General features: G+C 55.0%; 1 protein-coding gene across 2 annotated transcripts; it reads left to right on the top strand.

Moving 5' to 3' along the window:
* The first annotated feature begins 1,183 nt into the window (after positions 1 to 1,183).
* SLC6A2 (solute carrier family 6 member 2) lies at positions 1,184 to 35,203 on the top strand. Of its 2 annotated transcripts, XM_036274856.1 has the most exons (15): positions 1,184 to 1,288; positions 1,797 to 2,121; positions 12,960 to 13,091; positions 14,818 to 15,055; positions 17,920 to 18,058; positions 25,941 to 26,075; positions 27,628 to 27,731; positions 28,834 to 28,958; positions 29,639 to 29,751; positions 30,833 to 30,961; positions 31,395 to 31,494; positions 32,292 to 32,392; positions 32,778 to 32,945; positions 34,570 to 34,641; positions 35,148 to 35,203. In XM_036274856.1, exons 2-15 carry the CDS (start codon positions 1,848 to 1,850, stop codon positions 35,169 to 35,171), a joined length of 1,854 nt encoding a protein of 617 aa, XP_036130749.1. In that variant the 5' UTR covers positions 1,184 to 1,288; positions 1,797 to 1,847; the 3' UTR covers positions 35,172 to 35,203. The 2 variants fall into 2 exon arrangements, with proteins under 2 accessions (XP_036130749.1, XP_036130750.1); XM_036274857.1 differs by lacking the exon at positions 1,184 to 1,288 and having other exon boundaries at positions 1,587 to 2,121.
* The last annotated feature ends 25,745 nt before the right edge of the window (positions 35,204 to 60,948 follow it).

Here is a 60,948-nt window from a genome sequence, read left to right as displayed (position 1 = left end):
TTGCTCTTTGAGGGCGGGGTCTACCTTCTCCACAGCCCGCTAGCCAGCACTGTTCAGGCGCATAGCAGGTAATCAGCATCCGTTCGACAAACGAATGAATTAACCAATAGAGAAATGAGTGAGTGACTAAGTAAATGAATGAATGAATACCAGGTCTAAATGGCTCACTCTTTTACTTGTTTAAACGTGGCCTTCTCAAATTCCCTGACCAAACCGCAACCCACCTTCCCCACATACAGTCCTCCCTACTCCCTTACTATGCTCTGCTTCCCCCACCCCAGATCACCTTCTCACATACCAGATAATGTATTTATTTATTACATTTCTTGTTTGCCCTGTCTCCCCTGACTGTAAATTCCATCACATCAGGGATTTTGAGTAAGTTGTTCACTCAGTATCCCCAAAGTTGTTCACTCAATATCCCCAGAGACTAGAACAGTGCCTGGAACATAGCACATGTAGGAAACAATGAGGGAAGGGTTGAATGAATTAGTGAATAAACGAGTGAATAGTTCTCAGTCTCATACAACAGGGGTCATAACCTCCAATGCCTTGCGAGCCTGCCCATAACAAACAGATGTAGGGTGTGTGCTGGGCTGTGCCCTTTCAATCCAAGCCAGCCAAACAGAACCCATCCAGGGCCTGCCAGCATCACTTTACTGTCCTAGGCACGGAGCAGACGTTCCGTTTTGTTTACGGAGAAATTCTAGCAGGTAGTTTTAAGAGGCCTGCGGCGGATGACAGAGCTGGTATTGAATCAGGTCATTTGCTCTCTCCAGTCTTTTCTCTCGGCCCCCTCTCAGAAACGACTCAGCCCCTAGTTCTGGGAGTTCCATTCTCTTGAGGTGGTAGGAGGTCAGAGCCTGGTGCCCCAAGAGCTGGGTCTGGTACCTCCGACCGTGCTGTAAAGGGAATGCGCGCCCGGGTCCCACCGGGGAGCGGGGATCCCGCCACCTCCGGAGCCCGCGCCGCGCCCCCGCCCCTGCCCATCTCGGTCGCGCTGTCACTCTCCATTAGTGCTAACAGGCTCCAGACAGAGCGGGCCCGGCGCTGGGTTAATGCAATCGGCGCGTTACCTGGGGCGCAGGCTACATTACCAGCCCGGCCCCCACCCGGCGTGGCCAGACCAGCCAGCCCGCGCCCCGCCGGCCGTCCCAGCGCTCCCCCGCTGCGCCCGAGCGCCACGCGGCGGAACTTGGCCCTAGCCGGCGCCCCACAGCCTAACAAGGCGAGGCGGGTCCCGGGCGGGCAGGGCGCACGGCATCCGGGATCCCGTTGCTACTGACACGTGAGTGCGCCCGGCTCGCGGGACCCGGCTAAATAGGCCGGGAGACCCAGGCTGGGGCGCACAAGGCTAGAGTGCCGGCGACTTTGACGTGCAGAGGTGTACGTGTCCGGGAGGCTCCTGGGGCTGGGGTGGCGCAGACCCAAGTTAGGGGGAGAGGGTAGCCAGCTGCACCGGGCCGGTCACCGCCCCAGGAGATCTCTGCCTCGGGTTATCCAAACCGGTCGTCTGGGACCCAGAGGGAGCGGCCGAATGAGGGAGGGGCTGCCAGGTCCCAAGCCGGACATACAGGGCGGGCAGGAGAGGTCTCCGCCTCTAAGTTCCGTCACAGTCCCGCGCGCAACCCTCTCTGTTTCCAAATTGTTCCAACAGACGCGCGCCCTTTTTGGGGGAAGCCTGTGTCTGCTCAGCGCGCGCTGACCGAGGTATCCCCGGCGTTCTCTGAGGTGTCGGGAGGTGCAACCTGGGCGGAATGGCCCGGTGACTACATCTTTTCCTTTTATGCAAGCAGAGCCTCGGCGTGTTCCCAGTACCGCTGACGTCCCTCCCACCAGCCGGACCCATGCTTCTGGCCCGGATGAACCCGCAGGTGCAGCCGGAGAGCAGCGGGACAGATCCGGAGGCGGAGCAGCCCCTGCAGGCGCGCAAAGCTGCGGAGCTCTTGGTGGTGAAAGAGCGCAATGGTGTCCAGTGCCTCCTGGCGTCCCGCGGCAGAGAGGAGCCGCCCCGGGAGACCTGGGGCAAGAAGATGGACTTCCTGCTGTCTGTGGTCGGCTTCGCAGTGGATCTGGCCAACGTGTGGCGCTTCCCTTACCTCTGCTACAAGAACGGCGGCGGTGAGCCCCCTGATGGGCTGGGGGTTTGGACTTGGGAGGCTACCTGTCTGCAGCAGTCAATGGGAGAGGAGCTGGGATACACTCGGAGGAGAAGCAGCACACGGGCAAGTTTGAGGTGCAGGAAGGGACCGGGCAGGGCTCACAAAAACAAACAAACAAAACAAAACACTGGAGTCCCAGGTGCAAGAGGGAAATTTAGGCATGAACTTGAACAGTGACAGGCACATGGGTGTAAGGAGGGAACCAGGCACCTGGTTGGGTGAGGACCCCTGACCTTTAATGGTCCACAGAAAGGAAGGTGGAGATTTGGAGAGCTCTGGAAGAGGTGCCAAAAGTGCACAGGAGGTGACAACTAGGCACACTCCGTGTCCCTAAATCCAGCACTCCAAGCTTGACAGAGGACTTGGGTTTTCTGAAGACACTTGGGAAGCACTACACTCTTGGGACAGAGACACGCAAAGAGGAGCCAGGGTCAGAGAGAACTCCGCTCGCAGTTGGTGTTTTGCTGGACGGAGCAGAGTGGACGGTCTAGGAGAGATTGGTCAGTAGATCCCAAGAACTGGCCTGACCCGCAAGGCAGGAGGTGGGACTGAGCCGCCACTTATTGGAACCCTGGCCACATAGCAGGGAGGGGGAAGGGATCAGGGGCCTGGAAATAGCAGCCAAGCTCTGTCTTCCCTCTCCTGCTGGGTGAGATTACCCACTTGCCCTCATGAGAGCCTAGAGACCAACTACAACCCAACCAGGTGGCAGAGCCCTGGGGGAAGCAGCCCAGGGGCAGGGCTGGGTCCTTAGGGGCTTCGCTCCTGTGTGCCCAAACCACTCAGTCCTGCCTTTTTTGCCAGGATGAGCTGAGGGGTGCCCTACAGAGAGCCTGCGGAAAATGGTTTAGAGGCAGAAGTTGGTGAAGGGGGCCCAGCTCTCTATCCATGAGACCATCCTGCCTGGCAGGGGCCTGGCTCAGGACTCCAGGGATCAGAGAGAGGCAGGGAGAGGGTTGGAACTGGGCTCTGAGGCCTGGGACCCAGCGGTTTGCTCCATGTGTACTCCAGACACTTGCTTCTTGCTTTGGGTGAGAAGTGAGGAGCATTAGACAGGAGTGCACCTCTTCCACTGTTGGCTGCTGCAGCTTCTCAGGGGCTTCTGGTCAAGTGCATGCACCTCACTCTTTGGACCCAGGAAGGGAGGAAATGCAGATCCTATATTACTGTAGCCTAGAGGTGATGAGTGACAGACAGACTGAGAGACCCTAGGCCATGCCTTCCACATGTCCTCAGTGACCATCCGAGACTGCTTGTCCCTAGACAGTGGAAGGAGTCATCATTAATCAGCAATATTTATCAGGTTCTTCTCAGTGACGCCTCATGCTAGTCTCTGCCAGGGTCATCTAGCTGTATAACCACCCCGTCTGCCTGCCAGGAGCTTGTCACCTAAGGGCATCTCTGCCACACCGCTGAAGTCATGTCCGGTGTTCCGAGTGTGGAAACCGAAAGCACCCCCGATGGCCAGGTGCACACATCAGCTGGGTGGTGGGTATTCTGGGACTTTCACTGGCTCCGCGTTTGCACTTGGCCATTGCCACCAGCACAGATAGAAAGTGCCTGCTGGAGGCAAGGTGACATACCAGGTGCCTAGGGCACAAGACAAAGCAAATTTGTCCCAGTCCCGATTCTTAGTGAAGTTGTAGGAACGCTCCTTTTCCTAGTCCTGCTAGCCCTGCCCACAGCCCATCTCGAGTTGTTCGCTCATTGTCTCTTGGTGGGTCTGTCCCCCCAGTGGGCAGGGACACCTTGAGAGCAGAGCCTGGGTGTGGCTTTTCATCCCTGTATTTTTGATGCCCAAGATAAGGCCTAGATCCTAGGAATGTGGTGGAAGGTGCCCAACAACCTTCTGTGGACTGAGTGCATTCCTGAGATGGCCTCATGCCTCTCCCGATACAGCCAACCCTGCTGGCAACCAAGTGAGGCGCGCTGTGGGTTCGGGGTGCGCTGGCAGCCTGCAGGGCAGCAGCCTGGATTCCAGCTCCTGGCGGTGTGGCTTTGGGGGACTCTGCAAGCCCCTGTCTCCTCGTCAGTCCACTGGAAATGATGGTGTTCGACTCAGAGGCTAGTAGTGAGGACTAAATGTGCCCGTGGGAGCCTGGCGTGGAGGATGGCCTTAGTCCAGGGACCTGCGGCTCCTTCTCAGGGTCATGAGGATGACCTGTGAAATCGATGGGGGAGGTGACAAGCACTGCTGGGGAAAGACTGGAGGCGGTGGGCTGTGGTTGGAGCTCAGCTCCCGGGAATGAGAGGAACACGGTCAAGCCTTGGGGAGGGAAAGGAGAAATTCTAGTTGTTCGGGAATGCACGCGGGCTCCCTCCGAGACTGGAGTGCAGGCCTAAGGGCACCCTGCGAGAGATAAGGTGGAGAGGCAAGCTGGGGCCTGGCCCAGACCTTGAACGCCAGGCGAAGGGGTGAGGAAGTGCTACCAGTGAGCTTCAGCTTCTGGCTGGGATGTCATGGCTGGCACCGCGCAGAAGGGCAGCCCCTTTCCTGACTTTCTCTGCACCCTCCAGGGGCTGCTCCGTGGACCCCTTCTGGGCTTTATCTGCTGAGACCTCCCGGCTGCTCCTTGTCATCAATCCGCAGTAGTTCTGAAGTCAGTGCAGAGATGGGCGGATGGGCTGGCAGGTGGGAACTGGAACTGAGGAAGCAGCCTAGAGACCTGAGTTTAAATCTAACTCTGTTACCCTGGACATGGCACAGCCCCTCTCTGAGCCCAACTCCCCCCTGTAGCTGGCGGTGAGCTTGGATGGCCCCCAGGATCCGGGCCCTCCTGGCCCAGCGCTGCGCTCAAGCCAGGACTCGCCGCCTTTAATTAGCCCGTGTGCCCTTCTGGGGCCTGAATTAACGGGTAACCTCCTCGTGCCGCTGTTCCTGCCGTCCCGGCCTGGAGGCCGTTTTGAAATGAGAAAGGTGCTGAAAGCTCAGGCCCTGGCTAATGTTTCTTGAATGAATTGCTGGGAAGTACCAGCCTGATTATATTCCTGAGGGCCAGCTGCTGGGGCGCACGGGTGCGGGTGGCTTCCGGTGGGGAAAACCACTCTGGAAAATTTCAGGGCTTCATTCAGAACCTTCTCCCACAGGCAGCCACCCCAGGCAGCGGGGCTGTTCCCAGGGTTCTAAGCCTCCCTCTGCTCCTGTGGTGTGGGGCGCGCCTGGCCTGTGCTGGTCCCAGGGAGGAGTGGCCAGTCGACCGGGTCTCCGCGTCTGCCTCCCTTCCAGGGAAGAGGCCACTGCGATTGTCTTTTGCAAATGGCTGCTTCCGTTTGTGACGTGTCATGCTGATAGCTCTTTTGGTTCAGAGAGACCTGGGTTTGAGTCCGGTCTGACATTTCTGGGAAATGTGGCTTTGGACAAGTCACTCATCCTCTCTGGACCTCAGTTTCCTTGTGCAGAAAAGGAGAGTAACTGGACTTTCCTGCAGGGCGATGTGACATTACAGAGAATATAGATGAAGGACTCAGAACAGTGCCCGGCCCGAGGTAGGTATTCAGTGAATGGAGCTGTTACTATTATTGTTATTGTTCAGTGATTTCTAACCACAGGCTAGACCCAGGAGTGCGGCAGGGTCCTGATTTTGGAGGGAGCAGAACTGACTGGGAGGGGAAATTGAAGGGAACTTGATGGAAGTGGTCATGCTGGGGCCTGGGATGGAGAAGGAAGCTGGGCGCTGCTCGTATTCCAACGGCGTACCCTTGTCTCGCTGCAGTTTCCTCGCTGGAGAACAGGGGTGCACATTCCCCACATTCATGGCACCCCGTGTGGTTCTGCGTTCCAAATGAGGCTCCCTCCTTCCCCATGTGAGCTCTGGTCTTGGGTACTTTGGCCAAAATGGCTGGAGTGGTTGAGGCAGGCAAGAGGCAGTGGCTGGCGAGAGCGCCATCGTTTACAAACAGGCCCTCACGTCGGGCCTGGCTGTAAGGTTGCTGTCTGCACCCCTAGCTTGGCAAGCCAAGTGCAGCTCCGGTGCCCATGGCCAGCCAGCTGGCGTGGTCCTTGGGCTGACAAGTTCGCAGAAATGAGGTGCTCGTTGGGGGGTGGAGCTGAGACCTGGGGCTGAGGTCACCAGCATGATTTGGCCCATTAGTGAGCTGGCCCAAAGGATCTTGAGGGGTCTATTCCAGCAAGATGGGATTTCGTGGGGATAAATGTTCCATCCTGCCCTGTGGTCCCAAACCCAATTGCCGAAGTAAGGATTAGATCACAGCATGAGTGGAGAAAGGCCCTGGGGCTTTCATTAGCTGCGTGTAAGTCGCTTCTGGCATCCATTTATTCAACCAAAAATATTTACACAGTGCCCATCATATGCATTTCCCATGAATGTGGGGAAAATACCAAGATGAGCAAAAGACAATTCCTTCCTTTAGGGAGCTCATAGTCTATTATAGATAACCTAAAAGTTAATGTCAGTGTAGATCCTATTACTAGAGATATTAGATCCCAAATGAGGGAGGTGAGGTCCTGCTCTGTTTTTTGTGGATTATACTTCTCTTGATAATGTAGTTCTGAACATTCCAAACCCCCTCTAGTTTGCTTCTTTAAAGTGACCAGGATGGAGAAGGTGGGAAACCAGACCCTCCAAGCAGCTGTGTGGAAAGTCCCCGCTTCATTAACAAAAATCTAGTTCAGACCCTGCAAAGCTGGCCGCAGAGGAAGACCTGAAGAAGGGCAGCCCCATCTCATTTCCCTGAGCTCTACCCCCATTGCCCTCAGAGGAGGAGGTGGGTTCAAGCCGTTAGAGGAGTGAGTGTGTTCCCTCACCAGGGCTGTTCCCAGGTCTCAGAGCTAAGGTTCAGAGGTCAGCTGGAAGAACCCAAAGTGAAGGTGAGGAAGTGACCCCTCGTGGGGCCAAAAAAATAAAAAGCTAGCTGTCATCATGGCACGTGGCACCCCTCTTGGAGCAGCAGGAAAGTGTGCAGAGGCTCCTGGCCAGTCCCCACCAGGTGCAGGGGAGGAGTGCAAGGGTGTGAGACCCCCCTAGGGACCCTGAGGCCAGTGGCCAGGGCCCACAGTGGCTGTCAAGGGCCCCAGTGAGAAGCCCAGTCTTGGAGAGGAGACATGAGTTAGCGCCATGTGGCTCCGGGGTGACAAACTTGAATGGCCTGGGCTTGGTTTATTAGAAGAACTGGCATGTTTTCCTACAGAAATGGCCACGGGGAGCCAGCTGTTTGACTGGCAAAGACTCAGAGGGGGACCCTATGCCTGACACCTAGAGCACAAAGAATTGCTTTGGAAGACACTGGTCTGTTTTGTTGTCCATGGCTCCGAGGGACAGAATCGGGCGTCGGTGAGCCTGTGGGGGGAAGTGGGGGAGGAGAAAGCAGCGCTGGCCAGACAGAGAGGGCAGGCTGCAGGTCAGCAAGGCCTCAGCAGACCCTGGGACCTTGGCGGCTGGGAGCGCTCTCCAAACTTGTCCTAAGTCGCGGTGAGGGGCCAGGACATTTGTCCAGTGTTGGTCAGTCACTGGACGCCAGCTGCCCTGGGAAAGGGATGTGCCCTTAATCTGGGTGGCTCTCTTGCACCGAGGCCTGAGAGTCCCGGCTGAGGGGACAGGTCCTCCTTCCTGAAGAGGACTGGGCAGCACTGCGGGGCCCTTCGTGGTCACAGGGCTGGAGGTGCCTGGGGGCGTCCTTGGCTCTGCACTTGCTCGCGGTCAGCAGTATGTTTGGATACACGCCTCACTGGGGACAGTGACGTGAGGGGCTGCCTCAGCGCCCTCTGCGCTTGTGCGCCCCGGGCAGGCGTTGACGGCCGCGCAGTTAGCCGCGGGCACCCGCAGCTGTGGCTTCCAGCCCACGGAGCTGGGTCTCGTCTGCTCTCGCGGTGATGGCAGGACACCCTGCCCAGTTACAGAGCAGCCACTAAGTGCACGTCCTTGACCTCCATTATCTGTCCTTATCACAGCAAACCAGTGATGCGGGCATCATTATCCCTGCTTACAGAGCACCCGAGGCTCAGAGAAGTCTCCTTCTTACTCAAGGTCACATAGCCATGAAAACAGGACTGTCTAGATCCAGGCAAGGGGCTAAGAGGAAAACTGTTTCAGTCTACTGACCGGCTGTAAACCAGGGCTTCCCACCATCCCGTCTTCCGATTTGCTCATTTGCTCAAATAGCTCCTAGAACCCAGTAAAAAACACTTATTTACATTGACCAGTTATAAAGAATGCAGATGAGCCACCAGATGAAGAGGTACATAGAGTAAAGTCTGGAAGGATCCAAAGTCCAGGAGCTTCTGTGTCCATAGCTGGGGTGTGCCACCTCCCGGCACGTGGGTGTGTCTGCCCACCTGAGGTTCTCCAGCTCTGTCGCTCAGGGGCCTTGGTGGCAGCTCCATCACCGAGGCACGGTCCATACTAGCTCCATCGCCAGCTCCAAACTTCTAGCCATGGCTCGGTCTGCCTGGTGACCACCCAGGAGCCCGCCGAGAACAGAAGACACTCCAGCAGCCAGAAAATCCCAAGGCAGCTAGGAGCCCTGTGTAGACCCTCCTATTACCCTCATCACTCAGGGATTACAAGAGTTTGAGGAGTTCTGCGTCAGAAACACAGAGCAGACACCAAATATACACACTTCGTCTGCCCGCCTCGCCTTCTCACTGGGGTCAGGGCCAAGCGAGCCTGCCCACCCTAAGCCTAACCCTCCCACCCCCACCACACTCCAGTAACTGCACTTTGGAATTCCCCACCCAGGCGCCCCAACCCCCCTGGGTCTGCGTGGGCCTTTTACCTGCGTGGGTTCCTACCGTAACATGGACTGTGCTAGACCCAAGGGGAGGCCGGCGCCCACTGTCAGCAGAAGCGGTGCTCAGAGCGTAGACATATGGGCACAAGAGCCCACACGCAGGTGCGGAAGGCTGGCACCTCTCCGGGTGCAGCTGAGGTGGGGAAGAAGAGGGAGCAGCACCACCAGGGCTCCCCCGTGTCACCACTTTCCGGTGCAGAGCACCAAGAGCTGCAGGCTGCAAGCTGGGACTCGACACTGGCACCATTGCCAAGGTCTGGCCATCGAGGTAGAAGATAGAGCGTGGTGTTTTTTGGCAGCTGTGGCCTGGCTTGTCCCGAATCTGTGCACATGGGCAGTGTGGAGCGGATGCGAGTCTTTTCCGGCCAGCCCCCGGGCGGCCTGCTGGAGCAGCTCTGCCTTCTCCGTCTTCCTCTCCGTGCACCTGACCTTCACAGCGCCCAGTGATGTTTGCGCAGCAGGAACACATCCAGCTACCCCAGGCACTGACCCAGATCTCGCTGGGACTCGGGAAAACCGCAGGCAGCGACAACCCTAAGCTGAGCTGCGGGCACCCAGGGAACAGTTCTGTGGGGTTAGAGTGTGGCTGGAATTCATTTTGTGGAATCGTGCCCCACAGTCTGGGAAGCTGGTCCAGCCACCTCTCCAGGGTCCTCTCCTTCCTGCAGCCCCTCCGGTTCCTCACCGGCCTGGGCCACACTGCCTCCTGCTGCACCCCTGCTGCAGGCTTTTCCTCCCCTCTCCTGGGGTCCTCCTGACCCGCGCGGGCTCCGCTCCCGCACGCCCCACCCGGAACTTGGCAACCACTGGGCTTCTTTTCCTAGAGATGGCATTTACACAGAACCCCTCCATGACCAGTAGGGTTCCTTTCTAATAGTGGGGTGCAGGCAGTGTGTGCTGGACAGATGCTTTCTTACTAAATTCATCCAAAGGCCTCTGGTGCCTTTCAGTCGGCAGGGGTTTTCCCTGTGTTTGCGTGGGTGGTGGGTGTGCAGACGTGGCCCTGTCCCTTAGTGTGAGTGGGCACAGGTGTGCGCTCGTGGCGTGTCTATGTGGTAGAGACCCTCGGGAGCTGTGCCGGCCTGGCCAGCCAGCACCCGCACGGCCGGGCATTGAGGAGCCAGGCTGGCATCTTCGGCTCTCAGGCCCACGCAGTGGGCTGCCGCAGGTGCCACACCCGGGGTGCAGCAGGGCTGTGAGAACGTGGCCGTATTCGCCTTGCAAGGCGGCCGCCCTAGAAGTCCTGCCTCAGTTTCCCAGAGCTGCCTCAGGGCTGTTTCCAGAGAGGCGTCCTCAGCAGGCTTAGCCCTGGAGCCTGACTCTGGCTCTGCCTTGGCTGCCTCCAGATCCTTCTGCCAGGGGACATGGGCCAGCTCGCTGGTCACCCGCCTTTGTCAGGCAAAGGCACTGGCCGTCGCCGGCAGCTTTCTGGTTTTCGTGCCCACACGGCGGTTTCTTCCTTCTCCTGTGTTTCCACCGGGAGCTCCTGCTGGGCAGACACGGCTCCTTCCTCCCGGTGGACCGGCCGCCACTCCTGCCCAGCGCGAGAGATGAATTTCAAAGGGAGCCGACCTGCTGGCAGTGCTACCCAGGGTGAGAAAACTGACCCACAGGAGGTGCCTGGTTAATCGGCTGACATTGCTTGTTCTTCCCTTCCTTGTAGAAAAGAACATCCAGTTGCCAGTGGCAAACCTCAGTGCCAAGACCTGGGCTGTGACTCCTGGCTTCTCCTTCCCCACAGCCCCTTGGCCACTGCCTTCGCACTTCAGGCCTTTTAAACAGTTTGATACATCAATTTTCCCTACGGTCTAGCTCCAGGCCCTCAAAGGGAGTGGCCACCAGGCAGAGCAGGGCTGAGACAGACCCAGGGTGGAGCCAAGCTGCGTCCTTACTAGTTTGGACAAGCAACTTGACCTTTCTGAGCTCCCGCTCCCTCATCTGTTAGATGGGATTCGTGGTAATGATCTCTCAGGGATGGTTTCAAATGGATAATTATGGGAAAACTTAGTGTGTAGCTTAGCATATAACAGCTGCTCAATCAGTCCTTGCTGTTTCACCACCCACGCCGTCACCATCACCACCTCCCTCCATCGGCACCGGCAGTCTCGGCACCGTCACTGTCACACTGTCGGCAGGGACAGACATGGGTTCAGGCGGCTGGCCAGCCCTGTCTCTGTGGGAGAGGGACAGGGCAGAGGCTGAAAGCAAGAACTGAGGAGGGAAGAGAGGGTGGCACGTGGCCGTTTCAGAGGTTCAACCTGGAGCAGAGCTGGAGCGTTGGACCAGCCTGTGACCAACAAATAAGGTGGCTTAGCTGGGCCCAGATCCCCAGTTTCAGAACACCCCCCACCAAGACTCTGTACTTCAGCTAGGCTGGAATGTTCTGGAATCTGCAGCATGGCTCTGAAGCTCTGGCAGACCTGGGTCTGAATCCCAGATCCATCACTTATCAGCTGGGTGAGCTTGGTCACGTCACTTAATTTCTCCAAGCCTCAGTTTCCTCCTCTGAAAAATGGGTACGGCATTTGCAACCTCAGGGGCTTTCTGGGAAGGTAAATGGGATCGCAGAGGTCCAGAGCCCAGTGCCCTGCTTAATGCATAAGATATACTCACTTTCCAATAATTTCTCCCCTACTGCCCACCCTGCTAACCCATCTGCAGCTACAGAAGGGACTGGGTCTCAGGGACTGGGGCCCACACTTCAGACTTTGTTCCTAAGAGACCTGGGCTTCCTGGGAAGAAAGTGGAGAACTGACCGTCTGAGGAGCTGGGTGACTCTGACCCTGGGTGTCATGTGATGGCCATAGCTCTGTGCTAGCTTGGAGCCTCAGTTTTCACATCTGTAAAATGGAGGTAGTAATGACCTTTGCGTTCTAGGGTCTTTGTGAAGACTGAATGCGACATAGCATGCCAAGTGCCTGGGGGACATATTTCCAGTGTTGCCCTCATTAAATATTTCCCAGTTTCTGCACTTCCCTGGCATGGACAGGGCAGGGAATGTTTGGTTTCTAAGGCTACGGCATCTCAGCCAGAGCCCAATGGCGAGAGGAGTGTGCATGTGGCCTGGTCACCTCCAGCCACGCCAGGAAGAGGCGCTGGCACTGGCTTCGGCCAGCCTTGCAGCCCAGGCTCACGGGCAAGCATCCCAGAGAGCCACTCACAGAGTGGGAGCCCACTAAGCTCACCCCAGGCTGTGGGCACCCCAGGAATTGTCTCTGGAACTCACAGGTGTCCGCCTGGAATTCTCCCAGGGACCGGTTGCTGCCCGTTGCCAAGGGGCCCCTGCAGTTTCTGCGATGCTCTGAGTGGGCACCTTCCTGGCCAGAAACCTGAGCTTCTGGCCTCTTTGTTCCAGTCTGTTTATCTTCAAGTGCCCGGATTCGAGTCCCGCCTCTGTCATTATCAGCAGCGCAAACAGGCCCAATTCCAGTCCCTTCTCCACCCTCAGTGTCCCCGGGGGCGATCCTGGCCCTGTCAGACCGAGCGGATCCAGAGACTGTGTGTGGGGAAAACCCATGTGACCTTAGAACGACTCAGATATGAGCAAAACGAGAAACTCAGGCACGTGCTACCTTGGGCGCTGTCTCTCCCTCGCTGGCCTCAATTTTCTTACGTAAAAAAGGAAAGGTTTGGGCATTTGGCGTTCTCCAGAGTGAGGCTTCATGAAAGGAAAGGTCAGCATTTAGGTGAGTTTGCTTCGGACCTGCCTGTGAGCCTCCTCCCGGCACTTCGCGGGGTGTGTCTGTGGACAGACACCCGGGCACCTGCAAGAGACACGCCTCTGTAGCTTTGATTAACCCAGATTTTATAAATTTGATTACAGGGCCTCATTATTAGGCTATCACTACTACCACACTGTCATCATTGCTGTTATGATGATTTGTGCTAACGGTCCCGTGTTGCTCCGTGTGCCTACCGCACAGCGCCCCTCGGGCAGCGGTGGGCGAGCGGAGGAATGAGGACCCTCACAGCTGTGGTCAGCCTGCTCCGGGCACCCTGGGGCAGGCCGCTGGGCGGGCCCGGGTCACGCTCTGCCTCTGTGTCCCCCAGGTGCCTTCCTGATCCCGTACACGCTGTTCCTCATCATCGCCGGGATGCCCCTCTTCTACATGGAGCTGGCTCTGGGCCAGTTCAACCGGGAAGGGGCAGCCACCGTGTGGAAGATCTGCCCGTTCTTCAAAGGTAACGCACGGGGCTGGGGAGTCAAAGGTTGTCCACCAAGACTTCCGTGGTGCCCTGGACAGCCTGCCCCGAAGGTGGGGTCTGAGGTAGCCCAACTCTCGTGGGATTCAAGCGTGTCCACCATCCAAGGCTACATGGGGAGCATCGGTGTTTCACGCACAGCTTTAGCTAGAAAGTCTGGGACCCCGATTCCCCAGGGGCTGCACAGTGATGGCCGGATGGTGTGCTTCCTGGGGGGGGGGGTGCAGCGTGCCAGGGCACCCGCCCGCCACCCGCTCTCCGCTGCTCCCGCGGGGACGCGATGAATGGACCCCAGATCCGCGGAGGCTCAGCCAGCAAGCTGCCTCACAATCTTAGTACAACAGCCACAACTGACTGGTCGCAGCTGGGATCCAAGGGGAAGCCTGCTTGCGTCTAGGACTGAGGACACGTATGGAGGAAGAGGCCACAGCCACGGCCACTTCCTGGTCCCTGTGCCGCTGAGAGAAGGACCTGGAGTGAGAACTCGTGTCTCCCGAGCACTGTTTAGGGAGCTGGGCACGGAGAGCACAGAGCACCAGTGCGACTGCTCTGAGCCTGCTCCAGCTGGCACGGGTCTCCACGCACCTTAGGTCCTGTCCTGTAGTGGGTGAGGCTGGTACAAGAGGCTCTGAGGCATTAGTATATTAAGTTAGGGATTATTTTTTTATTTCCAGAAATCCCACTCAAAGTGTCTTAAATAAGAGAATTTATTGGCTTATGATGCAGTGAAGTCCAAGAGTTTCTCACTAGCTTTAGGTACAGCTGGATCCAGGTTCTTAAATAATTTATCTAGAGTCTCTCTCGACCCTTCTCAAGTCTGTTTCACCTGTGACAGCACCAGTCCCAGGCGCGTGCTCCTCAGGCACTAGCTCAGCGGGCCATCGGCAACAGGACCAAACCCTACCAAGTTGAACGATGACTCAGCTTTTCGAGGCCCCAGAAAGGACTCTCATTGGTTTGACCGGAGTCCGTACACTCGTCTGTGAGCCCCTCGCGGTGGCGGTGGGAAGTAGAGCTCTGATTGGCCAGGCCTCAGTCATGTGCCTCCAGCCAGATGAAGAAAGTGAGGGACGCGCCTCATTCAAACCTTACATGATAGGAATACTTTAGGCTACTCCCAGCAGACCAAAATCTGTCTACTGTAGGCAAGAGCCATAGAACAGCCCTAAGGATCCTCTGATACACTCCGGAAGGCTAGGTTGGTGGTTTAAAGTGGGATGCACAGGGCTGAAGTTCTGATCGGGGAGGCTTGTTTGGGGCTCCCCAGAGGCAGGTCCTGAGACAAGGCTTCAGTGTTAGGAGTTACCTGGGGAGGTGATCCCAGGAAACACCGAATCGGGTAGGGAAGGGGAGGCAGCCAACACGCCAGTCCACCGCAGGTCCGGGCTCATTCACATACCGTGTTATCCTGCCAAGGCAGGGAGCTGGACACTTACACTCCAGTGCTTGACCCTGCTGCTCCCTGTGGACAGTTAGGTCCTGCCACACCTGGCCTGCCCAATGCATGGGTAGAGAGGACTCCACTGGCCAGAGAGAGCCCTCAGGAGGTGGGTGCCCAGGAGACACAGGTGGGGCTCTGACCATCTGCTACAGAAAAAGGAAGATGTGGGGTCCGGTAGTGCAGTGGTGGGAGTCAGCCCCCCAGGAGAGCTGGCTCTGGGTGGGGCCTGGGGAAGCCCTGCTTAACCCCTCTGCCCCCACCCAGGAGTCGGCTACGCTGTGATCCTCATCGCCCTCTACGTTGGCTTCTACTACAATGTCATCATCGCCTGGTCCCTCTACTACCTCTTCTCCTCTTTCACCTTCAACCTGCCCTGGACCGACTGTGGCCACGCCTGGAACAGCCCCAACTGCACCGACCCCAAGCTCCTGAATGCCTCCCTGCTGGGCAACCACACCAAGTACTCCAAGTACAAGTTCACGCCCGCAGCAGAGTTTTACGAGTAAGTCCTCCACCCCTCGCCCTGTTCACATGGGCACACTGAGAGCTGTGCTGGGCAGGACCCGAGCCAACCGCTAAGGAAAACCACAAGAGAGGAGGGAGGCGCGCCAGTCACCATGTGTAACGTGTACTGGCCCTGGGCTAGGAGCTGAGGACACAGCCGTAGACAAGGCAGCTTGTGTTCTGGCTCCAGAGGGGGGTTGGGAGACAGTACCCACGCAAACAGGTGAGGAAGCAGGAATGTTTTAGAGAGTGGACCTGCCATTCAGGAAATAAAACACATTTTAGGGGGTGTAAGTGCTCTTAAGGAACTGAAACCAGGCAGGTGGTAGAAAGGGATTGTGGGGGAAAGGTGGTCAGGGAGGGCTTCTGCGAGGAGGTGTCATGAGAACTGATGAGATCAGCCAGGGGGCTTGGATTGATGGTTGCTCTGAGATTCTAATAGGCGCCAAGGTCGAGAGCCCCTGGCCTGGCCAGTGCACTGTCCATCTCAGCCAGAACGAGGTTCATGCTGCGGCCAGGCTGACACCCCCAGTGTCGCGTCACGGAAAATCCACAGCCTCCTCTGCTTTCTCCCGGGGAGCATTGCCTCAGAAATGCCAGGACCTCAGAGAGCTGTGGGCAGAGGTTTTAGGTCCTCCTAGTTTGTGAGTGTGGTTTGGACCAGGAGGAGGGGGTGCCCTCACACACGCAGTGGGTTCCTGCCTCCCCCCCTTTTTCATCGCACAGCAAAGGGAAAGACCAGGTTTTCCTTTTTTGCTCTTGACAACCTTTGTCCTTACAAAGTAAAATGGAAAATGGCAGCCTTGCCTCTAGTCTTTATTTGCCTCTAGTTATTATTTGATTATTCTTCTGATGTCTTAAAGGCCAGCAGGTCTGCCCAGCAGAGACGCCCAGCAGGAGGGAGAGGTCAGTTGGGTTTGGAGACCCTGCTTGCTTTAATCACCGCTGTCAACTTCCTCCAGGCTCAGCTGTGAGCAGAAAGTAGTGGGAAAAGATGACATTCTTAGATGCGGGGCTGAGGGGACTGGGGCACAGAGTGGGAAGCAGAATCTAAGGCTTATTTTAGCAGCTTTCTGCTCTGCAGAGTCCCCGCCCCGCCCCGCCCTGCCCCGCCCCTCCCTTGCCCTGGTAAGCCCTCCTCCTCCCCAAGCTGCGGAGCTACCTGAGCCAGGCCCCAGGCGTTCCTTCACATCCACGCCCCATTCGGCCTTCACAGTGCATGTGGGTGGTCAGTGTTCCCACTTTACAGATAGGAATGTGGAGGCTCAGACTTCAGGTAAGAGGCAGAGCCAGGATCAGAACCCAGGTTGTCTGAGTCCAGGCTCTCACCCTTCACAGCCTCCCTCCCGTCTTTCTCCTCATCCGGTCCGAGTCTGCAATGGGGTGGACTTGGCCCGAGTGCAGGAGTCTCCCGGGGGGGACAGGACCCACCCCGCGCCGCTCTCTCACTCGGAGCCGGCTGTTGTGAGCTTCCGACTCACTAAATCGTGAGCTGCCTCTGGATCTTTAGTGGCACACAGTCCTGTTAGCTGAACGTTTCTGCTTTGAAAGTCACCCCACCTCAGTCTGGGGACCCAGCAAGTGGGACTGTGAGTGCCAGCCCTGAGGAGGCTGGTGGTTTCTCTTCCCGGAATCTGCTGGCCAATGCTGTTGCATCGTGTGCTCATTTAAGCTGATGGATTGAACCTATCACTCCAGGGAGCAAAACCGCTGTTCTCCCCCAGCCCCAGCCAGCAGCTCAAAGAAACCGTGACGCTTGCGACTTTATCTGTAAAGGGCGCCCTTGGGGAACATGCCGGGCATAGAGAACCTCTCCCTCCGCCTGACCCTGGCGGGGAGGAGATCCCCTCCGCCCACCACCAACACCCTGTGTTTAAATGTCAAGTGAGAAACTAAGCCCATTTGGCCCGTAGACTTGGAAAGCCCGGACCGTGTACTTCATAATGATTCATTCTCATTAACTTGCTGGAAAACTCCAACAAACCCAAGCGACATGTGCGAACTAACCCTCAAGGCCTGGCCTGCTGGGGAGAGGACGCCGGGTTGGCATCCCTTTGCTTGGGAATCAGCCGGGGTCCTGTCTTTCACCCGCGCGACAGTCCTGGAGGCCGACTTCACCTGCACGCGGCTCCCCTGGGCCTGCCAGGGGCATACCTGCCATCTGATTGGACACTAGAGGCATTCAACCCTTTGCCCCTAAAGCGAAGGGAAGAAGCAGCATTAAGTCAGATGGGTTCAGTGCCTGGCTCCGGTTCTCATCGCTCTCTCCCTCTCTCCACACAGCATAGGGGCCTAAGCCAGGACATCATCTTGGAGTTGAGACTTGCAGGGTGAGAAGAAGTTTGCCAGGCAGACAAACTGGGCTGGGAAGTGTGTTGTAGGCGAAAAGAAACAGCAAGTTCAAGGCCTCCTGTGATTAGGGAATGACAGCTGGCTGAAGGTCGCCAGGGGTCACAGGCAGGGTGTGGTGAGGGCAGGGACTTGGGACCATCCCATCGAAAGGTCTCAGATTCTGAAAGGCTTACGTTTTTCTGCTTTAGACCAGGATTTCACAACCTTGACACTTTTGACATTTGGGGTCGGATGATCTTATGTTGGAGGAGGGGGACTGGGCTGAGCATTTTGGATGTTGAGCAGCCTCCCTGGCCTCTGCCCACCGGATGCCAGCAGGAAGTCTCCCAGGCGACTCGCTTGCCCCGGGGAGGGCAGTCCTGGGCACAGACCGCGATGCACAGAGCAGTCCCAAATGAGGCCGGGCTGTGGCCAGCGGCCCAGGGCCTGTCTCCATCACCGTGCCCCGTGGGGGATGGCCCGGGGTCGACGCCGTGGCCGTCCGCCCTGCCTGACGGGTCTGTCCTGCAGGCGCAGCGTCCTGCACCTCCACGAGAGCAGCGGGATCCACGACATCGGCCTGCCCCAGTGGCAGCTCCTGCTCTGTCTGCTGGTCGTCGTCATCATCCTGTTTTTCAGCCTCTGGAAAGGCGTGAAAACATCAGGAAAGGTAATATTTCTGTTTCTCCTTCAGCTGGGAGGTTGGCCTCAAAAAAATTTTTTTTCTACCTGTAAGTCATTTGGAGAGAAGAGAAGGTGGAGCCGTCCTCACAAAGCCTGGGTTTCTCCCAGCTTCGCCACCGTCTGAGCCCAGGCCCCCCACAGTAAAGTGGGGGTTACAAGTGGACCAGGGCACCCACACTTTTTCACCAAGGCTCCCTTAAGGGACCTGGGAATGGGACTTGGGTAAAAGCCTGTTGGTCCCCTGCCACAAAAAGCAACCTACTGACCTGCGTTGATATATCTTGAATTCTGGCCTAAAACTTCACGCAGACGTCCCCTCCTACTTTGGCACACAACCACTGCCTCTCTAGAAACCAGCCATTCCCCCTCTGAATGTTTGAGTAAAAGAGAATGCCCCGGAAGGTATCCGTGTATCCTGGGGCTTTGTCCTTCCTCCGACACAGTGCTGAGTGCCCCCAAGGGTCAAGGAGCCCTGAGGAGAGGCACGTGGGTTAGATGACCTAGGAGGGCCCTGGCCAGAGCTGGCGTTGGAACCTAAATGATACCTTCCCCTATAGCCAGCCCTTCGGGGTGGAGCAAACTCAGGTCATGGCCCTGATTCTTAGGCTGAGGAACATCATGGGAACAACATCCCATGTGGACCCGATGGTCCCATGTGAGCTTGACTGCATTAAAGAGGACGTGGCTGGGAGCTGTCCCTTCCAGTGGTTGGTTAGCAATGCTGGATGACGAACCACCCCAAGACGTAGATGTAAAATGATGACCATTCTATCATCTCTCCTCATTCTGTGGGCTGACTGGGCTCAGCTGGGTGGTCCTCCCGCTCTCTGTGGTATAGCCTGGGCTACAGAACTGGGGGCTCGGATGTGACACAGCGGCCGTTGGTCCTGGCTGGGACTCGGCTGGAGCTGTCAACCAGCACACTCTGGGTTGTTCCCACATCACCCCTCCATGAAGCTTGGGCTTCTCACAGCACGGGACCATGGGGCCTCCCGGGCACAGAAATGTGACAGGCTGCATGAGTGGGGGAAGGAAGCTCTGTCACCCGAGAGGGACTGCAAAGACTGTGGAGAAGGTGGCGTCTGGGCTAGGTCTGTAAGGACAGGCGCTGGTGGAGACAGAGTAAGGGGGAGGGTTTTCAGCAGGAGGAATGGCCTGAGCAAAGCACAGGTGCAGAAGCCCAGGTCAGCCTTGCCCAGCCTCTCGGTGCCTTTCCTGGACATCTGGAGCAGGGTCTCCTGGCCTGTGCAGGTTTCGCGCTGAGGGTGTGCGGCCTCCATGTTGCTGCTGGCCTCGGGGTGGGGTCAGGCTTCTCGTGTGGCACCTGGAGATTAAGCTCCCTGCAGCCATCGCCAGAGGGGCAGAGCCTGGACCGAGCTGTCTGCCTGCGGGGACAGTGCTGTCCTCTGGCAAGGCCCCTTCGCAGTCGTGGGGGTGTGGCAGGAACTTGCCCCAGCGAAGCCCCCAGGTGGAAGCGCGTCAACAGGAGCCACAGCCCACATCTGCGTAAGTCCCTGGTCAGCAGGGAAGGACCTCACGTAGCACATTCTTGTGCCCGGTCTCTAATTGTTTTTATAAACTGGCTCAGGAGGAAAACAAGAGGGTTTATTCCTTGCAGATTGCTTCCGGCCCGGGGCGGGGCTCCCTCCGCAGCCCGGCCCAGCGCCCTTCCTGTCCTGCCCAAAGCTCTGTGCTGGGAAGCTGGTGACCTCACGGCCGCGGCTGGGACGTGGGGGGGTGCAGTCTGAGCAGGAGAGGCCCCGGCCGTACACTCTCTGACCTTGACCCTGGGCCACCTCAGGGCAGAGGAGGGAAGTCTGAGTCAGGGCTCCGCGGGCCGTGCGCACCGCCGCTGGCCGCCCGGGTCCTGCCTGCGCATCTCCGTCCTGGGCCGAAGCGGCTCTCACCAACGACGAGCCTGGAAAGCGAGCACCCCCATGTGGACCTGAAGATCCTCGGGGCCACTGCTCCAAGCTGCTGACAGAAATGGGGAAACAGGGCCCAAGGGGCAGGCTTTCAGGGTAACCTTGAGCATGGCCAGGACTTGAACCTGGGTCTCGAATATACAAGAGAGTGAGTGGTAAGCACATGGCCCGGTGGTCAGAGCCTCTGGGTTGGAGTCCAGGTGCCATCATTTGCCACTGGGTGGCCTCAGGTGAGTGGTGCTCCCTGGGCCTCGGGGCCCTCACCTGCAGCGCGGTGCCAGCCCCCAGGGCCGCTGGGAAGGTGCAGTGACAGGTCCTCAGGGCAGGGCTGGCAGGTGGGAACTGCTCAACAAGTGATCCTTGTTCCTCTGTCCCTGCCACCCCTGCCGGTGCTCAGTGGTTTTCAAACTCTGCCAACTTCCCGTGGGGTGGAAGGAAGCCACAGGCCCAGGCCCCCACCTGCTCTGCTCACTGTTGAACTAAACTTCCAGAAGCCTTGAATCTTCATGCTTGGAGATAAATCTAAATGACAGCACTGGCCAGGGTCAGCCACCTCACTCTGTCCTCGTCACTGCCGGGCCTTGGGCTCTTCTAGGGAAGGGAAAAGACGGAACACCTCTCCAATTCTGGCAAAATTGGTGGGGTCAGGAGAGAGGAAGCTGGACCGATTCAAAGTAAATCTGAGTTCTAGAATATTTAAATAGAAAGATCTTTCATGTTAACTTTTGAGTTCAAGTCGTAATTCTAGCCAAGTCTCACCAGTTTGTCAACATAGGCTGGCCCTGCTTGCTTCAGTGACTCTACTGGACCCAGTTATAACAAATAACAAATTTGTGTATGAATGACGAATGGGCTAAAATATTTATAGCTCAGTGTTTTCTCAGGTAACCTCAGTGTGTACCCCTCAGCTCATAAATCTTAGTGTGTCTTCATTGTTAGTGCAAATGTCCCTAAAACCCAGTTCAAGGGATCACAAATGATAAATCACTGGAGGGTAAATTCAGGCGGTTTGTATCATCTCCGTGTTAGGGGAGACCTTAAACCTCGAGCTTCTCAGCCTTGAGTGCTCAGAAGAATCACAGGAGGGCTGTTAGCTCAGGTCCCTGGCTGCCTCCTGGAGAGCGTGACTCCGTGGGGCAAGGCGAGGACTGCATTTCGGACGTGCTCCTTGGTGCCCTCCATGCTGTGGGCCCACGAGCCTCACCTTGCCCTCGGCCATCCTTTGCCTCATGCGTGGATCCAGCAAGGTTGGCACACGGGCAATGACGGGACCCGGCGCCTCCTCTTAGAGAGCCCTGTTCAGTGGAAAGGCCTTCCTTCTGAGGGGCTAAGACCTCCCTCGTTGGGATTATCAGCCATTCAGTTTGGCTACCCTGGACCATGACAATTCTAACTTGTATCCATAGAAACACAAGGTGGGGGAGAATTTGGATTTGAGGTGACAGAAAACAGTGTCTTCTTGGGGAACCGATGACATTTGCCAAACCAGTGGGCTTCTCGTTGATCTTTTCATCTCATACCCAAACATAGACGCAGTTTGGCTTCACATGGCCAGAGAGCCACTGCAACTGAACATTTGAGAGCAGAGAAGCCTGGGGTGGGGCTGACAGCCCAAGGGTCCCTTCTCTTCGCCCTGTGTGCACAGGGGGCGCACGTGAGCATGAGTCAGCTGTTGGCCAAGGGCCCAAGAGCCCCCCTTCAACACAAGATCTTAGGCAACAGAACTCACTCCTGCCATCAATTCTGAAAACTTCCCACAAGACTCAGATGGTTTACTTCCAGCACATGTGTGTGGACAAAACACAGTCCCCTTTCTTGATGCTTTACTGCGGTCAGGGTAAGCTCAGCATGCCCTGGTGTGTTCCTGGGGCAACTGAATCCATGCTGGAGCCTCAGGCAGGGCCAGGCAGGGCGGCCTCCCCACTCCATGGGAGATTCCTGAGAGTCAGACTAGGGGCTGTTGTTTTTGGTGGGGGGAGTGGTGTTTTTGTTCCCTGCTGGGCTGGGCAGTGGACAGCAGGTAGGATCCAGGGAAGCCATCAGAGGGCTCTGCCTTGTGCCCGTCACCGAGGAGTTTGGCTTATTTGTCCCAATTTGGGAGAATAAATCCAGGATTAGTGTGAGGCCTTCCAGATGCAATGTCTTCACCTTCTAAAGCATGTTTTCCTCCTCGTTTGTTTTTGGCAATCTGTCCTTCTTGTTCCTACACCCCTCGGAGAAAACAGAAATCTAAGGCCCATACCTGCAAAGACCTCCCACGTAGCAAGGGAAGGATGGAGGAACGGTTGGATAACATGTCACAGAGGAGCCTGATGCCTCTCCTGTTTCCCTCAGAAGACATGACCAACCACTGATACGTTGAATTACTCCCTGACTCATTTGTTCATTTATTCTTTCACTAACTTAGTCATCCACTAACCCTCTAATTTACTACTGACCCACTCATTCATCTATCCATCCACTCAACCATGTGCTTGCCTAACCATCCAGCTATCCATATAACATCTACCCAACCATATATTCAACCATCCAGTCGTCCATCCATCCATTTAACAGTTCAACCATCCATCCACCCAACCATCTGTCCACCCAGCCATCCATCCATCCACCCGCCTGTCCATCCATCAGTCCATCTAGTCATCAATCCAATCATTCATTATACAACTGTCCACTCATTCATCCACCCATCCAACAAACATTCTTTAAGCATTCGTGTGAGCCATGTGCTGGGGATACAAGTTGGAAAACTATGGGTATTTTGCTTCGAAGGAGCTCATGGTCTGGAGGGAAAGACAGACGAGGAGGATAAATCCCAGCCCTTAAGCATAGTTATGGAAAACACGTGACCTTACTTTCTACATCTCAATTTTTGTGTTTAGCCCAGATTTCTCTAGGCTGGCAAAGAACTTCACCCTCACTTATGTTTCAGGACTTCTCCTTATGGGTGTGTAAAGATTCTCGGGGCTGCCTAGTGTCAGGACTTTGAGAGGCGGGGCCGTCTGGTCCTTAAGTCATGTTTCCTCTTGCGTTTCACTGAGTCTTCCTGGGGTCAGGTTATCCCGGCCCTGAGCACATTTCTGCTGGGGGCACAGCCTGCTGCCTGCGTCGCCCATGGCTGCATCCGCCCGTAGCCGGGATCTGTAGCCTTGACTACACGTTTACATTGTCAGGGGGTCTTTAACATACTGAAGTGCAGGCCTCGCCCCAGAATAAGTCAGAAACTCCAAGAATGGGATCTGAACTCTGACATTTTTATCTATACCTTCCCCCGAGTATGTCAGTGTGTAGTCGAGGGTAAGAAGGAAGGTGAGCCGGCCCACACAACCCCCTCTCCGCACCTTTCTTCTTTTTTAAAAATTATTTTTATTACTTTATTTTTTGTTACAAATGTTTCTCCTTTTTCCCCATTGACACCCTCATCCCAATCCCCTGCCTCGCCCCATCCCCAGCTTTGTTGTCTATGTCCACTGGTTACACATACATGCATGTAAGTTCTGTGGTGTATCTCTTCCCCCCATCCCCTTCTAAGGTTTGTCAGTCTGCACCCCACTTCTATGTCTCTGGGTCAGTTTTGTTCATCAGTTTGTTTTGTTCTTTATATTCCACAAATAAGTGAGATCATGTGGTATTTGTCTTTCTCTGATTGACTTGTTTCACTTAGGATAATACTCTCCAGGTCCCTCCATGTCGTCTCAAAGAGTAAGAGACCTTTCTTACAGCTGCATAGTACTCCATTGTGTATATGTACGACTGCTTTTTTATCCATTTGTCTACTGATGGACATTTGGGCTGTTTCCAGATCTTAGCTATTGTAAATAGTGCTGCTATGAACATGGGGGTACATATATTCTTTCTGATTGTTTTTTTAGGCTTCTTAGGGTATATTCCTAGAAGTGGGATCACTGGGTCAAATGGCAGTTCAATTTTTAATTTTTTGAGGTAACACCATATTGTTTTCCATAGTGGCTGCACCAGTCTGCATTCCCACCAGCAGTACACCAGAGTCCCCATTTCTCCACACCCTCACCAACACTTGCTTGATGATTTGTTGATGGCAGCCATTCTGACAGGTGTGAGGTGATACCTCATTATTTTTTATTTATTTTTTATCCTCACCTGAGGATATTTTTCCATTTTTTGTACAGATAGAATGGGAGAGAGAGAGAGAGGAAGGAAGAGAGTGAGAAACATCGACGTGAAGGGACACATCGAGTGGTTGCCACCCGCACAACCAACCAGGGCCGGGGACAAACTGCAACCGAAGTACGTGCCCTTAGCGTGAACTGAACCCGGGTCTCTCCAGACCGCAGGCCGACGCTCTAACCGCTGAGCCAAACTGGCCAGGGCAGATACCTCATTATTGTTTTAATTTGCATCTCTGATGATTAGTGATGTTGAACATTTCTTCATATGTCTCTTGTCCATTTGTATGTCCTGTTTGGAGAGGTGTCTATTTAGCTCCTCTGCCCCATTTTTAATTGGGTTCTTTGTCTTCCTTTTGTTGAGTTGTATGAGTACTCTATATATTTTGGAAATTAACCCCTTATCTGATGTATCATTGGCAATGATGTTCTCCCATACAGTGGGTTGCCTTTCCATTTTTATGGTTGTTTCTTTAGCTGTGCAGATGCTTTTTAGTTTGATGTAGTCCCATGTGTTCATTTTTTCCTTTGTTTCTCTTAGGTGATGTATCAGTGAAAATTCTGCTGCGTCTGATGTCTGAAATTTTGTTGCCTACATTTTCTTTCAGGATACTCTTCCACTTTTTATATCTTCCTCTATTTCTTTTTTTCAATGACCTATAGTTTTCTGTTAAGAGGTCCTTTACTTCTTTGGTTAAGTTTACACCTAGGTATCTTAATTTTTTTTGCCGCAATGGTAAATAAGATTGGTTTTTTTTAGTTTCTCTTCCTGTGAGTTTATCATTGGTGTATAAGAATGCCATTGAGCCCTGGCCGGTTTGGCTCAGTGGTTAGAGCGTTGGCCTGTGGACCAGAGAGACCCAGGTTCGGTTCCCGCTAAGGGCATGTGCCTCGGTTGCAGTTTGTCCCCAGCCCTGGTTGGGTCGTGCGGGTGGCAACCGCTCAATGCGTCCTTTTCATGTCGATGTTTCAAAAAAAAGAATGCCATCGAGCTCTGGCCGGTTTGGCTCAGCAGTTGGAGCATTGGCCTGCGCACCAGAGAGTCCTGGGTTCGGTTCCCACTAGGGACATGTACCAAAAAAAATGCCATCTATTTCTTGACGTTAATTTTGTATCCTTCTACTTTGCCAAATTCATTTATTAAGTTTAGTAGATTTCTGATGGCGTCTTTAGGGTTTTCTATGTACAATGTCATGTCATCTGCAGATAATGACAGTTTCGCACCTTTCTTATCAGTTCCTCTACCTTGGCCAGGGTGGGGCGGGGTCTCCTTTTAGTTCGGGGGCATCTCTTCTTGTGTGGGTTTCTGGACAGTGCACTGTCCCTGTGTCCCGGAGACATCCGCCGAGGGGAAGCAGGCCAAGTGCTAGCTCTGCCCGCCCCCCCCCCCCCGGACCAGTGCATTGGCAAGGTGCGCTGGAGTGCGGTTAAAGGGGGGGGGGCAGAGGGCACACAGGCGGCTGAGCCTCGCTCTTCCTGGGCAGCTTGAATGGGTCAGGAGAGGCAGCTTGTGGACAAGGAGGTGTCAGGCGCCGTGAGGACCTGGCCTTTGTCCTCGTGCGCTTAGCCCTAGGGCAGCACTGTGCCCACCCGGTGTGGCTGCCCCCCCTCCCCCTTGGTTCAGAGCTCTCCAGGGTTGGTCCCTGTCGGCTCCCTCTGTGCTGGAGTCCGGCCAGGACCGGGCCTGAAGGTGGAGCTCGGGGCCTGCGCACGGGGTGAAGGGCGGTGGGGGAGGGTCTGGAGGGGAGGGCCCGTGCCCCAGGCAGAGCAGGGCTCTCAGGGCCAGCTTGTCCATCGGCAGGTGGTGTGGATCACGGCCACGCTGCCTTACCTCGTGCTGTTCGTGCTCCTGGTCCACGGCATCACGCTGCCCGGCGCCTCCAACGGCATCAGCGCCTACCTGCACATCGACTTCTACCGCCTCAAAGAGGCCACGGTCAGTGCCCGGCAACCACCCACCGAGGGCCAGGCTTGGGGTCCTCAAGCAGGCAGCGACAGAAAGTCTGGTCCCAGCTCCGCCTACACTTGTGTGACCGAGACGATCCTTCCCTGTCCGGCTGTGGCTTCTCCGCCTGAGCAGTTTGCACTGTGGGTCTCCACCAGCCTGTCCACCTCTGAGGGCCTGGGATTCTGTGGTCCCGTTGGGTGGCCTTCGTAGACCGCTCTTTTCAAGGGGAGCAGTGCTCTGTCCTGGGTTTTCACCCCTGCTCTGTGCATGCCCCCACCCACTGAGCTACCCAGCCCTCTTCCCAGTCTCCAGTGCCCATCATCCCGAGGTGACGGCACGGGGGTGGCATCAGCCCCAGGGAGGCCTGGGCCCTGCTGACGGCCCCCCCACAGCCCCTCCCGCTCGGTCCTGCCGCAGGCACAGACCACAGAGAAGGGGTGAATGTGGAGTCCAGAGCAGGTGGGTGAGGTGGGGAGCAGGTGATCTTGGAGGGACCAGGGCCTTGAGCATCTTCGAATCATGGCAGAGACGGTCTCCAGCTCTGCCCTTGGCCCCGCCTCGGTGACGGTGCCTCGGTGTTGTTCCCTCACTGTTCCCGAAGGCTTCTTCACACTCTCTTTGAACCCACAATGATTCTGGTAACACAGGATGAGGAGGGGCGCCTCCCAGGGTTACAACGTCACACACACCACAGGGGTATAGCCAAGCAACCAAGAGAGAAACCCGTACCCTTAGCAACTGTCAGTAAGCGGACAGAGCACAGGACATGAGTCAGCCTTGTAAACGGTGACACAAGTCAGATTTCTATTTGCTCTGCAACGGTTTGAATGGCCAGTTCTTCCCAACAAGTGGAAATGCGCCAGGTGCCGTCCCAGGAGCAGATCCGTCCGCTCCATCAGGTCGGCCCTCTCCTCACACCCGTGCTCGCGAGTGGGGTGCGGACAGGAATCTCACAACCCAGTGGCAGCAATGGGTGGGCTGGGTGTAGTCATTCCCGCTGCACAGCTGAGGAAACTGACACACAGAGACACGGACTTGGCCAGGACCAGACCGGGAGGCGGGAGCTCAGACACGGGCTCAGATCCCCAGGCTTCCAGCCATGTGCTGTCATCGCCCAAAGATGGACTATGTAGACCTCATTGGCCCCCAGGAACCAACACCATGTGGGCTGGGAGACATCCCTTTCTGAAGACGTCACCATGACTCCCGAGAGTCCTAGCCCTTTGCCCTCACTCCATCCACACAACCTGAAACTGTTAGCTGATTAATTTTCTTTGACAATCAGAACATGAAATTCAGTTCCCCCAGGGTGAGCTTACTCCTGACCACTCAAGACCGGGAGATGCTAGAGAGACCCAGCCTCTCTGCCCTGTTATTTTGTTAAGGCTTCTGGGGGGACGGGGTGCACACTGCTGACTCGGGCTCAGGCCTTGTGTCCTGGGGTCTCAGAGCATTCCGGGGCGTCCCAGCCTTTTTGGAGTTGAGAGAGCATCCCGTTCTTGAGAGAGCAGAGGCTGATGGCTCTGTCTGCTCACCTCAGGTATGGATTGATGCTGCAACTCAGATATTTTTCTCCTTGGGGGCTGGATTTGGAGTCCTGATTGCATTTGCCAGTTACAACAAATTTGACAACAACTGCTACAGGTAAGGTCCTTCTCGAGGTTCTGGAAAACACTTAATCCCAGGGATCAGTCCTTGCAGGGATGGGAGAGAGGGCTCTGGTCTGGGACACGTCAACTTTTCTTCTGGGGTTTCTTCCTCTGTGAAGTAGGCAGAGTGGACCATCCTGGGGTTCCGCGAGCCTAGCATGGCCTGTGGGGTCCGATGAAGTCTCTTCCACGCAGGGCACCCCTGAGACACTGGGAGAGGGGCTGGGAGAGCTGAAGCCATCGGCGCCGGGAGATCCGAGGGGTGGGTGGTTGGGACAGAATGGTACTGTGTGGCTCTCAGAGCAGACAGCACTGTCTGTCTGTCCGTCCGATGCCCAGGCAGGCAAGGGTGGAAAATCCAGGCTGGTCAGGTGAGCGGTGAGGGCCTGGCAGAGCAGACTCTGCACGTGGGCGCAGATTGGGCCTGGCTCCGTCACTCTATCAGAGGCTGAAGACAGAGTCGCACCCCCTCTGGTACAAGACAGAGCAGGACGCCGGCACACCAGTGGGGCAGGTTGTAGGAAGGCTAAGGAGGTGGGGCGGTCAGCAAGCGCATGGAGCAGAGTTTGAGGTGGGCTTTGGGTCGTCAGGGTTGTGACCGCAGACACAGGTGGATGGCACGCATGGTGAGGAGCAGCCTGAGACGGCCAGGAGCTGAGAGGCGTGTGGGCTAGCAGGTTGACTGGCTTTATTTGTTCAGAGTATGCGTATTAGGGACTCTTGGAAAATGAGTCCCTCATGTGCACTCCCTGGAAGGAAGGTTGGGTCATCTTAGCAAAGCCCTGGGTGCCTGGGTGAAAAGCTGAGAGACACTGGGGAGCCATGGAAAGTTGGCTGGAGAAGGAGGCTGTTGACTCAATTCCCCAAGAGCTTGATACCAGACTCTGGTCTCGGAGTATTTCACCCAGAAGCTGTTGACCTATTTTCCTTCGCCTGTAGGTACTCACACCATGGGAGGGCCCTGGGATCCACAGGGCAGCAAGGGAGCTGGAGGTGTTCGGAGGTGCTCGAAGCTGCAGATTCCACGGGTGGTCCAGTGATCAATGAGCAGGGTCAGGAGCGTCAGGGGACTTGAACTAACAGTGATCTTTCCCCAGGGATGCCCTGCTCACCAGCACCATCAACTGCGTCACTAGCTTCATCTCTGGGTTTGCCATCTTCTCCATCCTCGGTTACATGGCCCATGAGCACAAGGTCAACATAGAGGATGTTGCCACAGAAGGTGGGTGGGCAGCCCTAGCCTGCTGAGAGGGGGGCCGAGAAGCCCCCTCATTCATGGCTTCCCAGCTCCGCGGTGGCTGTGTGACTGCAGGGCTGGACATGGAGGTTTCCAACTGCCCACGGGGTGGGGGGATCCCAGGCCGGCCCGGCCTGCAGATGTGACAGAACATTCCTCCAAGCCGGGCAGATGTTGGAGCATCTGCTCTGTGCCAGCTCTGTGCTGAGCTCTGGACGTGCCTGCTCACGCCGAGAGTGTGAATAGACCCCCTTTAACTGTGAGAAAGCTGACGTGCAGACAAACTTGCCCACGGTCCCCAGCTGACCAGTCCAACTCTGGAGCCTGAGTCCTTCCCAGCGTCCCAGTATTCTCATGACCACTGCGAAGCTGAGACCGGGGAGCTTGGGAGAGGGAGAGGGTCCGCACGTGCGCAGGAGGAGGGTCTGAGGCATAACTGTCCCGCGCGGTGCTGCTCTCTGGGCCACCTCCTGGGCGCAGGGGTGAACTGCACGCTGGAGCTGCCTTCGCCTGTCCTCTCCAGACCCTGGCTTTCCCTGCCCACCTGTGACTGACCAGGCACCACCGTCCGGCCTGGGGCTGATTGGCCCTCAGAATGTCTCCTCCCTCCTGCAGCTCGGACCAGCCGTCCCAGCCAGTGATGGGTCCCTCGATGTTTCTTACAGGAGCCGGCCTGGTCTTCATCCTGTACCCGGAAGCCATCTCCACCCTGTCGGGCTCCACGTTCTGGGCTATTGTGTTCTTCATCATGCTCCTGGCTCTGGGCATTGACAGCTCCGTGAGTGACCCTGCTCAGGGTGCCCTCCACACACGGTTCTCACCATTGGAGCCCCTAGTCAGTGGTCATTTCCAGAAGGCCCTATTTACATGCAAAGAAGGGAGTGAGTCCTCTCTCAGAAAGGCAAGACTTAGGCCAAAGCCAGGAACCAACAGAAGCCCACTGGCACCGTGGGAATCCACGTCGGGCCTCCGCAGATGGGCCAGCCCCCGCCCCCCCTTGCAGGGGGACCTGAGCTCAGACAGGTGCGGGGCTCCTCCGCCGAGCGGGGCACTCTTCCCGTCACTGTGTCACTGTTCCGTCGCGAGCCAGCAGCAGCACCGGGCACCCCATTTTATTTACCCATCTGCAGGGTTAGATCAGAGCCCCTCTTTACATCTGTGTCCACCCTTCAGGAGCACGCGGGCAGTTTGCCTCAGAGTAGGGCCAGCAGACAGCGTCCCTCCCGCCTCCCAGTAGGTGCGCCGGGCAGTGTGTGGAGAGGGCTGGGAGGCTGCTCCAGGTCCCTAGGAAGGAGCCCTGACTTTGCCCACCACGGGGAGAGGAGGCAGGTCGTGGCTGGGAGCGGTGGCCTGCGTCCTGCCTGTCCGCCTTCCCGGGCGCGGATCACTTAAGCAAACGCATGATTGTTACCATAGGAGGCAATGACAATAGTTTGCCCATAGCTGGGGGCACCCTGAGAGTGGACTTGGAGGTGACCCCTCTGCGGGGTGATAAGGGCAGCAGCCAAAATCCTTGGCGGAAGCTGCTGCCGGGTTCCCAGCACTAGCAGCTCCAGAAGACCCTAGTTAGTGCAAATGCATTGCGGGGCGGGGCATTTTGGGCTCATCAGAACCCACTGGGGCTGAGCAAGGGGGCAGGAGACAGGTGCCTGTGGATCAGGGGGCACAGAATTAACTCTTCACCCTCTGCCACGTAGTTTCTGGGTCCTGAGTTTGGTTGAGAACAGGTAGAAGTGGGGCGAGAGGCTGAGGAGGAAGGCAGTACCTGCCCATTTCTCCGAGAGGCGAGGCGGTCCCAACCGCGGGAGGTCACCGAGCCTGAGACCCAGGTGCACCCCACCCTGCCTGGTTCCCTCCAGATGGGAGGCATGGAGGCCGTCATCACAGGCCTGGCTGACGACTTCCTGGTCCTGAAGCGACACCGAAAACTCTTCACATTCGGCATCACCCTCGGGACCTTCCTCCTGGCCCTGTTCTGCATAACCAAGGTGAGAGGCTGCACCCCGGGTCACCTGGAGCATGTGGGCTGCTGGGGCAGTCAGGCATTTCCAGCCTCATGGGCAGGGCCGGGTGAGCTCAGAGGACACCAGACATCCTCAGTCCTGTGGCCCAGTCCCCTAGGGGACACACGCTGTCATCTCCCACGTCTGAGCCTCAGGACTCCAGGCACCCCTGGTGTGAGACAGCGGGAGTCCCTTTGACACCCTCGCTTTATGCTGGCTCAATACCCACCCTCAGACGCCCTGACCCCAGCAGGCCTTTGTCAGGATGCAAATGAGTAACATCCGTACAGTAGCACCAACCCGTGACCCACGTTCTCTCTGGTCCTGAGAGAGGGACAGGGCACAGGTGTGCTGTGCGGCTGGACCTGTCGGGCCGTTTCCAGCCAAGAGTGCCTGAGGCTTTCTCCCCGCGCCCCAGGGTGGAATATACGTGCTGACCCTGCTGGACACGTTCGCGGCCGGGACCTCCATTCTCTTCGCTGTGCTCATGGAGGCCATCGGCGTCTCCTGGTTCTATGGTATGTGCTGGGCCTGTGTTCTGGAGCCTCACCCCTGGGGAGCAAGGGGCAGCCACCGCCCAGTTCCAGAGCTGAGCGAATTCCTTGTCAGGACAGCTCATCTTTGCATGAACCCCTTAAACAGCGGCCACAAGGCCCGGGGGCCGCCAGTGTCAGCCGTCAGAGGAACTCGGGGGGAGCGGCTGACCCCCGAGCCCCGCGGCTTGCTCTAGAGCAGGCTGCCTGACCCACAACAGAAGACGGTGCGAGTGAACTTGATTTCAGATGAACCATGCGTGGCTGTTTGTGTGTATGTCCCCAACACTGCACGGACACCCGTCGGAGAGCCGGTGGTCCGGGGTCCTGCATGTGAGCGGCGGATCTGGGCTGCAGGCGGAGCGTGTGGCCGGGTGTCCAGTGTGTCATCACCGTGTGTCTCTCCTGCGTCACATCCGAGCGTTAGTCCTGTTCTCAGTGTGTCCTGTGACTCAGAACGACACTTGTGTGTGTCGGCCGCTCTGCCACTGGCCCGTGTGGATGGGCGTGAACGAGACGGGAAATCGGGCTTTGGAGTCAGGCTGGCCTGGCAGGGTGGCCGGGGGCCAGGTCCCACCCCTCTCCGGGCCTGTCGCCCTCTGAGAAACCCACTGTGGCCGCACAGAGTGACCCTGTCCGTTCTGACCGGCCAGGTGTCCATCCCAGGGTGGGTGCAGGTGTCCTGCCTCACTGCTCTGCTCTCCACCTGAGGCCGGACCCTGGCGGGGCAGCAGGGGTGGCCCGGGCTCTGCAGAGCCACAGTGACAGGCTGCCGTGTGCAGGTGTGGACAGGTTCAGCAGCGACATCGAGCAGATGATGGGGTTCAAGCCGGGCCTCTACTGGAGAGTGTGCTGGAAGTTTGTCAGCCCCGCCTTCCTCCTGGTGTGTAGTGTGCCCCGGGGTCCTGGGTGGGGGCTGTGCCCGGGCTGGGGTGAGGTGGGCATGTTGGCTTCTTAGGGGTGGAGGTTCTGGGGGGCAGTCTGCTCATGCCCACAGGACACTGAGGACGCTCAGGCCGGTTGACACCATGGTGGACTTCCGTCCTAGCGGTCTCCAGCCTGAGCCAGGTCCTCAGCGGCTGCGTGTGCCCCTCTCAGTCCAGCGCCAAGGTCACCTGTCCTTGCTTCTTCTCCTTCCCTTGCTCCCGTGTCATCTGCCTCTTGAATCCTTTCTCTTCTCCTTCCTTCTCTGTCTTCTCTGCCCCTGGTAATCCATCTCACACCCCTCACTCCTGTGTCTCCCCTCCCTGCCCCCCCGTCTCCCGCAGTTTGTGGTGGTGGTGAGCATCATCAACTTCAAGCCACTCACCTACGATGACTACACCTTCCCGCTCTGGGCCAACTGGGTCGGGTGGGGCGTCGCGCTGTCCTCCATGACCCTGGTGCCCACCTACATGGTCTACAAGTTCCTGAGCACGAGGGGCTCCCTCTGGGAGGTGAGCTCTGGCCCGGCGGGGAGGGCGGGGAGCAGCCCGGGAGGGGCATCGGAGCCACTCCTGTCAGGTGGGAGGGGACACTCGGGTCTGACCGGCCCACCGCGTTGGCCAGTGTGCACCCCACACTCGTAACCCAGGGCTGGGAGCACGGGCCTGGCAGGAAAAGGGCATGCCTAGCCGGGTGCCTGGCGCCTGGCAGACACAGCACATGCTTCCGGCCCGGGGTCGCATGTCCCAAGCACAGGGATCCACGAGCATCTGCGGCCATTCCTACTGGTACTTACGCAGGAAGGGGACGCTCAGCCCTCCCGTCCCGAAGGATGAGTTAGATCAGTGGCCTTCGTGGCGGCCCTCCTGTGTCCCCTTCTAAGGTTTGTCATGTCCCAGCTCTCTGGTCCAAGCTCACTGCCTGCCGCTTCCGAGCCTGCACCTGGCCGGCCCCCACCAGAGCTGCCGCCTGTCCCTTCTTGCCGGTGCGGTGCGCGCAGACCGTCAGTGGAGCGCGTCTTCCTCCTCTGGCTGTCGGGACGCCGTCTTTTACAAACAGTGGTGATGGCCTCTTTCTGACATGTCTGACTTTGCAAGACAAAGATTTCATCCCTTCATTGGCCTGCCCCCCGCCCCCCCCCCCCCCCCCCCGCCTCACCGACTGGTGCTGCCATCTCCCGGCCTGGCAGTATCCGGCACACACAACCTCCTGCAGCTCACTTTCGTTTTCAGTTTTGTTTTAAAGATCTTTTTATTGATTTTGAGAGAGAGAGAGAGAGAGAGAGAGAGAGAGAAATATCAATGTGAGAGCGGTAAATCCAGCAGCTGCCTCCCGCACTGGGGATGGAGCCCGAGACCTGGGCATGTGCCCTGACCAGGAATTGAACCGGCGACCTTTTGGTGCAGGGATGACACTTAACCAGCTGAGCCACACCGGCAGGGCTGGAGTTCACTTCTTAATGAGGGGCCAAATGAACAACAGAAGACCGCAGGGAGTGAGCTCTGCGAGAACTTAGGGCAGAGGGTCCCAGCAGGGCTGTGGCCTCCCCCCCCCAGTTCCTTGTGACATGTCTATGAAATGTCAAGTCCAGGAACTTCTGGGTCACCTGGAGGGCCCATATTCTGAGTTCGTCCCGGGTATGGGAACCAGGACCTGCTTCCCGCTTTTTATTCTCCACACCTTGGGAGCGGGGGGAGCTTCCCACCACCTGGTGATCAGTCAGGGGTCCCAGACGCAGTCCCCGAGTCGTGCCCGGTGTCTGCACCCGGAAGTCTGCCCCAGTGCCAGGCAGGTCCAGTCCCAGCTGCTGGGCTACACCACGGACTTGACTCTCCTCGTGGTGTAAAACCACCACGTGTTTGCTCAAGGCTTGTCCCCTCCATGCGCTGTGGGCTCCTCCCAGGCAGAGACTGTGTGGGTCTCCTCAACTCCGGACCCCAGGGTGTGACCGCAGTCGCTGGAGGAATGACTCAAAGTGAGCCGACCAGAGTTGGGTGTCTTGTATGACCTTGTACACTGTTCATGTGGGACTTCAGGGCCAACTAGCAGGTGCCCTTATCTGGGGGTGCCCGCTGGGCTGCTGAGAGGGTGTCCCCGGGCCCAGCTGAGGCCTCCCCCTTCTGCAACCTCTCACAGAGACTGGCCTATGGCATCACACCGGAGAACGAGCATCACCTGGTGGTCCAGAGGGACGTCCGGCAGTTCCAGGTGGGTGCGGCCTGGCCGGTTCGTGCGGGGGGCTGCGGGAAGGGCCTCGCTGCTCCCTGCTGTGCACTGGATGCCGGAGGCAGGGCCACACGCCACACGCCACCTGCCAGAGCACACGGGTCTGGTGCCGGGGGCCGGAGGGCTGTCCTCGCCCTCTGCCAGCCCTCCCCCACCTCGCAGGTCTTTGGTCCTGGAAGACCAAGTGCCCTGTTGTCTCCGTGCGTTGTCACCATGGGGTGTCGCCATGCTAGGCTGAGAATTTCTTATCTTGAAGGAAGCTTTGTGGGTATATCAGTAATATGTTGACCTGAGAACTACCTTTTCCCCTTCAAAGCATCCCTGGCAGGGGCTGTGGGGGGTCTGGGTGCGCCCCCTGCTTCGGATTTGCTGTATGACTTTGGGAAGGCGCTTTGCCTGTTTGGGCTGTGGTGGCAATTAGGAAATGAGTCTGCATGTTCTGGGGGTCCCGCCGCGCTGGCACTGAGGCCTGGCTGTCTTTCCTGCAGCTGCAGCACTGGCTGGCCATCTGAAGCGGCCCGAGGAGGGACCCCGCCGCGCCAGCATCCAGGTCAAGGCATCTGCTTCGCTGCCACCCAGACGCCGTCTAGGGATTCCTCTCCCGGCAGATGCCCCTCCGGACCCCTTCCTCCCGTCCCAGTTACAAATGGTTTCGCACTCTGGTTTTCCTTCACCTTCTGTTCGTCAGACCTGGGGGCTGGGGCTTGGCTTTGTGAGCCTTGAGGGAGAAGAAGAGGCAGGAACAGGAAACACGAACGACTTCTGTTGAACCTCTTTTGTTCTGGGGACTTCTCACCCAGCGTGAGAGCTGGCCCAAGTGGGTCCACAGCTCCCGCGGAATTCCCCGCCGTGTCTGCTTGTATTGTGAGCCACAGAAGAAACCCTCAGTCCACCCAGTCGGAGGGAAGGCGTTGCTATGGGTCGGACATGGTGAACCAAACACCAACAAAAGGAGTTGGGGGTGGTGAACACAGATCTTCCACCTGCTGCCCACCCCCTCCCGCAAGCCCTCTGGGGTCTGAACCGTGGTCGGGGAGCTTGGGCGCATCTGTCCCTGTCATGAGATCCGTGGATCCGTGGAGAGGTGCTTTGGGGGAATTCAAACAGAAACCTTCATAGTTAGTTTTACTTGGGCTACTCTGAGTCTGATTCGCGCATTCTGGAACATTCTTCCGGCTGCTGTGGTCAGATGGTTCGGAGCCATGGCTGTCACGGGAAGAATGCAGGTGAGCCCCAGTGAGCAGCTGCTGCAGAAGTGACACCGGGTCGTGGAGGCCACGCAAGGTTTCACTCTGTCGGGCACATGGAGCATGGAAACCCGTCTGTGGTTCCTGAGACCTTCCTGGGAGGCTTGGGTCAGGGACCCAGTGAGCCAGAGTGTATCTCTGCTGTGGATTCTCTGCTGTCCTCGAGGCCAGGTGGGTGTCCGGGGACAGCCCGACAGGCTGTCTGTTCACGGACCCCTGCAAAGTCTTTCCCTGGGAATGCCACCCAGCTCGGACCAGGGTCTCGACGGATGAGTGTTGTCCCTGGAAACTCCCCGTGTCTCTCATTATGGACTAAACTTGGCACACGGAGGGCAGCACGAAACCAAGCGTACGGCAGCCTGGCCACGCAGGCTGAGAGGACACGATTCTTAGTTGATAGAACAGGCTGGAGGCTGGAGAGAATGTCTAGATCCACTTCGGCTAGAGACTCCCAAGTGGCGCCCTCTGGTGTTGGTAGTAGTTAGTTCCAGCTCCTTCAGAGAAATGATTCATAGTTTGGTGAAGTTGGTGGCATCTATTTGGGGTTTCTGTTTATGGTTTGAGTCTTTTACACCCATGTTAGAACTCTAGATTTGTGGGTTCTTACTGTGAGGGTGGGAGTCCCTTTTGCAGAGTCTTGGGGGGTGGAGGGAAGAGGTCACTTTACTTACATTGGAGTGTAGGGAGACATATCCAGAAGGTGCTTTGCATAAAACGAGGTAGGATGTCACTGAGCCCAGCTGATTGATCGATTGTGATCATGCTGTCTGTGAAAGAAGGTTGTGAGAGCCAGCTAGGGGCAAGGAGGTGGTTTTCTGCTGAGTCAGGGTGCTTGGGTCATTCTTTAGCAAAAAGAGGAAAATCAGGAGACTCTTTATCTTTCCATATAGAAACTCCCAGCTCAAAGTTTGAGGCAACCCAAATGGCAGTTGGGACCTGGGAGTGTCCCAGAGTGGGGCAATAGGTGGGGGTCTGGGAGACGAGAGCAGAGTGACCCATCTGTTACTGATGGAGTCCATGGGCGACTTCGAATCCTCCCACGAAGGGCAGGTCCTCCCTAGCTGTTACAAGTTTTTTGCAAAGCACCTTCACCCACATCACCTCCCACCCACCCAGTGAGGACTGCAGGGTTGGCTTCTGTCTCCCCGTTTCCCAGGCGAGAAAACCAAGGCCCAGCATGTCAGAGTCTCAGCTATGGAGACATCCAGTCCGACCCTCAAGTCAGATCCCTTGACTTGCAGTCCAGAGCACTTTGAAATTCCCTGCCCTGTCGGGTTCACCCACCCAGGGCTGTCCTTCCACATACACAGAAATGCGGCCAAGGGGCCAAAGAGGGTTTCTGAGCAAAGAACAAGGTGTTGGAAGAAGGGAGGAGGGGAGAGGATGCCATCCGTTCTCCTCCAGCTGGTTGCCCGGGGGGAAGGGACTCGGCCGCTCTCTAGGTGACAGGAGCCTCTGAAACGGTGGGATGACAGCCGAGTCTACCGGCTGAACGGAGAGGACCAGACGAGCCCTGGTGTCAGAGCAGGACACACTGCCGAGGGCCGGCGGATCGCTCTCTGCCGTCTACATGTGACCCTTCTGCCTCCAGACATTTGCCCGAAGCTGACTCCGTGCCGTGGTGCTAGCTTAACTAACGCCAAACCAACACAGCGGTGCTGCCTTGCGGCAGAAGTTGGCTCTGAGCCCGGAGTGGGGGAAGCTGGCCCCAAGCCCAGGGCCTGGGGAGCGAGGGACCCAAGGCCTCGGAAGTTCTCGTGGAAGTGCTGGGAGACCTCTGGGTGCACCTTCCACCCACACGTAATGTGCTTTATCACAAGTAACGCTTGACTTCTGTTTTGTGCCCCCCTTTCTTATAGCAGAGGTGACCCAGGATTAGGGTACTACTGTGTACTGTACATGACACTCTTGGTATTTTACAAGACTTTAAAAGGATTATTATTTTCCATGAAATGTACAATATCTGTTTAAGACCATCACGTTAACATCTACTCAATGCTAGTTAATTAGCATGCACCTGTTCGCTGGTCTTCTAGATGCAGATGGACCAAGGAGAAGGGAGTGTCCAGCTCTTGCCAAATATCCTGCTGAATAAAAATCCCCAAAGCTGCCTTAATTCCCAGAGGGGTTCCTGCCCAGGTGGGAGCCGGTCTCTTTGCGTATGATACTCTTCGCAGCCCTGATAATGTGAGACACTCTTACCAAAGAAGCCCCCGGAGCTCATTCCAGCTGCTCGTTCCCTTTGAAAGCCGTGCAGAAGCGCAGAGAGGGCCGCGGTGCCGCGGACCAGCTGGGTGCCCGGGAGAGTGGTGTCATTTCTCCGCATTTCCAAGTCCTCTGCCTGTAAACCCAGGGAACCAAAGGCCCATCCAGTTAAGAAAGCTCACGTCTCCCTACACTGTTCTTGTGCTCAACCGGCAATGAAGGAGGCACACCGTGCACTATTGGACTTTGCAGAAGGGTCCCGTGACTCATAACCTCTGGAGCAGAGAAATGTCAGATTTCTGGCCTCCAGAACTTTGATTTTTTTATTTTTAGACATTCAGTAGTTCCTCCACTATTTCTTCAACTGATGCCAGAAATGCTTGGTATTTAAAAAATAAAATCCATCCCGGCCAGTGTGGCTCAGTGGTTGAACATCGTCCCGTGCACCTAGAGGTCACCGGTTCGGTTCCCAGTCAGGACACATGTCCGAGCTCAATCCCCCATGTGGGACCTACAGGAGGCAGATGACAGATGTTTCTTTCTTATCGATGTTTCTATCTTTCTCCCTCTCCCTTCCGCGCTCTCACTAAAAAAAATAAAATTAATAAAAACATTAAAAATAAATACATAAAACAAAATCCAACCCTTTTGTGTTAAGGACTAACATGTTGCCTTGACCTTGTAAGTCCCAGGATCCACGGGTCTGTGGATTTGCAGCCACAATCAAGAAGTCACCAAACTACCAGTGCACATGACCTTACTTTTGGGATGTCTACCCTCATCCCTCTGTTTCTCCACTTCTGTGTAAATAAGGACTCTTCAAGCTGTCCCCTCTGTGTCATGGACTGTTCCAATGTCATGCAGATTTCCATGTCTGGTGTGGACTTATTTTAAAGCTGTTCTCTTCATAGAAAAATAACTGTATAGAATAATAAAGGATAGTCCTGTGCAATGTGTCGGGTAGTAGAGTTCTCTCTGCCATGAAGGTCAGATGCTCCGAATTACATAGGTCTGTCTATGATCGGCCCCGAGCCAGCACAGAGAGCTCCTGGTCAGAGTGACCCCCTTTCACTCAAATAACTGTTTGTATAACCCATGGAGCAGGAGACCGAAGGGTTGAATCTACAATCCTAGCTCTGAGGAGGACACATTTATATGTAAATGGAAAGTGGAGACCAAGTGGCACCAGGTTGATTATCTAGTTTTGCTTTTTCATTTCTAGGGCTGAATTTCTCCATTGCTCTGTGTTACTCTGACTTTTCATTTTCATCCACCCCCATCTCAAATATGTCATTTGTCTTCTGCATGCCAGGCTGCACCAAGAACAATTTGCCCACTGGTCTGATGAGAAAACAGGGCCAGGATTGAGAAGTGACCCACCCAGGGTCTCAGAGCCACTGAAGAACAAGGCCCATTCTCCCATTATTATGTCTGGAAATGAGGTGGGTCCAGGGACCAGTTAAGTCCTGACAGGTGTCCCAGCACGGGCCATGGCCTGGGCATACCCAAGAGCCAAAGATGCTTTATTTCTGCAGCAGAGAACAGGCAGTGCCCGCACTCCCTGCAGCTTCAGGCTCTACTCCAGGTCCCCCCAGGACAGGCAGACTTAGCGTCAGAAGAAGAGCAGCCCGAAGCAAGTGCAGCTCGTGGCCACAGTGGTCGGTGCGGACTCGAAGGCCACAGCCAGACCAACCAAAAGGCACCTGCCTGCTGCCCACCCCGAACTCATTTCCAGGTCCCTGCTGAGTTTGTTTTTGCACTACAGCCCCCCAAATTCCCCTAGCAGTTGACCCCATCTACAGTCACTTGATAACAACAGTACCCTATCAGTGGAGCAAAGGGAGCAGCCAAGGCTGAGATCTGAGGCCCACCCACTTCAGAGACGTGCAAAGATGTAGCAACGCTGACATTTCAAATGAGTTGCACAGCCGTAACGTATCAGAGCGAAGATGAGGATTATTAGCTAGGCAGTTACATTTATAGAGCCCCCGCCGGAGTTTTGGAATCGGAAGGGAAACAGCGTGCAAGGAGTACCTGGCTTTGTTCAGAGAGTGGGGCCGTCCCAGTCGAGACCTCAGGAGCATCAGCACCTTGGACAAGGCCAATGCACTGAAGGGCCTTTAAGTGCCAAACAGGAGGGCCCTCCTGTGCCAGCTCCTCTTCTAGGGCTTCACCAGTCTCATCTCACCGAATCCTCCTAACATGCCCTTAAGGCAGGGCTATCACCCCACTTACAGTGGGGGAAACGGAGCGCAAAGAGATGAAATAACTTACTAGCTGGTGAGGCTGGGTTTGAACCCAGGAAGTCTGGTTCCAGCCTGTGCACTTAGCCACTATGGTATGCCATCTTCCTGAGCCCCAGACACAGAGGCATAGCATGACCCAGCTGCCAGGGCCATGGGTCTCCAACTAGCACCAGCACCCTCTTTATTATATTTATGTAAAATGAAATATATTTATATACATACATATATGTAATCGGCACATACACATACTTAAATACATTGATGTACAAATGTGTGCATATATATGTAAGTGCCTAGTGTGTTAGAATATAAATGACCTGCCCAGGTCACATAGTAAGGGAGAGTTCATCTGAACAGAGGTCTTCTGTCTCGCAGGAACAATGCCTTTGCTGGCTTTGTACAACACACTCCTATCCCATGCTCTCTGGTTCTTTACGCCATGTAGAGGGTCCGTCCGGGCAGTCTATCAAGAAGCAAGATTACACATGTTTATGTTAGGATGACGAGGTGTCCTTGGTTCCAGACAAGACCTTTGGTGACAGCCTCCACCTGGACATGCCCAGAAGCTCGAAATGGCCCTAGAGATGCTTAGGAAGTCACCTCCGAGTTCCCTGTTCCACCATCCACGGCATGTGGCTCCCATGCTCAGAGAGAGGAAATGGCTAACCCACCTTCAGACATCTCGCCCACCGTCTAGGCAGGCAGAGCAGAACTACAGAGAAAGGGGGAAAGGCAGAGGCGGCTGAGTCTGTCCCTCTTGACTCTGGAGAAAAGCATCTTTCTCAGCCCCACACAGATGTCTGCCTACTCAGACTCCTGTGACCTGGCAACCTCTAGACTCTGTCCCTGGGAACGCTGCTGCCCTGGACAGTATCAGGGTTGTCTAGGGAAGGGGATATGGGAAGGACACTGGTCATTGCCTCCCTTCCCATGACTCCGCACCACCCAGATCCCATCACCAGCTGACAACAGGGCTCCCTGTGTGAGTGGCCATCGATACGGGCTCCTCTGCCCTACAGGCTTACATCTATTCCTCTCTCGGGCTCAAGTTAAGGACTCGGGTCTTGCATGAGGAGGACAGACCTGGGTTAGCATTCGCAGAGGCACCGCTAAGCTGGCTAAGCAGCAGGTGTGCCTGCTGAGCAAATGTTCTGCCCCATCCAGGTGGCCACTCCCCTTTCCTGGGCTGACAGAGCACCTTAGTAATCAATGGGTGAAGCTGATCAAACTAGAATCAGGGCACTGTGGCCACCAGGGGGCACCAACGCACACTTGTGCTGCCAGGCAGAGGAGAAGGCAAGCCAGGACAGGGGGCTTTGTTCCCTGGGCCTTCTCAGAGCCTTCTTGAACCCTGCACACTTCCTTGAACCAGGCAGCTGAGAGCTGGCATAGCATGCATCACTTGCCAGACTGTATTGTCGAGGCAAGTCAAGAGGCCAGCCCAGACTCTGAACGACCGGGGTACAAACCACATGGCAAAGGGCAAGCATACAGACAGGTGGAGACGACTGCGGCCATCCACAGGGTCATTCTGGTCTGCAGAGTCGGGGAAAGGGACAGGGAGACTAGTTATGAGTCTTAGATCAGGCCAGGCGACAGGCAAAGGACAGAGCCTTTGCAGAGAAATGCTATGTGAGCAGACTCTCCTGAGCACTTCCCAGGTGTCATGAGCTGGATTAGTTCTGTCTTCGAGGCTGGGGAGGCTACATGGCCAGAAGGCATTTAATCTCAGTTTGAAGAAGGAGTAAAATCTGGGAAGCTCCCACCCAAGCAGCCCCTGAGTGGTTACAACTCTGGAATCTGCAAGAGACCAGTCTGAATGCTGTCTCTGGGTGTGTCAGGACAGGCACAGTCACTGCTATTTGGGTACTTTGCTGGGAGTCAGTGTGAGGTTGTGGCCCTGGCTCCGTCCCTGAAGCAGATGTGGCTATATGGACACCGCCCACAAGAGGGCAGTAGAGAACCATGTTCAGCCAACTGGGTGTCTGGCCAGTGTGCAGAAATGAAGTCAGTGACCAGGACAAGCCTAGATAAGGGTTTTTAACCTATGTCTAGTGTAGGGGGGAAGGATTGCTTTGCACTTAAGGACTCGGGCTCTGGAGCCAGACTGCCCAGGTTTATAGCCCAGCTCTGTCTCCAGGGCTCCAGCTTCACGGGCCTGAGACCCAGGCGGTCACCCAGGGACCCTCTCTCTCGGGACTTCTGGCTCCTTGGTTGCTTTCATGCTCTGCTATCACCATCTTAAACTCTTTTTTTTTTTTTTTTTTTTTTTATCCTCACCCGAGGACATTTTTCCATTTTTTGTTCAGGTAGAGTGGGAGGGAGAGAGAGGAACAGAGAGAGAGAAACATCGATGTGAAAGGGACACATCGAGTGGTTGCCACCCGCACAACCGACCAGGGCCGGGGACAAACTGCAACCGAGGTACATGCCCTTAGCGGGAACCGAACCCGGGTCTCTCAGGACCGCAGGCCGACGCTCTAACCGCTGAGCCAAACCGGCCAGGGCCACCATCTTAAACTCTTAATAATTTAAAAAATAAGGTGGGTTTGTGTGTGTGTGTGTGTGGTTTTATTTTTGCGCAGTGAATTATATAGCTGGTCTTATGCATCACTTACTAGTTGAGTTTTCTTGGGCCTGTGTTAGCCTTCATAGGGTTAATATCAAATATTGACCCCAAAGGTTGCTGTGAAGATTATGTGAATTAATATAAAAATAATTTATTATGAAGACCCATACTTTCCATTATTATTATTATAGCATCCAGAGGTGTAATCAGTCAGCAGATCACCGAAGGCTGCTGTCCACCTCACCTTGTAAAGGGGCATCCGGCCGGCCATCTGTCCATCCAGCTATCCAGTCCCATGGCCAACCACTCGGGGGACTACGGGAGTGAATCTGACCTCGGCCCTGCCCCCGAGGAGCCCAGCTAACGTCCTTCCTCTCTCCTCCGGGGGCCAATGCGCAAGTGAGCCCAGAGCTGGCGGCTGCAGGACTGAACTGCCACGGCCCCAGCATGGGAAACGGGCGCCGGTTCCGCATCTGCTTGGTTGTGCCCGCTGCGTGGCCTTGGATGGGGCATCCCTCACCCTGGTGGGAGCACCCACATCCCTGCCCAGGCCTGTCGGGAGACGAGAGGAACCGCTGGCTGTGCATACACTGTCGGCCGCCCGCAGCTGCGTGTGCCGGCCGCTGCCAGAGGGAGAGTTCTCGGGGCACCCCTGCCCCTCCTGTGCCCAAGGCCCAGCCTCTCGCGCTGCCCGCAAGGCGGGCGGTGTGTCCCCGAAAGAGGCGGTCTGTGCCTGGAGCGTGGGGCGCGGGGAGCAGCTGCAGGCAAGGCGGGGGGATGGGCACAGAGCCTGCGGCCCACCGAGGGTCAACCTGGGATGGCCAGGCATGCGGTAGAAAGAACCCCACCCTGGGGGCGAGGCCTCATTTTGGCTCCAGGAGTTGGGGCAACGACTTCTGGGTGACTCGAAGCCAGTTCCTTGCTCTCTCTGGGCCTCCCTGTGTCCATGTGCAGAGGTGGTCAGGCGCCCGCCCTGGTGCCTCTGTAGCTTGAGCTTGGTAGTAGACACTAGAGCTCGGCCCATGCCCCTCTCCGCCCACTGCCCCACACTGCTGGCTTCTCCCGAGTCGGCCTGAGGGCTTTCCCCGTGGGGCGGTCATGGCGCTGAGGACAGAAGCCCTTGAACATGAACGATAATGTGACTGTCCCTCCAGGAGGCACCTTCCTGCCCATCTCCCTCTGAGGAGGAAGCTTGGTCTGCAGCCTAAGACACAGACACGGACTTGGTCACCGATAGAACGTTATTTCCAAAATTAAGGCCACGGGTATGAAGTTCCCACTCCGTGGCCCTTGCCTGCTCCCACCAGACGATAAGACACCTCTTGGCCCACAAACGCCTCCTGCAGGGTTACTCCTGTCTCAGTTCCCCGGACCCTCTAGGCTGGGCCACCCAGTCAGTCAACGTGCTCTGCTTGGGGGGCTTCTTGGCTGTGTCCTTGGCGAGGAGCTCGGTCCAGAAAGCCACTTCCTTGTCTTTCAGCTTCTGGGCTGCCTGGGTGGTGACGCCAGTCTGTAGGTACCCTTCCTCGGTCACACATGGGCCAGTGGGGCAGCTCCTCCCCGTTAGGGTTCCTGGGAACAGAACAAAATCGAATAGAAAGGCCCAGAGCTCCTCGGCAGCCCCAACAATGCTCAGAGATTGGCAGGGTTCCTGTTTCATCTCCCCCAAAGGCTTGCTCGCCTCCGGGGACAGGGCCTCCCCATCTCCTGGGCAGCCTGCCCCTTTCAGAGAGCTCTCATGCCAGGGGTCCCAGGGCCGGGGGTTTGGCCATCAGTGCTAGAAGCTACCCCTCCCAACAGAGGCCTGCTTGGTGCCGCTCACCCACTCCAAGCCAAGTTGGCCGGAATTTCATCACCATGCGGAGTCTGAGCTCCTCTTCTGAGGCCCCGCCTGGAGGGAAGAAGAGAAAAAGCTTTTGCTGCTCCAAGTATGTTCATGGGCCAGCAGCCGCAGCATCGCTTGTTAGAAATACAGGATCTGAGCCCCTACTCCAGACCTACTGAGTCGAAAGCTGCATCTAAGAAGGTCCTGGGCAATCCGCGTGCACGTGAAGCTGGAGTTATGGACGGAGGACCCGGCGAAGGGCTGTAGTCAAGAATAAGCTGATGCCTCTGTATTTCGTGCCCACTCGCCCCGCCACCGCCCTCAGAGTCACAATGCCGCTACGCCTCCCCACCTCCCAAGACTGTCCTTTTCGGGGTGTGTTCTCAATCTGTCACTCACCCACATTTTCATAGAATCTGGGCAACAGCAGAGCTGCAGTGAGCCGAGGGGTCATCCTGTCAGGACACCGCATCGGAATGTCCCAGATCTCCCTGAGGGGTCACACATAAGTTGTAACTGCTGATAGTTAATGTGTTGGAGACATTTGTGAAAGGTTGTCTAAAATAGTATATTGCTAAATATACTAACTTTTTAACAATGTGAGTTTTAGCTAGGTGATAGGTAGGTAGATATTGGGTAGATAGACACCATTCTAACCCGGCTCGTACATTCCGATGTACTCTCGTGAGTGGGAAGTGATGGCGACATTCTAGCCCTTGAGCAGGGCCTGGCTGATGCTCAGGTCTGGGTCCTCAGAGCGACCAGGAATGAACACACATGCACACTGTCCATCATGCACCATGTTGGAGCAAGAGAAGGGTGGGGACCTTTCTCGTTCAACCTGTTGTGATGAACTTGGGAAACTAAGACCCAGAGGGAAGGAACTTGCCCAAGGCCACCAAAGCAAGCCTGACCCCAGATCTCCTAACTCCAAGCCTGTAGGGCCATTACCTTTGGAAAATGGAGCCCCCCCCCCCCCGACTGAGAAGAGCTCGTCCCCGTGCTCCCCATCACCGTCTTGGGTTTCTTGTCTGATGAGAAGCTTGGGTGATACCGAAACTCGTACATGGAGGTGGGGGCTCCCGCATCTGCGAAGACATGATTGACGCACAGTTCGTGTGACCAGATGCACACCTGGGTGGTCAAGGACTCTGGGGGGCCTGAGCACTCAGAGAAGGGGTGGCACACCCGGGTCCAGAGCACAAAACAACAACAATGCTGATAGCAGCTGCCCGTTGTGAGGGACAGCTCTGTGCTAGACAGTGTCCCTGCACACGAGTTGTCAGCGCCACAAAAACAGATTCAGAAAAGTTCCGTGAGCTGATGAAGGGTGCACAGTTGGTAGAGGTGGAACAAATTTGAACCAGGCACTTGTTGAATGAATAAATAAATGTTGAAACTTTGGGTAAATCTATTCAAAATAATTATCATTATAGGGGCATTGGGTTGATTTAAATACACCCCTCTGCCTACTGACGCATTCACACAGAGCGTCTCTATACATACAGTTACTATATTTCATGGGTTCAGATTAGTTTTCATTCCTTTGAAGAATACCTGCAGCCCAATAGGTATCCCTTGGGGACAGTAGAAATTTGGAAAATGCTGTAAAAAGGCAAATGAACACAAAAAATCACTTATAATCCCACCACTCAGAGAAACCACTGTTAATATTTTAGCACATGTCCCTTCTATTTATATAAAATTGGGATAATATTGTCTATGTTATCTCATAGTGACTATAATCATTTCTTACATCATTAAATGTTCGTCCAATATAACCGTCATTTAACAATACATGCCATCCCAACAGGAAGACGTAGAATAATTTATGTGATCGCCTCCCTTGCTCCCTGTCATTGCCCCCTTGGTTTAGCAAGAGGTGTCGTCTGGAGGAAGCAATCCTTCTGTGGTCCCATAGTCCCCTTGTTAAACAGCTTCTTCAAGGTCAAGTGTAACCTTGCATCTGCCACTCAGAAAGGAACTCAGGAAAAGAACTTCTGTGAATGAGAAAACTTGTGTTTGGCAGGATGCTGCCCCAAACATGATTATGATGATGTTATTATCACTCCTCTTCTTCACCTCTGCCTTAAATCACTGAGATGTATACATTTCTAGAACACAAGTCTTCCAAGGAAATAGGGCATAGATAACAACATTCAGATAACAACAGTTAGGAATAAGAAGAGAAGCAGAGGGAAGGAGAGAAACAGTAAGCAAACGATGAACATCGTAGTCCTGAAGTTCTTTTCTGGGGTGAGGAAGGGCTTATCAAATTGGCAACTTACAAGTGCGCCTATGGCCCAGCTTGGTTAACTTCACTTTTAATAACCAAGCCTCAGAAAATTATTAGAAACTTGGTTCAAAATTTATGCTCATGTGACTAAAATGTTTTTTTGTAGCATCCAAATAAAAGCAGGCAGCCTAAATATCCAATGAGACAGAAATACTAATGTAAATTTTAATCCATAAAGTAACAGATGTTTTTGATGACTTTTTTATTGACATTGAGGAAATGCCTGAAATATAGTGTTCAAGGAACAAAAATAATGTGAAATCAATTTTTAGATTATATGTAAGACATGGAAAGATTATGAGAAGAAAATAGATCAAAAAATATATAGCAGATACTTCTAGGGAAAGGAATCATGAGTGATATCTAGTCTCTTCTTTATATGTTCACATATTTTCACAACTTACCACAACCACGATATATTAATTTTATATTCAGAAAAGTTTTTATCAAAAAGGGAGTGGAACAAATACAAAACCGAAAGAACAACATTGATAAGCCCCGAAATCAAAGTCAAGAGATATCAGCCAAAAAGAAAAAGGTCCAGATTGGGACCAGCAACACTGCAGAGGGCGCCACCACCCAAGAAGCAAGGCCAAGCTGACGGACGAACAGATCTGCCCTCTTTCATCAGGACCCTTGGAGGAGGAACCAGTAACTAGGCCAACATTACTGTGCTTGGAAAATAGTAGGTCGGCTATGGCTACTTTTTATCACGTTTATAACTTTGAGAACTTTAAAACCCTTCCAGCCCCTGAGAGGGAGGTATAGACCAGAGAACCACCACCTGGCTTGCAGACTAAGGAGGAGGGTCCCTAGGAAAGGCAGGAGCCAGAAGAAACCCTCTTCTCTAGGGGAGCTCATCACCCAGCCCCGACCTCACCCCCCACAGCCTTCGGTCAATGTCGGAAGGTCCCGTGGTAGACACACAGGGATGAGCAGAAGCCGACCACAGACGTGGACATTCTCCACGTTCTCCAGACCACCTGCCCCGACACCTCCCTTTGGTTTTCTTGTCCCTAACAACCCTCCTAATCCTACACTTGGTTTCACTCTTCCCCCGGCTACACTGGTTAACAACCTAGTTTGTAGTTGGCTCTGACTTGGAACTCTTCCAAGACACATCTCTCAAGATGAGCCGTGGAGCCCCACAGGCCCCATAGCTTCAGGCGCGGAGCCCCGCGGCAGTTACTGCCAGGCCTCACCAGAGCCCCACGCCGGGCATGGCAGCCTGACTTCACCTCCCGGGCACTAGCTCTTCGCCTGAGGTCTCCCGCCGGCAGACACCGCTGTGCCCATAAGTACAGTAGGTCAGAGCGCTAGGTAATTAACAGCCCCTTGGAACAGCCTTTGACCAATGATGCATGCAGCTGCAGGATAAGTGCCCCACTCCCTTGTTGCTCAGGACGACCCTGAGATGTGCCTTTTGCGGGACCCCCAGAGCACCAGCTCCGGTCCCCCGTGCACAGTTGCTTGACTGTGCAGCACCACCGGCTCCCTCTCCTTCCCCTGCCACTTCCCCACCCTCTACCGGCGTCTCCTGGGATCACCTCCAAATAAACTGGTTGTATTGGGATCCTTTTCTAAGTCTTCTTCTGACAGAAACCAGAATAGGACAGTGCCCCACCCCAGGCCACCCGGAACCAACTCAGAAGGCCTGACCTTCAGCAGTCTGCACGGATGTCTATGCTGAGGTGTGGGCAGGGCAGACAGCAAAGTCGGTGGGGTTGGTGTCCCTTCCTGTCCAATCTCTGGGACTCACCTCTGTGGCCATGGGCCACAGTCACAGCTGGGACACCAAATATCGTATCTCCCATCACATCAAGAACAGGTCTTTCTTTCTGACAGGGTCATCTGTCCCTCCTAAGTGGCCCCTGAAGTCAGTTCCTTAGGGATGTTCTGAAATGGATCAAGAGTGAAAGTGACCGCCACCCCTGGTGAGTGACATGGCTTCTCTGCCCATAAAAAGGCTTGTGCAAACCCCTCCCCAAGTGGCAAGGTGGGAAAGGCAAAGAGTAGGGAGAAAACCCTCTGGCCCCAGTTTTCATTCTGCCATTTAGCTGATCAACGATCTGGGGCAACCCCCTGTCCCTCCTTGGGTCTCAGCCAGTTCCCAGGATCCCCTAGACCCTTACAGTGGCAGAATAGGACTTCCCCAAGAGTGACGTGGCTGTCTTCTGGTCACGCTTGCCTTCAGAGATCGGGTAACACATCATCTGTTAAAATAACAGTTTAGCATTTGTGAATCATTGGGGATTAACAGGAAGAACAAAACTGACCACCCAACCAAATCAATGCAGGCTGGAAGACAACTTGTCATGACTTGACAGCAGGGTCTTTGATGAGTTGAGCAAAATCAATGAATGAAATGGACTTAGATCCAGAAACTCAGGGAGTGCTAAGAAGATACAGTAAACATCCAGAGAAGCCATCTCGGCCCTTTGCAATATAATGCAAGCTGGTGTTGAAGGACAGAGTTCTGGGGCAGACTACACAGTCCTCACAAATACCCCCGCACATCTCAAATGACTGAGGAAGCCCAACGCCTGTCACTATGGCTTTGGTCTTTCAGTGTAGCCATTGAAACCAGTCTCAAGTGAGAACTGCAGAACAACTCTACACATAACCATCCCATTTAAACCTCTGCACTAAGAGCCTTGATCAGCCTCGACCATGGCTCCTAGCAGCTTAGGCTGGGTCCCTGGGATGACTGACCCCAGCCCCTGAAACGGCTCCAGGCTGTTAGGAGGATTTTCTGATTGTTCCAGCCAAAGCCTGGTGATTGGCAGATAGGGCCCTGAAGCCCCTCCTAGAGCCCTTCGCAATGGTGAATCCTGTCTCTGCCCTTGGAGGTATACATCCGCCACCCAAACTGTTCGCTCCAGGACCTGGGAGCCAGCTCTCTTAAATGCAAACACTCAGGAGCTGACTCTCGCTGTCTCCCAGTCCCTGGGAGGAGAACTGCCTGAGTTCAGTGGGCAGCTTGCTTCAGCCCACACCACTGTCTCCTGACATAACCCAGCTCGAGAGGTCTGCTTCTCCTCCAGGTAAGCACCACTTAGCAAATGCAGGTGGCCTAGTCGCATGGACAGTCCCCCTGCTCGGCAGCCTTTATTTTTATTTATTTATTTATTTTTTATCCTCACCCGAGGATATTTTTCCTTTTTTGTACAGATAGAGTGGGAGGGAGAGAGAGGAAGGGAGAGAGAGAGAAACATCGACGTGAAGGAACACATCGAGTGGCTGCCACCCGCACGACCAACCAGGGCCGGGGACAAACTGCAACCGAAGTACATGCCCTTAGCGGGAACCGAACCCGGGTCTCTCCGGACCGCAGGCCGACGCTCTAACCGCTGAGCCAAACTGGTCAGGGCTCGGCAGCCTTTAAACAGCTCCAGCCTTTCGTTTCATTGTTTAGTTGAGTTCACACGGGATCTTGATGCCGTGGCGGTGGTATAATTGAATAAACCTGTCCTCCCACTTCAACTAGGGTCTGGCTTTGTTTATCTCTGATGAAAGAGAAAGCCCTTCCTACCTTCTAGAAGCCAATTTTACCACAAGAGGAAGCAAACCCCTCTGAATCATTCTCATGCGATGACTGAGAAGTGCGTGGGGACCACGGAGAAATGGTGAAGCCTCACTCCAATTCCTGGGGCTGTTTCCTCATCTGCACAGTAGTTCTCTCTACAGGCCCTCCCGGCACCTCCAGTTCAGGGTTCTCGGACTGGAGACCATCGGAGAGTTTGGGAGAGAGGACTCCCACCGCGTGTCAGTCGGGCCATGCCAGAGGTTTCCATGGAAACGTGAACTCACGCGAGGGGATGGCTGCCTGGAGCCAGGTGGTGGGCTGGAGGAGAAGGTCCTGACCAGAGATGGGAGGCTGTTGGGATGGGCACAGAGGGGAGTTTAGGGGCCTGCACTTCTCACCATTGGAATAATCCAGCCATACTGCCGCCGGTGGATTCCGACAATGTGCGGGCCGGAGCCGAACTGCTTTCCAGCCGGGAGCTCTGCCGGCACGTTCGGCGGCGCTCCAACAGCCACAGCGCACAGGAGGACACGGCTCTGGGGAGAGGGCACGTGGTGTCTGTGCCGCCCTCTCCAGGTCACGTCCGTTTTCTCCTCTCATCCCGTCGAGCACGGCCAGCGCCAACACCTGTGAGCCCACGGGCAGTGCACCGAGCTCAGGGCTCTCACAAAGGGGCTAAGTCTGGGACCCCAGGAGGCAGACTGGTCCCCAGAGGATTCACAGTGGGCAGGTGATGGGGAAAAATCTCCCTCAAACTGAGATATAGAAAAATATTATGTTAATATTCATATTTTACATAAAAGTTTCAGGTCGAAGTGTATGTATATCTACATGTATCTCTCCTGCTATAGTCAATTGTCATTATTCATGGTGGTTACGTTCTGTAAAGTCACTGTGGGCTCTGATCAGTGAGCATCGGGCCACTGCTCCCAGAGAAAATGTAGCGTTAGGTTCCTGCGAGCCTCTGGTCACGTCTGGACCTGAAACCTGGCTCGGCCGTGCACTGGCAGGTCACCTGAGAAAGCAATTCCATCGGTGTGCTTGAGTTCCCTCTCTGTAAGACGCAGTGCCTGCACACGGTGGCGGGCTCTGCACAGAACCTGCTGTGTAGAAAGGGCTCCATGGCATTTGGGAGACTCACGAGCAGTGTCATCGCCCACAGACACCAGCCATGAGTGCCACCTCTCCCTTCCTGCTGGCAGGTGCGCCTGGACAGTCACTAGGCTTTGAGACCTTTACTTCTTTGGGCTTATCTGTACTTTCCCTTTTTCTCCACTTTACAAAATATAAAAAGTTGCCTCTGAGTATTTAACTACAAAAGCAAACATGTTTTAAAAATATAGTAACAGCACCAACCCTCTGCTCAACTGTGAGGCAGCTGGAGGGGGTCCTACCAGCTCCCAGGACCTTCTCAGCTGGCTCTCCATCGGTGCTTCCCTCGGGGTCGCCTCTGGCCCCACTCCAGAGCAGGTCCCAGGTGTGCCTGTGTCCCATGCTTCCTGTCCCCTACCCTCCCCATGCCCCTTCCTGTTCCCCTCTCACCTGCTTCCGCCAGCCCAGCTCCCTCCCTCAGGTACAGAGGCTGCTGTCCTCCTTCTCGGGTGCGCACAGAGCTCCAGACCACCTCAGACATGCCCCCCCGTTCTTGGTGTTCATGTCCTCTTGACATGCAGATCTGCCTTTAAGCCAAACAATGACACTCTGCCCAACTCTCACGGTCGCCTCCTCTTCTTCATAATTTACTCCCCAAGAGAAGTGAGGCAAATCCGAATGTGAAGCGATTAGGAAGATTAAGAAGGAGAGAGAGCTCAACCAGGTTTGAAGAGGAGGAATGTTGCAGGGCTGGAGATGAGTCTGGCCCCAGGACGCTAGCTGAGCCCTGAGCTTCCTGGGGCCAAGGAGAGTTTGGCCATTAGCTCGCTACCATCTGATGGTGTGCAGAGCAGGGCCAGCCTTGAATCCAGGTCTTGTTAATACATGTGCCCATGGCTAGATTGGCTGGTCTCCAAGGAGTCATCAGCAGTCCCATCAGGGCCAGGAACACTTTCAAGAACAGAGACACTTGCACCTCCTGCTGACTCTCCAAAGATGGTCGCAGAGCCTGGGTTCCCTCCAAAGTTGGCAATGTTCTCCCGGACCCAGCACAGTGCGGCCAACCACAGTTCCCCCGGCTGTGTTCATCCCCTGTGCTGTAAGAGAGCAGGAGGGGGACAGAGTCATCGTGGCAGGGTTCCCAGGACCACAGACTGGGGTGGGGCTCCAGGTGAGCCTTGGGGAAGGAGCCTTCTTCACCCCTGACTCAGAGGTGTTCATCTGCCTTCCATTCTCGGAGCATGTTTTGTTTAGGGCTCTGCATTCAATCACCTGGCATCTGCTATTGAGCATCTGCTATGTGCCAAACACTGTTCTAAGAGTGAGAAGCACTTCTGAGAACAAAACAGGCAAAATCCCCAACTACACAGAGCTTACACTACAGATCATAAACAAGTAAACAGATAAATATAGACTATAACACCAGGTGGTGAAAATGCTTTCAAGAAACATAAAACAGGGCAAGGGAAAGGCAGGGATGGGGCAATGGGATCTTATTTGAGACCATATGTCCAGGGAAGGCCTCTTTGAGGCAGCAGCATCTGAGTAGAGACCTGAACGAGTGAGCACAAGAGCCTTGTCAACATCCAAAGAAAGAAATTCCAGGCAACAGAAACAGCAAGTTCAAAGGCCCTGGATCCAGTGAACAAAAGTATGAGTGTAGAACATGCAGCCAAGAGAAGAAAGCATTTTAGACATGTGAGAAATCATGTAGGGATGTCGCCAAGGTTGGGCCAAGAGCTGGTGGTCACCGATGACCTTGGCCAGAAATGTCCAGTGGCATGGCCAGCGTCGAAACCTGCCTGGTGTGGGGAGAGGAGGGACTGGAAGGAGCGAAGGGTGGAGAGCTGATGGAGCAGTTTCGATGCAGCCGGGAGCAGAGAAACAGGCTAGGGGGACGAAAGACATGAAGAGTCTCAATAAAGGTGATGCCTCCTGGGACATGACTCACCTAAAACTGCCCTCCAGCCCTGTAGGTCTTTCCTGTGAGTGTCCGCCTCACCTCCAGCCCACCCATCAGCCATCTCAGGGTCTGAGGTCATGGGGCCAATGCATTTAGAAAATCTTCTAGTTGCTGTGTCCTAAGGAAACCTGGTTCCTCTCTCCGCAGAGACCCGATGGAGACTCAAGCCTTGACTCATGCATGTGCAAATGCAGAGGGAATGGGGTGAGTGAAGCTGACATTCCTTCTGGGAGGGCTGTCCATGGAGTCAGACGCTCTGACCGCCTCCCAGCTCCGCCACACGTTCCATCACCCGTAAGCATTCGCCGAGCTCCCGCCCCGAGTCTGCCCCTTCCTTCCTCTTCCATGAGTCATAAGATGTTTAAACTGCTGCTCTAACTGCCGTGCTGCTGTCGTTTCAGAGGTGTGTGTACTGTGGCGGCACAGGTGAAAGGAGATGAGTATTTCAGAGGAGGCACTATTTGAGTTGGGCCTTATAGGATGAATAGGAGTTTGTCAGCTAGAAAAGTATCCGAGGCAGAGGGAACAGCACATGCAAAAGCTCAGAAGCAACTAGACCATGTGGCTGGGAAACCAGATGGTAGGTAGAGCCCTATTATGAAGTGATTTGGGTACCTCACTAGGGAACATAGCGAAGGTCTCCTTAAGGGCTGACATGACATGACAAGAGCTGGGTCTTCGCACCCTCACGTTCAGGCCAGTGTGTAGTGAGGGGTCCAACAGCTTACCTGAAGAATCCCCAGATGCCCAGGCGGCACTACCACATGTTCATGGGTAGAGAGGGCCAACCCATCACAGGTTGATGCTCCGCCCACCAAAGACCACCTCCGTGGATCCACACCATCACCTGGACAGGGAGGAAGCAACCACACTGGTTATAGGAGGCAGAGCTGGAAGGTCCCTGAGAGGTTGTCTGGCTGGGTCACCTACCTCTTGACCATGACTCCACGAGGTCATTCTCCGAAGCTGATCGGGCCCCAACAAAGACGGAGCAGCAGTCACTCTCCTTCCCCTCTCCCGGCTGGGGCCAGGCCGCCACCCCCCCAGCGCACCCCGGCCGCCCCGCCTGTCCCCCCAGGCCTAGTGCTGTCTCCTCACGAGGCTCTTCATGCTGAGAACACCATCACGGAATGGCCAAGGCCACGGCTGTCATCTTCTCCCTAATACTCCCACCATCTTCATGCCGGGACCCCTCACCCAGCTCAGCACACTGCCTGCAGCAGCCCTTGAGCATCGCTTCCAGTAGTTCCCTCTCGTGTGGTGAAATAAACGTCTCTCATGCCTGTGAGTGATTATCTCAAGAAGCATACATGCCCCCAGTGGTATCTGCTGCTAATATCCCTTCCCTCTCCCTCCTCTGCATCCCCAAATCCCACCCATCCTCCAAAACACAGTCTAAAAGCCACCTCCTCCAAGAAGTCGTCAATCATTTGACACACATAATCTTAAAACCTATAGAATTTTATAAATAACAACTGAGGACAAGTGTGGAGACAATTTATAATGAATGACTCTTGCATTTAAAGAGCTCACTTTTCAGGAAGTAAGAGTGGCTAAAATAATAATATTGTAATTATTTTGTTGATAAAAAATAAAAGAACTCTTAACAAGAACTATGTGCCAAGTACTGCTCTAAGCACATTAAAACAAACCCTCCATGTGGCAGACTACTGTCGTCTCATGTAACAGACAGCAAGACTGAGGCACTTAACCTGTCCAAGGTCACGCAGCTAATAGCGGTGGAAGCGGGAGTTGAACCCATGCAGTCTGGCTCCAGAGTCTGTATGCTGAACCACCCAGCACACTATAGCCAATGGCCACAGTGCAGCAGATCAGCTGTTAGGTTAGAATAAGACCTTCCCTTCGTCTCTAACAAACATATCAAGAGTACTTGCCTTGTGTACTGCACCAGGCACTAAGATGAAGTTTGATATTCATTATATGTCGTTATTCCTGTTTTGAGGAAACAGCCAGTCTCTCAGCTAGTAAGAGGGATTTAAACCCAAACCCAGTAGTTCAGAGCCCGTGTCCATAAGTAAAGTTTCTCCTGCCTCTGGGCTCCCAGGGCACCTGTTCCCCCTACAACTCCGATCCTGCCTATGTCCAGGCAGAGGGGCTGAGTTCCATCACCTGAGTGGAGGCTGGGCCAAGAGAGGTCAGCAGTGATTCGCTGAAGAAGCTGGTCTGTCTGTGCATCCCAGACAGTGAGACCCTCAAAGGCAGGGGCTGCGTGCTAATGGTTTTATGTTCCTCCGTTCTCCTGAACCCAAGTCTAGCTATGTATATGGGGGCACTGAGTACATAATAGAAGAATGAATGAATGAATGAATGAATGAATCTGTGTCCCCACCTCTTTGAGCCAAGTGTGTGCAGTGCGGCTTCTGTGTGTAGCCACAAGTTCATGGACACGCTCCCGCCCCTGGGCTCCCAGGCCAGGGTTGTTTCTGGAATATGGTTGGGTGCTCACACCCCCCTCTCCACCCACCCCAGGGGTTGCCACCAGCAGAACCACCCACCTTCCAGCTAGAGGCCTGCCCCAGCTCTGGGCCTCTGGGCCCAGAAACAGTTGACTTACTGGGACAGCAAACCAGCCGCAGACAATTAGGACAGGAAATGAGCTAAAAGGGAATCACAGGTATTTGGGCAAAGACAGAGGAAAGTGCTCCTTGGCTTGCCTCGGGCTCGAGTTCCCTGTCCGCGCCATAGGGCAGAGGTTTGGAGGTCAGTGGCTCTTGCTTGGTCCTATAAACACTACTGGGTCGTCTCACCCCCACCCCCTGGGCCTCGGCTTCTGTCTGTCGGGAAGGGTCGGGCCGTTGCCTGCTCTGTAAGGTCCCTTCAAGCCCTCACTTTGTTGGGAATGATGTCTTAGCTTCTCGGGAGTCAGATCCTACTCTCCCAACGGTAGTCATGCCCACCCCTCGGTCAGCGCGGGGCACTGGAACACTGCCCGGGGGCACATCACCGGAGGCACCATGCCTATCACCAGGGGAAACCGAGGTGTGGAAAACCTGTGTTTCCTGTGTTTCACCGCAGCCTGGCGGTGGTGAGTAAAGGGAGCCCCGGGCCCCTAAAATGGCAACGGCTGTGACCCTCCACCCCAAGCTGCCTTCCTCTCCCTCGGTCTACACCAGAAGGTCCCTCCGATGCTGGACCCGCCACTGACCGGCAGCCTGCTTGTCTTCGTCGAGTCAGCAGGAGTAACTACCTAGGGGAGGGCAGTCTCAGAAAACGGGACGAATGTTCTCCTCTCTGTTGCTCACGAGCTCACACAGCACTGGCCTGTCACTGCATCTGGTGTTGTCCGGTGTCAGCGAGGTAACCAGACGCACAGCCATAATAAAGGAGCACTTTATTACACCGGCGGGCTGGGGTCTCCCAAATCCTCAGCAACCTGCCTTCTTTGTCGCCAGCTTTTAAAGGCACAGACTACAGAAAAAAAAACAAAAAAAAAAACTACATTCTCTTGGCGCCACTTTTGGCACCGTTAAGGGGGCTGATACAGAGAAGGGGAGAGAGGAGTTTGTTAGAGGTGAGGGAAACCATTCATCTCCTTTTCCTCATGGCTCCTCTGAGTTTCCCAAGGCCGTCATTAACCCCTTATCTTTATAGTCTGCTTTGGGTTTCTCAAGGCCCTTGTGTTTACAAGAAAGAGTTTGCCAGGGTGTGTACATGCAGTAACTGAGGGTCAGAACGGAGTTATTACATCCCCACTGGTTTTATGTACAAGTCAAATCATTGACCTTTTTTTTCTCACTAAGGATACTAACTCTGTCCCTGTATTATTCCCGAATTATTGGCATAGAAACAGCAGGTTTTGCCCAGTGCCACACAGAGTCCTCCCTGCTGGAGGAAAAGGAGACCTAAACCTCGTCTGTTTTGTATTGCTGGAGGTTATACTTAGGTGGGAGTATGCAAGTCCCTTGCCCCTGGATATCCCCCAAAGTTAACTTGGGCTGGTCCCATGCACAGTTGTCAGCATTTGGGGTCTGGGAAATTGGCTCAGAGAGGCCTAGCCCTATATAATCAGGTGGCCTTGAATTTAGGCATAACCAGCAGTCAGCCCCTGTGACCTTCCTGTGACCCAATAAAGGTCTGGCTGACTAATGACAGTAATCTGAATGGGGTCAGATTTTCCTATAGGGAAACCCTTGGTCTTGGTTAACCTTCTAAACCTGAATGAGGGTCCCTACTTCTCAGATAGTCCTTAGTAGTAAATATGGTTTCACAACCCCAAGATGGACAACAGTATTCATTTGTATTCACTTGTGGTGACTGTACCGCTCCCTGGGCATACATAGATTCCTACCCCGTGTAGTCCCCATTCCCCCGTAGCTGTCCCATAACCCCAGGGAAGGGGCCCTTCTATATGACATCAATCTTCAGTAATACTCTCTGTGCCTAGGGTGCCTCTCATGAGGTCACACAGGTTGAGACTGAAAATAGGTTTTTCTATCCCCTTTGTGGTGACATTTCTTAAGACCTCCCCCAATATCCCATTTCTAAGTTCCCAGTTCCACTGGGATCCAGATCTATAAAGATTCCCCTGTAGAGTTATAATCAGAAAAATCAGCGTCCTGATAAACACAAGAGTCTCATTTTTAAGGGATCTGGAGAGGCCTGGACTGTCCATTCTGCTCTTTCCTCCTTCAGCCAGGAATGGTGCAGCCAGACTGGGATGCCGTTGACCTTGACAGCCCTTGGTGCAGGCAGGATGACAGTGTACGGTCCCTTCCAGGCCGGGTTAGTCCCTGGGTGGTGAATTTCTTTACCCGCATTGAGTCCCCGGGCTGGAAAGTGTGCACAGGGCACAGGCGGGGCGTCGCAGATGGAACTGTAAGAGGGCGGGGGGGGGGGGGCAGTGGTCCAGTTTTCACCTGTTTCTAAAGTAAATTTGGTTAAGGTTTCCTTTAAGGTCCTGTTCATGCGCTCTACCTGCCCGGAACTCTGTGGGCGGTAAGCACAATGGAGCTTCCAGTTTATATTTAACCCCTTACAGAGATCCTGTGATCTCTTTGCTATCAAGGCGGAGCTGTTGTCTCATCCAAGGGTCAGGAGTAGCCTAAACCTGTCTCTCCCTTCACTACATCCAGACGTATCCCATCGCCAGGGCAGCTCTCCCTCCCGGTGTCCTGTTTTCTTCCCTCCAATGTCCTGTCTTCCTGTCATATGTATGTCCCTTTCTGTTATCTTTTCATTTTCTCTGCATAATCCTTCTCCTTTTATTTTTTCCCTCTCTATAACCCTTTTCTAGCTTGCTGATAGACCCTCTGCGAATTTTCTGGTCCCTCCCGACATGAGCCTGAGAGCCTGCTCAATCTATCTGCTGTCTGCATATCCCCAGTTTTTCTCCTCCTCCTCCCTTCTTAGACCCACACATTCCTGCTTCCCTCCGCCTTCTCCCTTCCCCTGTGACCTTAGTGGACACTGCCTGCCTCTCAAGTTCAGTGAGCGCGGTGTAACCTCACTGGTGCAGCTGGTTGACTAAAGTCCGACCCAGAGCCTCTGGGACCAACAACCTCCCATCAGGTGGTGTCCACCATCCATTGATTTCTTTTATGGCTTGTTTCTGCTTGGCCAAGTCATTTCTGACCTAGTGTGTCTGGAGAGGCCCACTGTTTTTAGGGCTGCCTCCTAAGCTTTCTGGTCTGGATCAGATCCCCCTTGCCCCATCAGAGAGCCTGGATTAGGGCTGAGTTCAGCCCATTGGCCTCAAGTTAAAGACACGGAACAGAGTTATTGCTGCTGCCCCGGCATACCTGATTTCTTCCTGGACATAGCTGCTCCTGTCCGTGAACAACACCTCTTCTGATGATGGCGGTGGGACATCCCTGAGGTCTGGGCGGCCGTCTGCAGTGTCGATTGCCTCCAGGCCGTCCTGCAGAGGTTTCTCCGGGTCATCGTCTGGAGGCAGGCTGGCAGGATTGATGGCCAACGTTTTGTGGAACTTGATGTGGGGCTGGCCTGCAGTGGCCAGTAATTGAACAATCGCTGGAGAAGATCACGTCCGAGGAGGGGGTATGGGCATTCCGACAGGACCAGAAACGAATGAGTCACAATATTTTTCCCAAGGTCTATAGTCCTCTTTGAAGTCCAGGGGTTGGTTAGGGGCCGATTGGCTCGGTCAGGACTGAGTCTTCTGCACCAGTGTCTACCAGGAAACTAACTAGTTTGTCCCCTATTGTCTTGTGTTATTCTGGGCTCCAGGGCTCAGCTGGAAGGAGCCCTAGCCCTGTCATTTTCCTAAATTAAGGACGGCTTTTCATTTTGTTCCTCTACACCTGACCTTGCCCTTGTCTTTTCTATCCCTAATCGGGACCTAGGCCTGCTGTCCTGACCCTTCCTCATGTTTCCCTTCCTAGGGTGCTCCTTCCCCATGGGCCCTGTTTCCCTTATTACCTTTGCTATTTTATGATCTTGTTTTCCCCAGGGGTGTCCCCTTTATTATATCTCTTTTGAGGTATTTCAACTAATTGGGCCTTTGGGCCTAACAGAAGAACATGGTGAAAAGTGTCCAAGGAAGCCCCCCCCCCCGCAGTGTCTGGGTCCCACAGCAGGTGGAGGGGTGGGAACATTTCCTCTGACCCCAGGTTTTCAAAATGACGCAGGAAAGGGAAGCGTCATCCTAGCGCGTGTGTTTACATGGGGCAGAGTGTTTTTCAATTCTCTCCAAGAGCACTTTGTACCTGCGCCTGGGACCCCTATTTTCAATTCCCCAAAGTTCAGAGAAGCCTGTCGGAAAGTTGCTGCCGCCAGCCCCGCTGGCACGGAAGGAGCACGCCCCTCCGCTGCCCACCGCCCTCCCCGGAGCTCAGCACCCCTGTCCGGTGAGTGCCGGCGCACCCCGCTGCCGGTTTCCCAGGACCAGGAGCTCCCGGCACCTGGCCTGACCGGTCCCCACGCGGCGCTATGCTGGGTGCACACGGAGGCCCAGGGCAGGGGCGGCCCCTTTCCGGCTGCTCCCCTTCTTGGTGCATCTGCTGCAGCCGTTTGTGTGTTGGGGCCTGGGTGCGAGGAGGAGATTCGGTTCCTCTGAGGGGGCAGAGGGACGGGGTCCCGTCCCTATAGATTAACAGGCAAATGATCTAAAATATAGGATAAAAAAAAACAAAACAAACTAGTGTAGCCCTCAGAATCTTTCCATTTGATAAACTGTGCACTTTGCTGGGGCTGGAAACCTGTCCTGTTTCTTGTAAATAGGCTATAGAAACATCTGCTCCTGTATCTAAAATACCTTTAAATTTCTTTCTATTCAAACTGAGCTCTATTCCCAGCGACCTTGGGTAATTAGCTGTGCCCAGTAGGCTCCGTCTGTGGAGC

This window comes from Molossus molossus, unplaced genomic scaffold (genome assembly GCF_014108415.1).
Source record: "Molossus molossus isolate mMolMol1 unplaced genomic scaffold, mMolMol1.p scaffold_m16_p_21, whole genome shotgun sequence".
NCBI lineage: Eukaryota > Metazoa > Chordata > Mammalia > Chiroptera > Molossidae > Molossus > Molossus molossus.
This window is presented reverse-complemented; position numbering and strand designations above follow the sequence as displayed.

Excerpts from the sequence above, each read along its gene's own strand:
- SLC6A2 (XM_036274856.1), top strand. The coding sequence starts at position 1,848 with ATGCTTCTGGCCCGGATGAACCCGCAGGTGCAGCCGGAGAGCAGCGGG. Across the intron at positions 2,122-12,959 it reads CTGCTACAAGAACGGCGGCG|GTGCCTTCCTGATCCCGTAC; the intron begins GTGAGCCCCCTG and ends TGTGTCCCCCAG. Across the intron at positions 13,092-14,817 it reads GATCTGCCCGTTCTTCAAAG|GAGTCGGCTACGCTGTGATC; the intron begins GTAACGCACGGG and ends GCCCCCACCCAG.